This window comes from Elgaria multicarinata, chromosome 3 (genome assembly GCF_023053635.1).
Source record: "Elgaria multicarinata webbii isolate HBS135686 ecotype San Diego chromosome 3, rElgMul1.1.pri, whole genome shotgun sequence".
Classification (NCBI taxonomy): Eukaryota; Metazoa; Chordata; class Lepidosauria; order Squamata; family Anguidae; genus Elgaria; species Elgaria multicarinata.
This window is the reverse complement of record NC_086173.1, coordinates 1,112,737-1,182,096: the sequence shown is the minus strand read 5'-3', so window position 1 is coordinate 1,182,096 and position 69,360 is coordinate 1,112,737. Positions and strand designations below refer to the sequence as shown.

Sequence of the window (69,360 nt, the reverse complement as noted above, 5' to 3'; positions counted from 1 at the left end):
GGTAACCTCAAGATTGGATTCATAGAATCATAGAATAGCAGAGTTGGAAGAGGCCTACAAGGCCATCGAGTCCAACCCCCTGCTCAATGCAGGAATCCACCCTAAAGCATCCCTGACAGATGGTTGTCCCGCTGCCTCTTGAATGCCTCTAGTGTGGGAGAGCCCACAACCTCCCTAGGTAACTGATTCCATTGTCGTACTGCTCTAACAGTCAGGAAGTTTTTCCTGATGTCCAGCCGGAATCTGGCTTCCTGTATGTTGAGCCCATTATTCCATGTCCTGCACTCTGGGAGGATGGAGAAGAGATCCTGGCCCTCCTCCGTGTGACAACCTTTTAAGTATTTGAAGAGTGTGATCATGTCTCCCCTCAATCTCCTCTTCTCCAGGCTAAACATGCCCAGTTGTTTCAGTCTCTCTTCATAGGACTTTGTTTCTGGATCCCTGATCATCCTGGTTGCCCTCCTCTGAACACGCTCCAGCTTGTTACTGCAATGCGCTCTATGTGGGGCTGCCCTGAAAGCTGCTACGGAAGCTGTGGCTAGTGCAGAATGCTCCAACTCAGCTGTTGTCTGGAGCTGCCCTTTCCAGCATGTAACTCCTCTGCTGAGGGAACTGCACTGGCTGCCTATTCGCTACAGGGCCAGGTTGAAGGTTCTTGTGCTTGTGTACAAAGCCCTAAACAACTTGGGACCAGGATACCTGAGAGAGCGCCTTCTCCCCTATCAACCTGCCCGGTCACTGAGGTCATCCGAGGGCCTGATCCTGATGGTTCCACATTGACCCATCCTCCGATTGGAGTCCACCAGGGGAAGAGCCTTCAGCATGGTGGCCCCCTCCTATGGAACTCCCTGCCTCTGGAGGTCAGGCGGGCACCAACTTGGTATTCCTTTCGGCGCCTCCTGAAAACATCATAATTCCAGGAAGCCTTTCCTTAATGACCAGCCATGGTTCACTGTACATTTTGCTTCTTTTAAAACCTATTTGAAAGTGTTTTATTCTGTTTTTATTTTATCTTGTACACCGCTCTGAAATTTTCAGTGAGGAGTGGTGTATAAATATTGTCAATAAATTAATAAATACGATTTGCTCGATCATGGAGGGAAAATAAGCTATGGTGGTTTATTTCCCCCCTCCATGTGTGCTGCTGATTGCAAGTTACCTAATTAGCCTAATTCCACTTGCCATGTATGGGTTGTTGTAATGTCTGAACCCAGTGAAGGTGGCTGGTTGGTGTGGTTAACAAACCCCATGGGTTTTAGGGTGGCTCGTAAACCAAAGGCTCTTGCTGGGTTCAGACATCACAACAACCCACTCCTGGAAATGGTGATTATGATCATTATGCAGGTTGTGACCAGCACACACAGAGAGGAAAAATAAGCCGTTATGGCTTATTTTCCTTCTGTTATCCTAAGAACCTTAGGCAAAGACACACATATCAGGAAAGATAGGAAAGTAAAGAGAAATAATCAGAATCAGAAAACCAAATCATTTCCTCCCAAATTTGCAAAGTAGTTGGATTTATTCCGAGCTGAACCCTGAGCCAAACTGGACTCTGTTGCTTGACTGCTGTTTCAACATCACCAATTTTAACCTACACCTAAAATGTCAGCAGAGTTTCTTCCTTCTAGGCAGTGACCTATAATCCCTCCTGCTGGGAAGCTAGAAGCATAAACACATCCCCAGAGTTCCATTTCAGGGTAGGGAATCATGGTGGAATGTGCTTTCAGGAAAGCCACCCCCCCCCCCCCCCCGTTCTACGGGTTACTCTGAGGGAGAGCAGCAAAACTGGTAGAAGTGCATTCTACATATTTAACAGCTGGAGATTCCGGGGAGAGGGTAAGCAAGATTCAGAGGCCTGTGCTTGGATATATTTTCAGAATTAAGGCTGTGGCCTTATCTCGACTCTCCACTTTCCCTGATTCTAATCTCATGGGGTGAACTTTTGAATAGGATTTTAGACAGCAACTTTAAGCACACTTAATGAATGAGTCATGGCCTGTCATGTACTTGGCAAACTCCCTGTTCTTTAAAAACAGGTTTTCTTTTATATAACTAAAAAGTAAAAGCATAATGAACATGACATGAATCCATGAATAGCAATCAATCTTTATTTACAGTCAACAGACCACCATTCCAACATATAAATACACAGACGTAATATAAATACATGCTGGTAAAGAAGGAGGGATACAAATTCTGTAAAAATGCTAATCAGTAGGTTTGAGAATAGCCAGATTCAAAAATTTGGCCACTTGCTCAGTAAAATAATCATAAGAGACTCAGGAGAGAGACCAGGGAAACACTGTATAATAGGGCATATTAGGTCTTTCCTGGCCTCTTGATAGTAACTGCAGCGAAATACCGTATTTCTTCGATTCTAAGACGCACTTTCCCCCCATATAAACATCTCTAAAAACGGGGTGTGTCTTAGAATTGCGGGTGCGTTTATTATTTCTTAGAACCAAAGCTTCTTTTTTTCTGTTGGTGGTACTGAAATTAGTGTGCGTCTTACTATCAATGGCGTCTTAGCATCAAAGAAATACGGTAGTACATGCAAGATGGACTCCACCTCGACGTCATTACAGGGGCAGCATCTAATATTCTTTGGGATTTTCTTGAATCTGCCCTCTAATAGCTTGGAGGGGGAGAACATAGAACCTTGCTAAGGAGAATGCCTTCCTATATTTAGGGATAATTAGTTAGCCATCCCAGGTATGGCATTCCATCTTTGCAAGGATGGCCTAGCAGACCCAATGACTGAGGGGAACATGGTCCCCATGCAGCTCCTTGGAGCTCCTGGTAGCCTGTGTCCAGTAATCTCTGTTGAACAGTCGATTTGGCATTTTCTATGTCCGTAGATAGCATGTGGGAGGGAGAAAGCCCTACTATGGTGACATTTTGCACCACTGCTTTTATCCAAAGGGATACCAAGGAATCTGACAGTGCCTTGAAGGCCAGAGAGTTGGGAGTGAGCACAAGGCAGCAACGGAGCCAGAAGTGTATAGAATATATCCACGCTAAGCATTTTAGCGAGTTTAGCCCAGCCCCCAGATTGAGGGCAGCTCCGGAAACAAATCTGGGGACACCAAATATTAGCCTGAGGAAAAAGCATTGAATTCCTTCAAGAGAACTCTTGGAAAGGGGAAACCAGATTGGAGCCCCCAAAAGAACCCGAGTCACTGTTTTGGCTTTAAAGACCCGGGTGGCTGCTGGCAGAAATTTCCCTCCCTTTGTGAAGAAAAACCAGGTTAGCGCACCCAGATTTTGTTCAGCATTGGCCTTGGCATATTTTTCAGACTCCATGAATAAATTATCAGGATTGTAGAGAAGGAAGCACAACCTCAAACTGCTTGATACAGACTGTGATCCACATATAAGAATATTGCAGATCACGCTATCTCAGCTACCAGAATTACTACAAATGATCCTGCATTGGTTTTATTTCAAAATAAGAATGCATTCCAATCTCTTGGCTTTGGAGTATGACTTCTTCTGTGGAAGAGAAACCATACTTCCAAAAATAGATCCTTGTTACAAAGCTTTCAAGTTGCCTTTGATCCAAATAGGATTCATATCCCAAATTAGAAAATCCCTGCCTTTGTCACACCGTAGTGCAACAGCTGGAGGGTTGCTACACTTCCAATGAGCAGTGATTGGGAATTTGAACGTTTTGGTTAGCAAACATTTGCCTAATGTATTTGACTTAGATTTAGCAAACCCACTTTAGCGCACAGGTGAACTACATCATCATCATCATCATCATTATTATTATTATTATTTCTTACCCGCCCCTCGTTCTGGATCGAGGTGGAGAACAACAAATAATAATAATAATAATAATAATAATAATAATAATAATAACAACAACAACAACAACCTGCCTCTCCCTCTGGATCAAGGCGGGGTACAACACAAATACAAACACTATAAAATACATATTTGATTAAAACATATATAAAACCAGTACATTATTTTAAAAAATATACTAAATACAAAAATACACTAAATATACTAAATGCAAAAATACTATAAAGTACATAAAACTGATTAAAAACATATAAAACTAATACATTATTAAAATAACAGCCAGACATCTTAAAATTTGACTGTGTAGGCTAGGGTGACCATATTTGGGAAACCAAAAAAGAGGACACCTAGTGTGTGTGTGGGGAAGCAGCTTTCTGAGTCCTGCAGAAAGTACGTTATTCCCCCGCCACCTTAAAGAACCCGATTGGAGTGGAGGAGGGGAAAGGATTTGATTCTGCACCACCACCATCCACTCCAATTGGGGCCTTTTCTATAATGTCCACGAATGACCCACTTTCCCCTTTAAGACCTCAATTGGAGCTCAGGGAGGGGGAATGATGTGCCTCAAGAAAGCATGTCACTCCCTCCTGCCATGCTAATGGCAGCCTTAAAGGGGAAGGTGTGTCATTCCAGGACATTATTGAAAATTATAGAAAATCCCCCCTGACACCATGGAAAGAACAAAAACCAGGACAAATCCGGGGAAATCCTGACAGTTGGTCACCCTAGCGTAGGCCTACCGGAAAAGATCAGTCTTTAAAGCTTTTTTAAATTCAGAAAGACTGTTCAGTTGATGAATGTCTCCCGGCAGGCCATTCTTCAGTCTGGGAGTGGCAGAAGAGAAGGTCCTCTGGGTAATGGTTGTCAGCCTAGTCTTCGCTGACTGAATTCTTCCCAGGGGACCTGAGTGTTTCTTTCACTTCCTTTCCTCATGTTCCATTACCCAAGCACTAGGTGGCACTGTGGTGTAGCAGCATTGTGCACACCTATCTCATTGACTTAGCAATATCTAATGACAAAAATGTTGCAGAAAAGAAAGAGGAAAAGAGAGAAAAATACACACTACTGGCTATGGAAGTTAAAGAACTACGGCAACAGAAAAGTTACAATTATTCTGATAGCCACATCAGTCACCAGCATCACATTATTATTATTATTATTATTAGCAGAAAACCTTCAAAAATTAGGCCTACCAAAATACATGCATGCCAACATCCAGAAAGCAGTCATACTTAAAACATGTTCAATAGTCAGGAAATTTCTGAATCAGTAAAAGACAGCATCGCTTCGCAAAGCCCATCATGTTCATCTAGAAATACCACCACAAGCTTCTTCTCTTGTTTCTTCTCTTGCTTCTTCCTCTTGCAATAGCGCCAGCCAAGGAGAAGGTCAGATTGGCACTGGGGGCGGGGGCATTCTAGGCCCTCCCAGTGCTGACCCCGGCCTTCTCATTGTCCGGTGCAATAGATCAGAGCTGGGAGCTGGAGCCGCACCCCCACCAGTCTCCTTACCTGCTGCCTCCTTCACCGCTGCCATCTTTCTCCTGGTGACTTCCGGTGCTGCCACTGGAAATGAAAGGGAATAGGCCACGCGCGCGGCCTACTCCCTTTCATTTCTAGCAGCACCGGAAGCTGCCAGGAGAAAGATGGCAGCAGCGACAGAGGCAGCAGGTAAGCCCTCCTTCCCCCCTTACCTGAAGCTCCCCTCCCCCCTTACCGAGGATGCTGAAGCCAGGAAGTAGGCTGCAGCCTACTTCCTGGCTTCAGCATGTTAGAGTGGAAGCCGCCAGACGCAAGCTGGCGGCGGTGGCCCCAGGTAAGTGAGGAAGGGGGAGGGGGGCTTACCTGGGGCCTCTGCCATCCACGGTGGTGGACGGCAGAGGCACCAGGTAAGTGGGGAGAGTTCTCTGGGTGCCGGCTGCACAGCCAGCACCCAAAAAACTCCGAGTCACCTCGGAGGGTCCGAATTTCACCTCAACTTTGGCACCAAGGCAGATCGGGGCTGCTTCAGGAGCTCCGGATCTGCCTCCAAGGTGGATCGGAGGTGGGTGGGTTCTGGGCACCTTCTTGAAGTGTGGTGCCCAGAACTGGACGCAATACTCTAGATGAGGCCTAACCAGGGCCGAATAGAGAGGAACCAGTACCTCACGTGATTTGGAAGCTATACTTCTATTAATGCAGCCCAAAATAGCATTGGCCTTTCCTGCAGCCATATCGCACTGTTGGCTCATATTCAGCTTGTGATCTACAACAATTCCAAGATCCTTCTCTGTTGTAGTATTGCTGAGCCAAGTATTCCCCATCTTGTGACTGTGCATTTGGTTTCTATTTCCTAGATGAAGAACCTAGCATTTATCCCTATTAAATTTCATTCTGTTGTTTTCAGCCCAGCACTCCAGCCTATCAAGATCACTTTGAAGTTTGTTTCTGTCTTCCAGGGTATTAGCTATCCCACCCAATTTTGTGTCATCTGCAAATTTGATAAGCGTTCCCTGCACCTCCTTGTCCAAATCATTAATAAAAATGTTGAAGAGCACTGGGCCCAGGACTGAGCCTTGCGGTACCCCACTCGTTGCCTCTCCCCAGTTTGAGAAGGTTCCATTGATAAGTACTCTTTGAGACCGATTCTGTAGCCAACTGTGAATCCACCTAATAGTTGTTCCATCTAGCCCACTTTTAGCTAGTTTGTTAATCAGAATGTCATGTGGAACGTTGTCAAAAGCTTTGCTGAAGTCAAGATATATGATGTCCACAGCATTCCCACAGTCCACAAGGGAGGTTACCTGATCAAAAAATGAGGTCACATTAGTCTGACAGGATTTGTTCCTGACAAATCCATGTTGGCTTCTAGTAATCACTGCATTGTTTTCAAGGTGTTTACAGATTGACTTCTTTATAATCATTGATCCATGCCTTTAGTCTGAGACCTAAATAACTAGCATGAACTTTCCCTACTATCGATTGCAGACTAATAGGGCAGTATAGGCATTCACACACTAGAGGACTTCAAGAGGCAGCTGGACCACCATCTGTCAGGGATGCTTTAGGGTGGATTCCTGCACTGAGCAGGAGGTTGGACTCGATGGCCTTGTACGCCCCTTCTAACTCTGCTATTCTATGATTCTAGTTAAATGGGTCATCTTTAGGGCCTTTTTTTTTAATGGATTGGAATTATGAAGGCTTTCAGCCAAGCTGCTGGGATAATGCCTGGTTGTTTTTATTAAAGAGAATAGGGAGGCCAGCAGTGAGGACCACCAACTGAAGTTACTTTGAATAAGCTCTGAAGGAATATCATTGGGGCCAGGAGCCTTGCCTGGCTTTAGCTGGTGAAGTAAGTCCTCCAGAGTAACAGGGGGCCATTCAGGAGCAGCAGGAGGTAGGCAGGGAGTGGGATTTGAGTGACTGCTATCACTGAAAACAACACAGAAATGATTTCCCCAAATACCAGCTGAAATATGGCATTCTGGACTGCCACTACTATTGCTTAGAGCACCCGATACTAGCTGCCAGAAAATTTTGTAACTGCGAGTTACGGATGCAGCTATCAACATTTGCCAGGATTCTCAGGTTGCTTCATTCTTTTTGCACTGTAACAGTTTTTTTTATTCTCTCCTAAGCACAAACTATGAATGTGCTCATTGTTTGCACAATATGAAGAATTAGCTGTTTGAACACAGCTCTGAAGATTTATGCACTCCCATCGAACCATTCATTTCTACTCTTTCTTGGGCGTATCGTGCTGCCAGAGTTTTTAAGGAGGAGCACAGAATCTGTGGAACAGAACGTGATTGTATCCAGACTCTCAGCTCTGACAGGGTTATTATTGAACAGCCACCAACAGGATTCTGAACTCAACTTACACAACAACTGTCAACTCAACTCTGATTGCCCAAAAGAGGAGTGAAATACCTGGGCTAAGAAGGGGTGCAGAAGCTGTGTAGGAATCATAGAATCATAGAATAGCAGAGTTGGAAGGGGCCTACAAGGCCATCGAGTCCAACCTCAATGCAGGAATCCCCGCTAAAGCATCCCTGACAGATGGTTGTCCAGCTGCCTATTGATGGCCTCTAGTGTGGGAGAGCCACTGTTTTTAACTTTTGTAAACCGCCCAGAGAGCTTTAGTTATGGGGTGGTATTTAAATGTAAACATAATTATAAATTAATAATAATAATAATAATAATAATAATAGAGAAGAGACCCTGGCCCTCCTCTGTGTGACAACCTTTTAAGGATTTGAAGAGTGCTATCATGTCTCCCCTCAATCTCCTCTTCTCCAAGCTAAACATGCCCAGTTCTTTCAGTCTCTGAGGAAGCTCCTCAGACAATAATCAGAGAAACCTCACCTGCAAGGGGAACCAGTCCTAAGTCCCAAGATTACGGTCAGACATCCACCAAATCTGGGCCAACACATCATTTTCCTTAACTATGAAAAGTGAGGGCATATCTCTGTTCCATCTGAAAACACTCCTATTGCAGCCGGAACCTCTCCTGTAAAGCAGAAATGCTCCAACTATAACACACCGGACTCAATCGCAATGCAATCCCTGGACCCACATGAGACTGGTTCACTTAAGTCCAACAACTCTTCTTGGCAAATTGCACCACCCTTCAACTCCCATGCCTTTTCATCTAATTGCTATGTTCTGAGAGATCAGAAAGAAGGAATGGATACAATTGTTGAACTAGATTGACTCCGCCTGGGGCACGCCAACAGCCCTCTAAAAATCCTCTCCTGGAATATTGCTGTCTGGAAATCTAAATCTTTCTAACTTACCTTAACAGCTTTGATATGGTCATACTTCAAGGGACCTGGTGCAATGACCATATCTACGTAAATGGCTTTGTGTCCTACTGTCTCCCTGCATTACCAACTAAAGGGAAGGGTAGAGCCAGACAAGGTTTCCTCCTCTCCTGACACCAGAATAAGAGAGCTCCCCAATCACTGCTCGTCTGGGCTGGCTCTGGCCTTGGAGTTGAGGGGTTTGGCTGACTTTGCTATTATTCAATGTCTAACACACACACACACCCACGTCCACCATAGCTTGCAAAGAGACTGTTCGGGCTAGCTGGCTTAAAGCTGAAAGCTATTTTCTAGAGCAGTCAGTTAAATTCCCCTGAGCCTATCCTATAATTGTGGGTGATTTCAATGCAAGAACTGGAATAAAAATAATGTCCGTTATGTAGGGTGACCATATGACCGGATTTGCCTGGATTTGTCCAGGTTTTTGATGACAAATCCGGGAGGGGGAGGGGAAATCCGGATCTTTCCAAATTGCAGCTCTAATGGGAATTAACTAAAATGCTTATAACTCTGTCATTTTTTAAGATAAAGACATGAAACGTGGCACGATGGTAGCTCTTAGGAAGGGCTTTAGTCATACCAAATTTGAAACAGATCCGTTCATCCATTGATTTTTTAGAATTTTTTTAAAATTGAGGTTTTTAAATTATTTTTTTAAACTGTCATTTTTAAAAATAAAGAGCTGAAAGTTGGCACCATGATAGATTTTAGGTAGAGCTTTAGCCATACCAAATTAGGAATTTTTTAAAATTTGAGGATTTAATTTTTTAAAAAAATATTTTTTAAAAAATAAAGTGATGAAACTTGGCACCATGATTGCTCTTAACAAGGGCTTTAGCTATGCCAAGTTTGAAACAGATCTGTCCATCCATTGAGTTTTAGGATTTTTAAAAAAAGTTTGAGGTTTTAAAATTATTTTTTTTAAATGACATTTTTAAAAGATAAAGGGCTGAAAATTGGCACCATGATAGCTCTTAAGGAGAGATTTAGCCATGCCAGGTTTGAATCAGATCTGTTCATCCATTGTTTTTTTAGGATTTTTTTAAAAGTTCAAAGTTTTAAAATTATTGTGTTTTAATACTGCTGGAGCCATATCCTTCGAACTCAGGTTGTCTAACCTCCTCTTTGGGGTTTTGCATATTGAGCAGTTTCAGCCCTTGGCATTAAGGGGATCTCCAATCTTTAGGTAAACTGCTACAACACCCACCCTAATGTTAGAGTGGAGAAACTTGTGACAATTATATACAAGCTTTTTTAAAAAATTGAAATTAAAAAAAGCCAGCCATCCGGCCGGCCAGTAGCAAACTCTGTTAACAACAACAGCAGCTTGCAATGAGTGAAGACACAGTCAGAAAAGATATTTGAGGGAAGGGGAGACTGTATCACACAAAGCATAGCAAAAGCTTCAAAGTACAGCAAAACCTACAAAAGTAGGAGTGAGTGAAGTTAATTTCAGATACATTGAATCTCTCACTTGTTCTTTATTTCAGTGGTTTTAACATTAAGATGCTATGTAGAACAGATTTGTCTTAAACGTGTGCTGTAAATCAGACATGTGACCAAGGCTATGTTCGGGTGGGCACGCCCCCTTGGTGCTGGACACGCCCCCTTGGGGGCCGACCATGTTGTCCTCCTTTTTGGTTTCCAAAATATGGTCACCCTACGTTATGATTGAGTATTCAGTAAATGTTCACCGTAAGGAAAAAAAAATCCCTTGGTGCACACCCTAATGAAATGTATTGCACCCATCTATGCTCTCAAGCAGGCCGTGAACAAATTCCCTGCTTGTATTCACAGGTATACTGCCTTTGAAACGGGAAGTTCCATTTAGCAGTTGTGCTGATCACTAATGACAGATGGATCTTCTATGAATTTAGGCAACCCTTTATTAAAGCCATCTACGTCTGTGGCCACTGTGAAGGCAAGGCTCTTTTAAGAGATGGCTTTAAGGGAGAATGAGAAGAAATATATTAGAAGTGAAGGGGAGTTGCCAGCAGCAAAGACAGGGAAAGAACCAGTCACAAGGTTAACTGAAATGGAGAGGAGCGTGCACTAAATCACATTAAATGGTTTGTTGCCATACAACAGTTTTTCCAGCATTGCTAATAATTTAACAAACAACACTGCCAGGGTCTTCTGCCCTGGTGAAAACAGATTCCTCCTGGACTGTGCTCAGGCAAAAATTAAGCCAGAACAGGGCAAAGAAGAGGGCGAGGGCAAAGAACTAAGCCTGCCTAAGGCAAGGGAGTTGGTGTGTTGTGCAAGAAAGTATTATAAAAAAAGAACTTCAGGTCAGGAGTTTTAAAAAGCCAAGACAGGTTTTGTGTGTGTGTGTGTGTGTGTGAGAGAGAGAGAGGTGGTGGTGGGGAGGCCGCACATGCTCAGTGGATGGAGAAAGGCACTTTTCCTGTGTTCAGAGGCACATTTAGTATATTCCTCTTGGCAAGTAGAAATCAAATTATTGGTTTAAAATTCATCTGGGTAGGCCTGCTGGAAGAGGCTAGTCTTTATAGCTGCCTTAAACTTGGAGAAAGAGTTAAGTTGACTAATCTCCTCCGGCAGGCCCTTCCACAGTCTGGGGGTGACCAAAGAAAAGGTCCTCTGGGTAACAGTTGTCTACCTAGTTTTGGCTGACTGAAGGAAGTTCTCTCCAGAAGACCAGAGTGTGCAGGGTGTATTATATTATGCCTTCACATTGCAATTATCTCCAGAATATTTATTTGTTTAGGAGACTTGCTTCTGTTGCTGGGTGGATCCCAAGCAGAATAACATCCCAGGTGTGTCTGGGAACTCGGGGATTCCTGGATTTCATCGCAATACTACACTTTGCATGTCATCTCACTATGACTTGCTCTGCAAGCTACTGAATGCAAACACAACTGTTGCCTTGGCCATGCTTCTTTGAAATGCCCTTTCAAGGGATGCTCTTCAGCTTACTTTAGACAGACACACGTGTTTTCAGCAGATTTATCAGACCAGTTTATCACATTAATATTGCCAGGCATGCACAATGGCTCGCACAAACATGGACAGACGTCAGCAGAGGCATGGCCACTGAGCTAGAGGCGGTGGCCTTGTCATGCATTTGCAACATTGGACTAGAGAACATGAGAACATGAGTGTCCTGTGATTCAAAGACAGGGACAACTTGCTCCAACAGTAAGCTGGCCATAGTTTCATGATCTAATAACCGAGTACATGGCCAATCCTCCTGTCCCACTATTGCTCCTTCAAGACACAGCCAATAAGAGATGGTGGAAGAAGGGGATGGACCATTGCTGCCAATGGAGATGCCACAAAATAGTCATTGGAATCCAACAGAGGTCAAGGGTACAACGGACTCATACTGGACACCATTGGGTTCTTTCTGCCCCCACCCCCTGCTGTCTAGTAAGCACACTGCCCCTCTCCCCTACCCTGGTCAGTGCTCGTTGTTGGAGTTGTGCATTCCACCCCATCTTCTTAGTCACAACTACTGTCCCTAAAACTGGCTAAGATCAGCAGACTGAAGTTAATGTTTCTGCCCTTTCAGACACACACCAATTAATGCTTTCATTTTATGTGCTCCAAACTCTAAACCTCATCACAGATTAATTGCATTTGATATAAATAATGTTCAAACAAATCCTGAAAGTCTGAATGTGGCAGAGAAAACGTTGCATACTTCTATGACCAAAGAATTTTTTACAGTGCTGGCTAGCAGCAGGAGGGCAACCGATTTCCTTGTCCTGGGGAGAAAGGGAGGCAATTACTTGTGGTCCTCCAGATGTTTTGGCCTACAACTCCCATCAGCCCTAGCTAGTGTAGCCACTGGTAAGGGAGCACAGGAGTTGTAGGCCAAAACATCTGGAAGGCTGCAAGGTGCCCAGCCTTATCCTAGGAACTCTAAGCTATGCAGGGTGAGGGTCATCTATTGATAGGTGAAATGCATTAAGCATTCCACTCATGAAGGCAAAGGACACGCTAGAACAACTTGGCTCTCCAGCAAGTGGAGATTCAAAGATGGAGATCTTTGGGGATTTCAGATGTGTGAAATTCCTCCACCCCACCCCACCCCACCCCGTGTATTTCTTCTATGACAGTTTTGCAGTCACAATCATTACTCAGTTCTATTTTGCTGTTATGCAGACAATGTGGGGAATACTTTCCTGTCTTTTGGTGCTGTGGAAGAGAAGAGAGTGCCCCTCTGTTGCCTAAGCAACTGGGTGACCCTGCTGACCTCCTGACAAAGAACAAAATGGCAACGGTCATTGTGGCTATGAACAGCCATAGAAGAAATTAAATTGAAGGTAAATCAGGGGCGGGGGGAGCAGGCAGAGAGGGCAGTGGGTGAACTTCCTGTCCCCACAATGCCTCAGCGAACAAGGCTGTGAAGCTAGTGTTGTCTCAGCTGTAACATAAATCATATAGATAACATAGTTGCAAGCGGAGATTTTTTGTTTTGTGGTCTGTTCTCTGGTTGAAACTAATGGAGTAACATAAGCCAGGTCATGTTTTTGCCAATGGATCAACACCAAGATGACACTGCAAGACAAAGAGCTCCATCCGAGGAGCGTTTTATTGCATGCTTGTTCCTGGGCGCTCCTCACGGATTTCTCAGAGGTCCCTCCCAGGACGTCGTCTGCCTCTCACACGCCTTCCGCCCCTTCTGGCCTTCCTTGCATCACAAGAAAAACCAGAAAAAGTCCGGTTGCTGCTCTCTCCTGCTGTGTGTGGGAGAAGCGGCGTGATCACAATGCTGGACTGAATGGGCCTCCTGCTCCTTGAGGGAATCTACACGTCGTACTGAAGGCGCATGCATGCACCCCCAGTACACCCCCAAAACGATGGTGTAGATACTGCCTACCTGCAGCCCAGAAGAGATGGAGGAGGCGGCGGCTGGGGAATCCGGACGTGTCCTTGCCGCCGCCGCCTCCCCACCGGCCTCCTGCTGCCGGGGTAAGAGCGACCCAAGCTCTCCGACCCGGGTCGCTCTTACCCCGGCAGCAGGAGGCCGGCGGGGAGGCGGCTGGGGAATCCGGCTGCGTCCTTGCCGCCGCCTCCTCCTACTCCGTCTCTTCTGGGGTGCAGTTAGGCAGAATCTACACCATCATTTTGGGGGTGTACTGTGGGCGCATGCAAGCGCCTTCAGTACGACATGTAGATCCCCTCCCTTGTTTACTTCCTGCCTTCAAACAGGAAGTAACCGAGTGACGAAACCAGGAGCGGAGAAGTGGAGACGCCACGGTAGCCAGCATTTTTTCCCTGGTGTTATGGAACTTAAAGTGAAAGCAGAGTTAACAGCACTACAAAACCAAAGGAAACTTAAATCTAAGGTTGTGAACTCTGAGAAAGTGAATTATGCAATGCATCTTCTCCCACCCCAGGCTTTGTGCATATTTGTGGAGAGGTATTTGCGTGTTTCCTGTTTGTCTTTGTTTCTATGGGACTGTTATATCCTAGGAGTTCACCAGCCTGCTGTGAGCAGTTTGCAAAGCACTTTGCAGATAATATTACTTGCTTCTGATCCAGCTTGGACATGACTGTTTTCGCAGTTCCTGTGAAGGTTCCAAAAGCTGCTCGTTCATCCAGTTACATTGGATCAGGGGCACGTCTACACGAAGGGTTTGCGACAGGGTGGCTTCGCAGCAGCGGCATGTCAACTACATGACACAGCCGCCATTGCAAAGCCCTCCAGGGGCAAATCCTGCAAACTGCTCCAAAAAAGTCCGGCACTTACTCCAACTTTTTTGGTAGCGGAGCCCATGGCGCCTCCTGATTGGTCACCATGGGTGGCCCCGTGCCTCTGGAAAAGTTTTTTAAAAAAATAAAAACAGGTTGGGGGAGGAGAGGAACGGACCATTCCTCACCCCCTTTTAATTTTTTTTTATTATCTATATCTTGTCTGCGGAACCTTCCAACGGCCTCCTAGCAGACTCAGGCTCCCAGCACGGAACCATCTCACCCCCAGCTGCAACAACTTTTTGGGACTGGGAGCTTAAGAGGCAGGCGCCTTTGGGGGCGGGTCCCCGGGCGTACCCCTTTGCGTCCCCTTGTTTCTTTGTTTTGTTTTCTCCCCCTACTGACTTATAATTTTGTTGTGTATCTTAAACTTTTTTTTTTACATTTCTTTTCCTATGTTTTAAAATGTATGTTTTAAACTTTGTAATATCACCTTGAGGCCCAGTATTGGGCAAAAGGTGGGATAATAATAATAATAATAATAATAATAATAATAATAATAATAATAATAATAATATCTGCGGAGTTCCGCAGTTGCAGATAATAATAAAAACAAAGAAGTGGGGGTGGTTGAGGAGGAACAAGAAGCCAGAGGAAGGAGTCGTGGTTCGCCCAGTCCCTTTCACTTCCTCCTCTGGCTGCCTCGTTCCTTCCCCCCATATTTTATTTTTATTATCTGTATCTGCAGAGCTCCGCAGATACAGATTATAAAATTCAATGAAGGGGGGAGGAATGGCCCCATTCCTCTCCTCCCCCTGTTGTTTTTATTTTAACTTTTCCAGAGGTGCAGGGCCAGAAAGTTCACACTTTCCATCCTTCCCGTGCAGATGCCAGAAAGGAACACAAGTGCGGGTGCAAGGGCCTTGTGGCGCCAAAGCACTGCCATAAAGACGGGGGCTGGTAGTGATCCCATGGCCACTTGGAGTGTGCCATCCTTGACATGCTGACACTATTTTTTTTCTGCCTTTGAGCTTCATCCCACGTATCTGTTTCCCTCGAATTATCCCTACAGCGCTAAGCTGTCGGCGTTGTTGTTGCTGCTACCGAGATCCTTTGCATACCAGGAAATGGGTTTAAGGGGGAAATGTAAAAAAATCATAAAAAATCAACGGATGACCCAATCCGATTCAAATTTGGTATGCTTAAAGCTCTCCTTAATTTCTATTGCTGTGACAATTTTGATGTCTTTATCTTTAAAACTTACACAGGTGTAAGCATTTGTTTAATTTTTCTTCAAATCCTGTTCCTGCGCCCCAGTGGCCACTCAGATGATACGCTCGAAAAGTAGTATCAAAATACGGCGAGTCTTTTGCTTTTATAGCACAATTAAAGCAGGATGCATGGGAGTACTTCACAATAAAAGCAGATTATAAACTGGAAAACTTCAGAGTCCTTTGCATGCAGTTCACAGTGATTGCACAGTATAATGCTGGTGTGATAAAGCTCTTTGACCCAAGTGCAGCAATTACTTCCTTGACAGTTGGTTATAGGCTAGTTGAAGGATAATACATCAAGGCTAAATTCAGACAATACAAGAAGTGCTGGGGTGGGAGGGTCTGGTCTGTGAATGTGATCTTGAAGTGGCATGTTTACCTGTTCTATATGGAGTCACACTTACTCTGAATGATCAGGCAACTTGGGTGTAGTCCTGAACCCTGACTTGCTGCTTGAGTCACAACCTGTTGCAATCCCTCCATTGAGAGCTAGATATTGCCTTTGTCATCCATGCCCAGTTGACTTCCCATTTTGGTTACTGAAACACACTGGGTGCTTCCAAATGAGGGTTTTATGGTGCAATCTCCCTGGGCATGTCTAGATGAACCAATATCCCGGGGGTCTTCCCGGGATCATCCTTGTGCGTCCACATGATGCACAGGGGATCCCAGGAGCAAGGAGGGATGATCCCTCCTTTCCCCCAGGATATTGACCTACCATTTAATCCTGACTTTTCCTGCGGGCTTGCCCTGAGGCCGAGCGTCCCATTTTTGTCCTGGCTCCTCGTGAGCTGTAACTGGGCATGGGGCACGGAGCTCCATGCTCATCAGGGGTGGGATGGGGTGAGCAGGAGGTGTTTTTTTTAAAACATCAACAACAACACCTCACTCTTTCACTGGAGTGCTCCCGCGCTCTTTTTTGATTAAAAAAGAATGGTGTGCGCGGAGGCTCTCGCGATCATCATCTCACAAGATCATCCCCCTCCACCCGCCTCGTCTAGCCATGCCCCCTGTCTCATGCATGGCATTTTACAAGGGGTTCGCACAATGTTGTCATTCTCCTGTAATCTTCCCATTCTTTCCCACCGCATCCCCAATCTTTTCTATTAATGCAGAAAATCCATTACGTAGGGAAGGAGTGGAATAGACGCACAACCATTTTGCAGGTCATAGCCGTGCGCAAGGGCTAGGCCGGGTGTGCCCAGGCTCACCCTAACGTCTCAAGCAATAAGCACCGAATTGAGCGGGGCATTGAGTAGGGGTCCAGAGGGGGACCCAGACGCAGTAGGAATGAATGGTCCTCCGGCTGCTCCGCCGCCACACTGAAAGCAACGGGAGCAACACAGTAATCACTTTGCTCGGAGCCGCGTCCCCTTGGCCACTAGGCCTCTACTGGACCGGCTGTGCCAACTCACCTCACACCCAGAGAAGCATGTGTAAATAGTACCAGGCGCATGCCACACCAAAATGTCACCCACGCGGTGGGAATGCCCACCCACCCCAATCGCTCTGCTGCTCCCGTACCCTGCTGCCGTTGCTCCCGGCAGGAGCGAAAAAGAATTGCTCTGCCGGGAGCCTCTCTTCAAAGAGGCCAGGAAGAAGGGCCCCAAAGTGTAATATCACCTTGTAAGCCCCTCCTCTGGCCAGCGTCACCACAAAGCCCAGCAATGCTGCGGATTGAGGAGTGTCTCCTCATGCCCCCCCACACCCCTGCAACGGCCTTCCTGTAGTCAGGCAAGCTGAACACAGAGTCAGGCATCAGTGTTTAATAAATAAATAAAAATAGTGTCCCTTATGACTGAGTATTCCATAAATGTTTGCTTTAGATGAGACTCAATCCAGACAAGACGGAGGTACTGTTAGCGGGTGGTTCATCTGTCCGGTGAGGTGATGTTTGCCCTTTCCTGTACGGGGTTGCACTCCCCCTAAAGGATCGGGTCCGTAGTTTGGGGGTGCTCTTGGATCCAGAGCTGTCACTTGAGGCACAGATGAACTCAGTGGCAAAGAGCACCTTTTATCAGCTTTGGTTGATATACCAACTACGCCCTTAACTGGACAGAGATAGCCTAGCTACAGTGATCTATGCTCTGATAACCTCTCGTTTGGATTACTGCAATGCGTTATACGTGGGGCTGCCTTTGAAAATGGTCCGGAAGCTTCAGCTGGTACAAAACAGGGCAGCCCGTTTACTAACAGGGACTGGCCGGCGAGATCACATTACGCCAGTCCTTTTCCAGCTTCATTGGCTGCCAGTCCAGGTCCGGGCCCGATTCAAAGTGCTGGTATTGACATTTAAAGCCCTAAACGGTTTGGGGCCAAGTTATTTGAAGGAACGCCTCCTCCCATATATACCTGCCCGGACCTTAAGATCATCTACAGGGGCCCTTCTCCGTGAGCCCCTGCCAAAGGAAGTGAGGCAGGTGGCTACTAGGAGGAGGGCCTTCTCCGCTGTGGCACCCCAGCTGTGGAATGAGCTCTGCCTGGCACCTACACTGTACTCCTTTCATCGCCAGCTGAAGACCTTTTTATTCTCTCAGTATTTTAACACTTAATTTTAACTTAAATTCAAATTTTACTGTTTTAATTCTGTATTTTAATTTTATATCAATTTTGCTGCATGGTTTTTATTCTGGTTGTGCTTTTTATATTGTATTTTGTATTTGTGCTTTTAACCTGTTGGTTGTCTTACTATGGTTTTAATTTTTGTGAACCGCCCAGAGAGCTTTGGCTATTGGGCGGTATAGAAATGTGATAAATAAAAATAAATAAATTAAAAAATAATAATCCCTGGGTGCACACCCTAATGAAATGCGCTACGCACGCCTCTGTGGCTGGCGTAGATAGGAAAATGTGTGATTGGAGCTGTCCCTGGAGAATGCGGAAGGATGTGTTATTGCTTGACTTGCATTTCCAGTTGCCACATCTTCTCATATCCTGCTTGGCAACTTCTCTAAAGAGCTTTTGCCTTTGTCCTTCTGGATGCACAGGGGTGAGCCCATGGCTCGCACCAGGCTAAAGCCTCAACTAGCAAGGCCCTATGAGGATATGCACCTGCTTCCCTCTGTTGTGAGCATGGGGGAAATGGTGCCGCCTTTCTGCATGGCTCTTAGCAGCCCCTTAAAGGGTTGCTTTTGGAACCTTCCTTGTTGTCCTACCCGCCCTCTGGAATTAGCTACTTAAAGGATTTTACTGTAATATTTTCTTTAGTTCTTCATTTATTTATTTATTTAAAAAGTACTTGCCCAATTCTCATCTGATGAAATAAAAGTATTGGAGGAAAAATTTAAAATGGGGCTGATTTGTAATCCGAGTCTGGGGGAGGGGCACTGAGACGTTCTGCTAAAACAAGAGCTATAGAGCCAACTAAAAAGCAGGGCGTGTGTGTGTGGGAAATAAAACAGCCAAAATTGATGCATTACTGCAGCATACAAATGGCAGCAAACGACTGGAGCAAAGTTAATTTCAGATACATTGGATGTCTCTCTTGTTCTTTATTTCAGTGATTTTAACATTAAGATGCTATGTAGAACAGGTTTGTCTTAATTGTGTGCTGTAAAATCAGATATGTAACCAAGGCTATGTTCAGGTGGACACGCCCCCTTGGTGCTGGACACGCCCCCTGGGGCCAGCCATGTTGGTGGGCACGCCCCCTTGGGGGCCGGCCATGTTGTCCTCCTTTTTGGTTTCCAAAATATGGTCACCCTGCCCCTAAGAGCTTGTGTTTCCCTGCCTAAAAACATGGTGATGAAGGTCAATTGATTTCTTTCAGTGACCAGCCGCGAGTCAAAGCGTTCTGCTAAATGCTTTATTGCTTTAGGGTTTTATTGCCAATTACTCAGCCATAAATCTCTGGCCAAGAATGCAGGAGGGGACTGCTGCTGTTTAAGAGAAACACAGTCCTTTACATAGAGTCCAATAGTTCTAGCCCGAGACAAGTTCTGAAGCGCAAGCCTACCGATCCGGGTCGAAGAGCCAAACAGAGGGTGCTGGTGTCAAGGAGCCAAGAGCAAGCGTAGGTCAAGTCCAGTCCTATGTCAAGAGCCAAGTCAGTCGTCCAAAATCCCAGGGATAAACGTTCAAGCGGAGTCAATCAAGCCGGTCCAGGTCAGGAATCCAAAGTCACGGTCAAGGGGCAAGGCATGGGGGCACAGTAGCAACCGGAGGAACGAAAGGTGTTTGCTACACTGGACCTGTGGTCAGATTTTCCCTTTTCAAGCCCTGCCAGCATGACCCCACCCAGATCCCAGCTGCGCCTCATTCCTCCACCCTTTGACCCAACCCCCTACTACAGCTCGGCGTCTTTTCCCTGCCTGTTCTGCAGGCGCATACTTCGCCTGACCCCCTGCATTTGTTCTGCCCTTTTCCTACGTCTCCTTTCGCGGGCCTCAGGAGAGACAGGCAGAGGAAGCGACTGACTGGCCCGTGGCTCCTCCACGGGACCTGCATCCTCCTCCATTGAACGACTCCCTTCCAACTGTGCACCGGTGTCTGGTCTGGCTGTGGGGGAGGAAACGCCCTCTACCTCTTGTAAGTTTGCCTCCTCCTCATCTGAGGAGGCTTCCTCAGGTGCAATCCTAACACTTTCAGTGGGAGCAAGACCAGCCTAAGATATTTTGCTGCCTGAGGTGATGTACAAGATCACACCTCCTCCCATTCCATATACAAAATTTGACTGGACTGGCAGTTGAATTGGGACAGTATCCCCCACCACACGTGGGAGCAGCAGGTTAGCTGAAGAGTCCACAGCTCTATCCTCCAGCATCTTGCAGCCGTCTCCCAGTTTCTGCCGCCTGAGGCAACTGCCTCACTCTGCCTAATGGTAATGGGAGAAAATTAAACTTGTCTCTAATGTTCCTGTTGAAACCAGTGGGCTCCAATGCATTTAACTGGATAATTTCCTTAGCCCCAGGATTCCAGTTTTCTTCTCTCACATGTGAACATCAGTAAACAAACAAACAAACAAACTTCAAGAGAGTTTCAGGCCACAATACTGAATTTTTTTTAAAAAAAATCCATTTAATGTACTTTCATATTACTTCTATTGTATACAGAGAATTGGTGGCATCTAGTGGCTAAAATGTGCAACACAAGTTTTCAATTCATGTAACATGAGGCTATCTATACAATTTCAAAGCCCCACCATGGAATGCTTATCAGATTTGCAGATGACACAAAATTGGGTTGGATAGACAGAAGCAAACATCAAAGTGATCTTGATAGGCTGGAGCGCTGGGCTGAAAACAACAGAATGAAATTTAATAGGGATAAATGTCATGTTCTACACTTAGGAAACCAAATGCACAGTTACAAATGAGGAATACTTGGCTCAACAATATTACAAATGAGAACAAGCTTGGAATTGTTGTAGATCACAAGCTGAATATGAGCCAACAGTGTGATGTAGCTGCAAAAAAAGCAAATGCTATTTTGGGCTGCATTAATAGAAGTATAGCTTCCAAATCGCACAAGATACTGGTTCCTCTCTATTCAGCCTCATCTTGAGTATTGTGTCCAATGCTGGGCACCACACTTCAAGAAGGATGCAAACTAGGCATGTGCTCCGCTCCGATTAGAAGCGTAGAAGCAGGAGCGAATTGGCCTGCTCCGCCTTGCCCAGAGGCGGAGTAGAAGCGGACCGGGGACCCGTAGACGCACGGTGAAGAGAAGCGGCCATACTCGGAGCGCTTCTCTTTTCGCGGACCGATCCGATCGCCATTTTGAAACATTTCACCCATAGGATTGCATTGCGGAAAAGAAAAGGGGATAACTGTGTTGTTTTTGAAGCTATCTTTCTGAAAATTCTTGTGCTTAGAGAATCGTGGATGGGGGTCATTTTGAGCCTACTCTCAGCTCTCTGCGTGGTGCGGTTCGCGTGCTAGAATTTTTTAAAAAGTAGGGTAAAGGCGGGAAAAAGGTTACCTGTTTCGATTGCTGAGGGGCAGGGTCAACTCCCGGTCATGATCACATGATCCCAAAGTTGGAGGAGGGGATAGGCAAAACGGGTAACTTGGGATTCTGGGAACTTCTCTTTCTTAGTCTAAACGGACTTTTCCCAGTTTTTTTTTAAAACAGTAGCCCCACCAAAAGCACAAACACAACCTGAAATCATATACTAAGCCAATAATAAGAGAGCACTGCTACCCACCCTAACTTTGGGCAACAACTGAAAAGATGTGGTGCAAGGGGATGAGCTCCCCTAGGGCATGCCATGTGGACGTGCCCCCACTCTCTCCTGTACTTGGAGGGCTATCAGAGCCCTCCAAAGAGAGTAAAGCAATGCCTATCATGAGTTGAAGTGAGAGCTTTACTCCTTAGTAGAGCTCTCGTGGTGGAGCAATGTCTTTCATGAGTTGAACTGACAGCATTGCTTCTTAAAAGACTGGTCACTAGGACCAGTCAAATTGGCAGCTGCTTCCCCCTCCCCTGGGCACGTCCCCCTATTACTGGTAAAAGACAGATATAGCCTTTTTAAAAAAGTTCTTCTTGTTGTTTATTCAGCAACACTGCTGCTTTTAATTCCACCCCTCCTTCATTTATTTATTTATTTATTCCATTTTATATGCATTACTGGCTTATCCTTGGCTCACTTCCTTATGCCCCCAGAAATGTCTGCTGCCTGCCTGCCTTCCCTCTCTCCTCCCCTGCCCGCCTCGCAGGGATGTTGTGTGTGTCTGGCTTTGACTCAGGGGAGAAGTCCTTCCTGCGCTCAATTAGACTTTTGGAAGTTCCAAATCCATTTTTCAAGTGTGGAAGAAGATTCATAGGTTTATCTCTACTCCCCAATTCATGGCATGTTGGGATTTCCTTTGAAATGGCCCCATTGAGCTGTCTGCAGCTTTAAGCCCCGCCAAAAAACAGGGGATGATGGGATTGCCTTATACCTTGGCATGATTGTGGGTCTAGATGGCATCTGTGAGTGTGCTCACTTCCCTTTTTTTTATCTGTCCAAATGTCAGAGAACAGTCCACGTCTGCAAATGGGGTGCCCGATTTTCATAAATTCCACAAAAATCAGGGGATGATGGGACTGCCTTGAGTCTGGGCGTGCGTGTGTATCCCTGGATAAGCTGTCATGGTGGCGAGTTTGAAGTTTCTAATGTGCCCATTGACGGAGCTATCGAAAGGGGTGTGAATGGGGTGTTGGATTTTCATAAATTCCCCCAAAATCAGGGGATGATGGGACTGCCTTGAGTCTTGGCGTGCGTGTGTATCCCTGGATAAGCTGTCATGGTGGCGAGTTTGAGGTTTCTAACGTGCACATTGACGGAGCTATTGAAAAGGGTGTGAATGGGGTGTTGGGTTTTCATAAATTCCCCCCAAATCAGGGGATGATGGGATTGCCTTGAGTCTTGGCGTGCATGTGTATACCTCCATGAGGTGTCATGGTGCCAAACTTGAGGTTTCTAACTTTCACAGAAAAAAAAGTTGTATACTTTTTTAACTTAATGCAAGCCTATGGGGGGGGGAAACGGAGCTCCGATCCGGATCCGGAGCTCCGCAGCGGAGCGGAGTGTACATGGGTGGAGCGGGGGCAGAGCGAAGTGACCCGATCCGCAAATCGCGGATCTGGAAGAGAAGCAGAGCGGGGGGTCCGTGCACACCCCTAGATAGAAGGGATAGGTAGTAATAATAAAAAAAAAACTGAATATGTTTGCGGACGATACATTGTTAACTATCAAAAATCCAGTAGGAAAGATGGAAAGAATTAAACAGCAGTTGAAAGAATTTGAAGAAATTACTGGGTTAAGACTAAATTGGGCAAAATCGGAGTTGATGTTATTTAATTATACTAAAAAGGAGGAAAAGGAATGGGAAGGAAAAGAAACAGAAATGAGAATTAAAGAACAGATTAGATATTTGGGAATTAGGATTACTAAAAATTTAGAAAATTTAGAAAAAGAGAACTTAAGTGGTCTGAAAAAAGAGATATTAGTAAAATTGAAAAAATATAAAAGATTGAACCTATCATGGTTTGGAAGAATAGCATTAATAAAGATGAAGATTTTACCAAAGATTAATTTTGTTTTTAGGATGCTACCAATAAAAATCTCAGATATAGAGTTAAAAAGTTGGCAGAACATTATAAATAATTATTGTAATGCGGAAAAGAAAGCCAGAATAAACAAGAGTAAATGGTATTTAAGCCAAAAAAAGGGAGGATTGGGACTCCCAGACATTAACTTATACTATGCAGCAAATAGGTTAAGACATATTGTAGAAGCAATTTTAGGAGTAGGAGATTTAGATTGGATGGAGGATAAAACTATAAGTAATATAGAATTAAATTTGGATAATGTATTTTTTAAGGAAGGAGGTAAAAAATGGGCTGAAAATATAGGTAATCCGCTCTTGAAGTTCCATTGGGAACTTTGGAGCAAATATAAAAAGGAGTTGCTTCCGAGCAGCTCCCGTTTAACACCGGTAATAATGTTAAAGAATTTCCCTGAAGACTTAAAAAGTAGATTAAGTAAAGTTTTAATAGAGAAAAATAAAATGAAATGAAGAGAATGGTTAAGAGGGATGAATACAAGAGAAAAGATGGAAGAGGTTTTAAAAGATAAAAAATTAACTTGGTTAAATTATTGGCAATTGGAACAATGGACTAAAAATTGGGTAAGAGAAAATGGAGAGTGTAGAGAGATGTCGAGGTTTGAGAAATTAATTGATAAAAAAGAAATTGATAAGGGAGAAATTACAATAACAAAAGGTTTAATGAGTTAAATATATAGTATATTACTTGAGAAAGGGTCGATGGATAGTGTGGGAAAATCAGTTTGGGAGACAGATCTGAAGATACAGATAGGACAACAGAGTTGGGAAGGACTTTGGAGACAAAGAGTGTTGAGAAATATGTCAGTTAGAATAAAGGAGAATTATTACAAAATTATTTGGAGGTGGTACCTAACCCCGGTTAGATTAAATAAGATAAATAATCAGCATTCAGCAAATTGTTGGAGAGGTTGTGGTGAAAAAGGAACATATTTACATATGGGAATATAAATATGTGCAAAAGTTGTGGAAGATGGTGTTTTCTGAGATTGAAGAAATTGTTGGAATGAAAATAGAAGAAACACCAAAAGTTGCAATACTCTCACTACAAGAAGATTTTAAATGTAGTAAAGAAATTAAGGAATTGATAACGAATTTGCTGACTGCAGCAAGGTTGATTGTAGCTAGGAACTGGAAGATTCAAGTTGATTATTGTATTGGAGAGTGGTATAAAGAAGTATGGGAGATTGCTATTAATGATAAATTGACATGTAATATTAATGTGAGAAGAGGTATAGCAAAAACGAATGATTTTGAAGGAATTTGGAAACAGTTCCTAATATTTGTATTTTCTAAGGGACGTGGGAAACCACCAGCAGAAGAAACTATGAGATTTTGGAAACAGGAATGAGATCCCGAGGTGGGGGATGCACTTTTATGTTAAGTATGATTATGTTAAATAGATTAAGCGAGAATATATGATATTAATGTTACTTAGCATTTATGATGTACTATGTTGTTTTTCTTTTAATTGTACTGATGTATGTTTAAGTATTGGAAAAAATTTTTTTTTAAAAAAGAGAGAATAGGGTGACCAAATGCCCGGATTTGCCCGGACATGGCCGGAAATCCCGCCCCCAAGCGGGATCTGGGGGGAGATTTCAAAATCCCCCCAAATGCCCGGGAAAATCACGGTCCTGCGCAGCCACCCTTACTTTCCTGCAGCCGTTTTTTCGGGGGGGATCGGAGATCACGAGCGGGGTAGATTGTGGCCAGGGTGGGGAAATAAGGGGCAGGGGGGGAGCGGGGAACCCTTTTTTTAAAAAAGGCTACCTTTATCGTTGGTGCGCTCCTGCACACATGGCCCTTTTAAACTAAAAAAAAAAATTGGCGGACGCGACGGGTCCTTCCTGAAGCCTGTCATGTCTCATGTGTAGAAAGGGGCAATGGTCCGTGCTACTTTTAGCTCAGGCTGGCCCCTCCTCCCAACTGGATTCAAAGGAAGGTCTAGCAAGGCCCTTAATTGGGCTGACTTTATAGTTCTCACAGTTATGAAAATAATGCAGGGCCTCAGCCTTTTCAAACCGCCTAGATCGTGGTCTTTAGATAAATATGCCATAAAAAGTCAGCCCAATTAAGTCTCCAGGGAGTATATAGCAGCCCGCATTGGCCACTGACGAAGACTTCATGTTGAAACGTGTTTAGCCTTTTTATTTCACATTGTCTCTGCTAGACATTTGTTTCTGTGCAATATGCTATTGCACTTTTAATGAAATATTATTGTTAATTTTAATTCTAGTCTTGTACATTAAATACTATTGGTCTACTGTATATATATCCTTAACTTTTTGTTGAGTATTACATGGTTGTTTGTTAAGGACTTCACCTTTCTTTGCTCTTGATACATCGTTCCTCTGGATGCCAACTTGTGGATCCCTAGGCTTGCCTGACTCAAGCAAGCCCAGGGATCTCTGCTTACCGGTGAGCACCATTTTGTGGAAGCTATTTACAGAAATCACAATTTTGTGTAAAATGGTGGCCGTAAATAGCATTCCTATGTTTTTCTGCAAAATGGCGGCTCATAGGAGGAGGGAAAATGGCAGCTCATGGTGCCGGGCACCAGTGGACAGTCTGGTAGCTTACTGCACATGCATGCCAGAGTTTGGTAAGTGGTGAGGGTCATAGAATCATAGAATCATAGAATAGCAGAGTTGGAAGGTGCCTACAAGGCCATGTAGTCCAACCCCCTGCTCAATGCAGGAATCTACCCTAAAGCATCCCTCACAGATGGTTGTCCAGCTGCCTCTTGAAGGCCTCTAGTGTGGGAGAGCCCACAACCTCACCAGGCAACTGATTGCATTGTCGTACCGCTCTAACAGTCAGGAAGTTTTTCCTGATGTCCAGCTGGAATCTGGCTTCCTTTCACTTGAGCCCGTTATTCCGTGTCCTGCACTCTGGGAGGATCGAGAAGAGATCCTGGCCCTCCTCTGTGTGACAACCTTTTAAGTATTTGAAGAGTGCTCTCATGTCTCCCCTCAATCTTCTCTTCTCCAGGCTAAACATGCCCAGTCCTTTCAGTCTCTCTTCATAGGGCTTTGTTTCGAGACCCCTGATCATCCTGGTTGCCCTCCTCTGAACATGCTCCAAGCAATTAGTACGTGGGGCTGGGCAGTTGAGTTGGCTCATGTGACATCAAAGCAACACCAGTGCACTTCCAAGCTCCATTTAAAGTGATGGTTTTAATCTTTAAAGCAGGGTTGGGCAACTCTGGGAGGTCTGGGGGACATTGCCCCCCCCCGAACCCCCTGCAGGCTGCAGTCAACCAGTGCAAAATGCAGCAGCTAGACTGCTGGCGGGTACATCTTACGGAGACCACATAACACTGGTCTTAAAGGAACTGCACTGGCTGCCTATACGCTTCTGGTCGGAATTCAAGGTGTTGGTAATGACGTTTAAAGCCCTAAATGGCTTGGGACCTTGATACGAGAGGGAGCACCTCTCCTTATATATGCCTGCCCGAGACTTGTGATCTGTAACATACATGCTATGATGGAACAAGGGAGAGGGGTTTCTCTGTTGTGGCACCCAGACTCTGGAATGCCCTCCCCTTGGAGGCCCGACTGTTGCCAACACTGATTTTATTTTGACTCCAAGAAAAAACATGGCTTTTTAACAAAGCCTTTGATGGTTAAATCCACTAAGATGGCACATTGTTTTAACTGTTTTAACTGGTTTAAAATTATATATTGTTTTAACTTGGTTCATGGTTTAATTTGTTTTTGACTGTGCATATTTATTGTTTTATACTGTATGCTTTTATCTGTATGCTGCTCTGAGATCTTAATGATATAGGGCGGGATATAAATGTTTTAAATAAATAGATAAATAAAAGAAGAAGTTTAAATCAATTTTAAAAGAAATAAAATGATGTCCATTGCTGCTACAGAGCACCAAATGTATTAGATTTAGCACGTAAATGGGCTAAATTTGACCTTTTTGTTGCTTTGTAGTGCTGTAGCTGCCCCCCTTTTGTAAACAATTAAAAACCCATTTTCTCTGGACTGCTAGGGACACACGTGGTCTGCGTGGCTGCATGTTGCCCACCCTTGCTTTAACAGTGGTTTGGACCCAGGTTACTTGAAAGAACATCTGCCTCTGTACCAGCCTTTCTGCACTGAGGTCATCAGCAGAAGCCCTTCCCGTTTCCCCACTGCCACGTTAATGAGTAAAAGGGAGGGAGCCTTTTCAATGGGGCCACTGGGAGGAGCTTCCGGAAGGGGTCATCAGGCTATTCCTTTGCCAGCATTCAGGAAAGCTCAGAAAAGCCACTTTTTCTCGCTGGCTTTTTCTTAGTAGTTTTTTAGGCTGCTGCTTTTATTTATTTATTTTTGTACTGTTCCTTTCATTTTTTTTGCTGCGTTCAGAGGGTTCCACCCTAAAAGGTGGTTTCAATAATTTCAGATAAATAAATAAAATAAATAACACACAAAAGCAGCTGCTGATCCTTGGGGTTCTTTCCTCTGGGTGACCACACAAAAGTGTACATGCCTAGAGGTGGGACCAGGCAGAGTGGCTAATGCTGGGGGCAGAATTGAGCACATGAATCCATTTCCACAGTTCAAGCTGCATATGGAGGGGACAACTGTGTTGCACTGCAAGTAGTTTGAGACTGAGCCTTAGCTAGAGCTACTGGTCTAGCGGGACAGAGGGGTGAAGAATCTCGCAATATTTTTATTGTGAGATCTCCCCCTCTGTTTACATGTGGTGTGCAACAACATCAGAAGACGAGGACATCGCGGCTGCCATTTTTAATATTTTCTTAAAGAAGAAGAGCGCAGGAATGCTCATGCGCAGGAAGGCAGGCTTTTTTTTTAAAAAAAAATAAACTTAATTTCCCTCCACCCCAACCCCGAACTGCGAGGAACCGGGACAACCTGTGATGCCCGCCCACATGGGCCTAAAGTGTAGGGTGAGATCCCGGGGCAAGGGAGGGATCATCTCTCCCTGATCCCAGGATCCCCTGTGTATCATGTGAACACACAGGGATGATCCCGGGATTCCATCCCATCTAGCTAAGGCCTAAGTAAAACAAAGTTGACTGTTACATCATTTCCCATCTCAGCGCCAACTTGAGATGAGTTGTTCCACAACCGAGCACAGAAGACAAAAGCCGCTCAGGGCATCGTTAGGAAGTCAGCACTTTTCAAATAAATGATTTCTGAGGGAGACTGAACTTATAATTGTATCTACCCATCTGAGTTCTCTGCCGTTGTTTTTTTGAGTAAACAAGGCACTTTGGGAATAATTGTTTTCATTCTTCCTTCTGAAATATTTCCAAAGCCTTATACTTTAGGGACAGCAGGAGAGATTATTAGTATCTGTTGCTTTTTAAAGTGAACCAGGTTCAGAGCAGAAAATGGTCTTTCCTGTTGCTGCCCTCCTTCCCACATCCTTTGTCTAGGGCAGTGGTTCTCAACCTTCCTAATGCTGCGACCCCTTAATACAGTTCCTCATGTTGTGGTGACCCCCAACCATAAAATTATTTTCGTTGCTACTTCATTTTTAAGTACTCTCACATTTAAGCCTTCACAAGACACCTCCCTCAGACTCCACAAATTAAGCCAGATGCAATGACAGCAGGTCTGTGTATTTAAATGCTTAGCTGCCCCAGTCATGTGGGGGATCTACACTCTTGCTTTTAATTTAAAGCACTTTGAAAATGTTTTGAAAACTGTATATGCAGTGGGTCCTGCAGCATATTTCACTGCACCTGTATTACCTTGGCACTTTTCTCACAGTTAAGTACACATCAGTATCAAAACTTGGCTGAAAAGAAAAACACGAGATTTCAAGGCTAAACACACACACACACCTCATTGCAAGGCAAGAGTTTATTTTATTGCTTGCATATGGACAATGGGAAGGGAAATAGATGCACCCTTGAATGAGGAACCTACACAAAAATCTGAAGTTCTATCTGATATCCTTAGTTTTAAGAAATGCAGTTATGAATTCTTCTCTCTATCACAGATTCCTAACAAAATAGATTAGAGAAGAAATTCTATAATTCCACTTAACAAAATGTCTGCCTTAAAAAAAAAATGTTGTTTTTTAAATCTACAGCGCCTAAGAAATTATAGGTGTTTTAAAGTTAATGAATGACTAATAACTACAGGTGTGCACGGACCCCCCGCTCCGCTTCACTTACAGATCTGCGATTTTTGCAGCGGGCCGCTTCGCCCTGCCCACGCTCCGCCCACTTCCGCTCCGCTCCGCTCGGAGCTCCGGATCCGGATCAGAGCTCCGTTTCCCCCCCCCATAGGCTTGCATTGAAAGCTAAAAAATTATACAACTTTTTTTCTGTTCAAGTTAGAAACCTCACGTTTGGCACCATGACACCTCATGGGGGTATACACATGCACACCAAGTTTCAAAGCAATCCCATCATCCCCTGATTTTTGGGGAATTTATGAAAATCGGGCACCCCATTCACACCCCTTTCCATAGCTCCGTCAATTTGCACGTTAGAAACCTCAAACTCGGCACCATGAAAGCTTATCCAGGGATACATACGCACGCCAAGACTCAAGGCAGTCCCATCATCCCCTGATTTTTGGGGAATTTATGAAAATCCAACACCCCTTTCCATAGCTCCGTCAATTTTGCACGTTAAAAAACCCTCAAACTCACCACCATGACAGCTTATCCAGGGATATATACGCCACACGCCGAGACTCAAGGCAGTCCCATCATTTTTGGCGGGGCTTAAACCTGCAAAATTTGGAACTTCCAAAACCAAGTGAGCGCAGGAAGGACTTCTCCCCTTAGTCAAAGCCACACACACACAACATCCCTGCGAGGTGGGCAGGGGAGGATGGAGGGAAGGCAGGCATGTATGCAGCTGGCATTTCTGGGGGCATAAGGAAGTGAGCCAAGGATAAGCCAGTAATGCATATAAAATGGAATAAATAAACAAATAAATAAACGAAGGAGGGGTGGAATTAAAAGCAGCAGTGTTGCTGAATAAACAGCAAGAAGAACTTTTTTAAAAAGGCTATATCTGTCTTTTACCAGCAATAGGGGGACGTGCCCGGGGGAGAGGGAAGCAGCTGCCAGTTCAGCTCAAGAAAGCCATTGCTTCACCAACAGCTCTAAGAAGTAAACACTCACTTCAACTCATAATAGGCATCGCTCCACCACTAAGAGAGAAGTAGAACGCTCACTTCGACTCATGATAGGCAATGCTCCACCGGGTTACTCTCTTTGGAAGGCTCTAATGGCCTTCCAGTGCAGGAGAGAGTGGGGGCACGTCCACGATGAGATGCCCTAGGGGAGCTCATCCCCTTGCACCACATCTTTTCAGTTGTTCCCCAAAGTTAGGGTGGGTAGCAGTGCTGTGTTTCTATCTCTTATTATTGGCTTAGTATATGAATTCAGGTTGTGTTTGTGCATTTGGTGGGGCTACTGTGTTAAAAAACCCTGGGAAAAGTCCGTTCAGATGAAGAAAGAGAAGTTTCCCAGAATCCCAAGTTACCCATTTTGCCTATGCCCTCCTCCAACTTTGGGATCATGTGATCATGACCGGGAGCTGACTCAGCCCCTCAGCCCTTTGAAAAAGGTATTTTTCCCGCTGATTTTTTAAAAAATTCTAGCGCTCGACCCGCACCACGCAGAGAGGTGAGAGTAGTCTCAAAATGACCCCCATCCATGACTCTCTGTGCACAAGAATTTTCAGAACGATAGCTTAAAAATCAACCCAGTTGTCCCCGATTCTTTTCCTCAATGCAATCCTATGGGCGAAAACCGCCGTTTGACCCACGCTGTCCGTTTGTTTACCCGATTTGTAAAAAATTCTAGCACGCGACCCGCATGACACAGAGAGGTGAGAGTAGTCTCAAAATGACCGCCATCCACGACTCTCTGAGCACAAGAATTTCAAGAATGATAGCTTCAAAAACAACCCAGTTATCCACGATTATTTCCCGCAATGCAATCCTATGGGTGAAATGTTTTCAAGATGGCGATCGGAGCGCTCCGCCTGAACTAGGAGCTCCGAAAAATGGTCGCTTCTCTTCGCCTTGCTTCTAGGGGTCCGCGGTCCGCTTCTACTCCGCCTCTGGGTAAGGCGGAGCAGGCCAATCCGCTACTGCTTCTCCGCTCCTAATCGGAGCGGAGCACATGCCTATATAATAGGGTGACCCTATGAAAAGGAGGACAGGGCTCCTTTATCTTTAACAGTTGCATAGAAAAGGGAATTTCAGCAGGTGTCATTTGTATAGATGGAGAACCTGGTGAAATTCCCTCTTCATCACAACAGTGAAAGCTGCAGGAGCTATACTAGAGTGACCAGATTTAAAAGAGGGCAGGGCACCTGCAGCTTTGATTGTTGTGATGAAGAGGAAATTTCATCAGGTTCCCCATATATACAAATGACACCTGCTGACATTTCTTTTTCAATACAACTGTTAAAGACACAGGAGCCCTGTCCTCCTTTTCATATGATCACCCTAGTATATAAATATTGCAAATAAATAAATAAATACCCTGATGTGCTTTCCCTCCATACTAAATCACCAGTGTAGATTGGGTCCAAGCATCAGTCAAACCAAATTCAACCATGTAAGCCTGGGATGTGTCCCTCACAGCTGTTTGGCTTTGGCGGGAGGCATACTCCTATCCAACAAAGGGTCTAAGACCTCATTGAAGTCCCTGCCCACAATCCAATTGTCATAAGCAATGTGAAATTTCAGTTTTGTTGTTAAAGTTCTTTGTGCCTACGCCATGGATATAACGACATAGAAGAACCATCCCCACATTTTCATAAAAGCCAGCATAGGGTTGTTCCTCCTTTTTAAAAAATCTTTGGTAGAGCTTTTCCCAAGAGCTACATGAACTGTATTGTATTGTTAATTATTATTTGTAAATGTTAACAGCTCCCATTGCTAATATCATGGTTGGTATATTTTAAGCTTTGAAACACCATTGAGATATTATCCAGGGGGATTTAGAAACTTATTTATTTTGCTCCAAGCTGGATACAAACCTTATAAGAAGGATATTGTGACACATTGCTATTACTTGGAACAGCCCATCAACTTCTATGTAAGAAATGTACTTTATGTAATCTTATTGATTGATAGCTGAAGAACATTTTTGCAGTTTGAGGTTCAACTGGTTTTGGCCGACCTGCAGGTGCTTCTGCATTCAGATGCTCCGGTCTATAGTACTTTAAGTTCAAAGAAAGATGAGAGTAATATCAAAGTAGTTATAGGGTGCTTCCAGATGGAGGGCTCCTGGTGCGACCAGTCAAAAGGCACTATGCAGCTATTCCATCTTTTCCTCCTCTACAGATCTTTTCTGGTAAGGAAAAAAGATAAAAGAAGCAGTGGGGAAACATTAGAGGGTTACAAGTGGCAAACAATGACGCCTGGAACCTGTGTGAAATGTCATAAATGAGCCTTTGAACAATAAATGCCTCTTCTGGAAGCAACCATAGTCAGCCACATTCTTCCCTGATTTCACTGATTATGGGCATGTATTTTATATTCTGAAGGCCCCACTGCCTCAATGTTAGAGGACCTGCTCTGCTCATGAAGAAGGTCCTCATGAGAAGCATCTCCCTTAAAACAGGGGTGGGGGATCTGTCACCCACCAGGTGTTCGTTTGTTAGTTTATTATTTAATTATTTAACGTTGTTCTCCACCTCAATCCAGAGGGAGAAGCAGTAATAAGTTGTTGTTGTTGTTGTTGTTGTTGTTATTATTATTATTATTACTACATTTATATCCTGCCTTTTCCTCCAAGGAGCCCAAGGTGTCATGTTTGTCCCCTTCCACCTCCATTTTATCCTCACAACAATCCTGTGAGGTAGATTAGGCTGAGAGTCTGTGACTTGCTCAAAGTCACCTAGTGAGCTTCCATGGCCGAGTGGGGACCAGAACCCAGGTCTCCCAAGTCCCAATCCAATACTTTCATAGAATCATAGAATAGCAGAGTTGGAAGGAGCCTACAAAGCCATTGAGTCCAACCCCCTGCTCAATGCAGGAATCCACCCTAAAGCATCCCTGACAGATGGTTGCCCAGTTGCCTCTTGAAGGCCTCTAGTGTGGGAGAACCCACAACCTCCCTAGGTAACTGACTCCATTGTCATACTGCTCTAACAGTCAGGAAGTTTTTCCTGATGTCCAGCTGGAATCTGGCTTCCTTTAACTTGAGCCCATTATTCCGTGTCCTGCACTCTGGGAGAATCGAGAAGAGATCCTGGCCCTCCTCTGTGTGACAACCTTTTAAGTATTTGAAGACTGCTATCATGTCTTCCCTCAATCTTCTCTTCTCCAGGCTAAACATGCCCAGTTCTTTCAGTCTCTCTTCATAGGGCTTTGTTTCCAGACCCCTGATCATCCTGGTTGCCCTCCTCTGAACACGCTCCAGCTTGTCTGCGTCCTTCTTGAATTGTGGAGCCCAGAACTGGACGCAATACGCTAGATGAGGCCTAACCAGGGCCGAAAAGAGAGGAACTAGTACCTCACGTGATTTGGAAGCTATACTTCTATTAATGCATCCCAAAATAGCATTTGCCTTTCTTGCAGCCATATCGGACTGTTGGCTCATATTCAGCTTGCAATCTACAACAATTCCAAGATCCTTCTCATTTGTAGTATTGCTGAGCCAAGTATCCCCCATCTTTTAACTGTGCATTTGGTTTCTATTTCCTAAATGTAGAACTTGGCATTTATCCTTATTCGATTTCATTCTGTTGTTTTCAGCCCAGCCTATCAAGATCACTTTGAAGTTTGTTTCTGTCCTCCAGGGTATTAGCTATCCCACCCAATTTGGTGTCATCTGCAAATTTGATAAGCATTCCCTGCACCTCCTCATCCAAATCATTAATAAAAATGTTGAAGAGCACTGGGCTCTTCAACATTTTTAAAGTACTGTGTAGTGATTTTTAAAGCACTGTGTAAATCACTGTGTAGTGATTAAAGCACTCTTGAATCACTACACAGTTCATTTGTTGGACTCTAACTCCCATCAATCCAACCAATGGTCAGGTATGATGGGAGTTGTAGTCCAACAATATCTGGAAGGCTACCCTTGTATTAAAAGTTCTAAGGTAGCAGGACTGGAGGAAAACACTGTCTGAGACTCTTAGAAGTTACTTCAAGCTTGAACAGCCATTGCTGAACTTGATAATTATTATTTTTTTAAAGCAGTTTTATGCGTTCATTATTGCGGAGCCAATACTGAATTGCTATACAAGGAAGGAATGTTAAATATGGAATAAGTATTTTGAATATAGGAAAACTCAAGAAAACTTTCTCCATGGTGTTCTCAATGGTCAATTTTTCTCTAATTAGGTCAATACAAAAATGTACTGGTAGAACTTGAACTTAAAAATTATAATACTTTGTGGTGGTGTTAATGCTGAAATGATGTGAATACTGGGAAGTCCTCACAACCTTTTCATCTCACTACACAGCCCCCCCCCCATGTCACCTGGTAAGACTAACTTTCTGCACATGCTTGGCAACTGGTGACTTGTAGCCAGGCATCCATTAGCTTCACGAACTTCTTAATTAATAAATTAAGTATGGAGAACTTCCACTGGAGGTAATTAACTGTGCCAAGTTGTTTTCTGATAGCTGGCATTTTATTTCTATAGAAATTGTCATTTTTAAACCTGGGCCAGATCTACACCAAGCAGAATTCAACATTTTAAAATGGTTTGAAAACGGCATAGGTAACGTGTCCTGGGTCTGAACAGTTGTCAAAACCATTATAAACCGTTATAAGCAGTAGTGTAGATCCTGCCCAGGTCTTATGCCTCACTGACCAGCAGCCATATCCCAAATAGTTTCCTCCCCCCAAAAAAATATTCGTCAATTGTCAGTGTTGCGATTTGTTTCTTTTCAGATTCTACATCAATGGGAAGAGAAAACCAAACAGTGGTGATGACAGAATTCATCCTAGCTGGCTTTTCCAGTTTCCCAAAGCTACAGATTATGTTGTTTGTATTGTTCTCCCTCATGTACGTGGTAACTTTAGCTGGAAATATCGTCATCATCACTACAATAAGGCTTGACCACAGTCTTCACACCCCCATGTATTTCTTCCTCTCCATCCTCTCCTTTTCAGAAATCTGCTACACGCTCATCATTATCCCTAACATGCTTGCAAACCTTCTAAGAGAAAGGAAGACTATTTCATTTGTGGGCTGTGCCACTCAGATGTGCATTTTCCTGGGCTTTGGCTGTGCAAATTGTATGCTTCTGGCAGTGATGGGGTACGATAGATATGTGTCCGTATGCAAGCCTTTACATTATCAGGTTCTCATGAATCAAAGATTCTGTACCAAACTAGTTGCTTTTTCAGCAACAACTGGATTTCTTTTTTCCATATCAGAGTCAATAATCATATTTACTTTGCCTTTCTGTGGACCAAATAAAATCAACCACTTCTTTTGTGATTTAGCACCTTTGCTTGCACTAGCCTGTGACAGAAACTATATAGGAGAGATTGTCATTTTTATTATTTGTTTTTTGGTGGTGTTTTGCTCCTTCCTGTTCATACTTCTCTCATATATTTTAATCCTAAATGCTATCTTGAAAATCCCCACTGCAGCTGGGAAGCACAAGGCCTTTTCTACTTGTGCCTCTCACCTTATTGTGGTCATTGTGCACTTTGGATGTGCTTCCATTATCTACCTAAGGCCCAAATCCAGATACACTTTGGATGAAGACACTTTGATTTCTGTCTCTTACACAATGGTGACGCCCTTGTTGAACCCCCTGGTTTACAGCCTGAGAAACAAAGATGTCCAAATAGCACTCAAGAAAGCCCTTGGCAAAAGCGCCTGCACCCAAGGAATCTGAGAATGAAGGGACTTCATGGGGGCGGATGGGGAAGTAATCATGATCAGCCAACCGTGTACTCCTTTCGACGCCTCCTGAAAACATCTTTATTCCAAGAAACCTTTCCTTAATATGCAGCCTTAAATCTCTGTTTTTGCTTCTTTTAAATTTTGTTTTAACTGTTTTATTCTGTTTTTATTTTCATTTTATCTTGTACACCACTCCGAAATTTTTCAATGCGGAGCGGTGTATAAATATTATAAATAAATAAATAAATAATCATCTTAAAGAGAAATCATGGAACTCAGCTCATATTTCTAGCTATCTGGACCAAGAATACATCTAATAGTAATGTAGTATTTCCAACCAGGATGATCAGGGGTCTGGAAACAAAGCCCTATGACGAGAGACTGAAAGAACTGGGCATGTTTAGCCTGGAGAAGAGAAGATTGAGGGGAGAAATGATAGCACTCTTCAAATACTTAAAAGGCTGTCACACAGAGGAAGGCCAGGATCTCTTCTCGATCCTCCCAGAGTGCAGGACACGGAATAACAGGCTCAAGTTACAGGAAGCCAGATTCCGGCTGGACGTCAGGAAAAACTTCCTGACTGTTAGAGCAGTACGACAATGGAATCAGTTTCCTAGGGAGGTTGTGGGCTCTCCCACACTAGAGGCCTTCAAGAGGCAGCTGGACAACCAACTGTCAGGGATGCTTTAGCAGGGTTTAGCATTGAGCAGGGGGTTGGACTCAATGGTCTTGTATAGGGTGACCATATTTGGGAAACCAAAAAAGAGGACACCTAGTGTGTGTGTGGTGAAGCAGCTTTCTGAGTCCTGCAGAAAGTACGTTATTCCCCCGCCACCTTAAAGAACCCGATTGGAGTGGAGGAGGGGAAAAGTTTTCATTCTGCACCACCACCATCCACTCCAATTGGGGCCTTTTCTATAATGTCCACGAATGACCCACTTTCCCCTTTAAGACCTCAATTGGAGCTCAGGGTGGGGGAATGATGTGCCTCAAGAAAGCATGTCACTCCCTCCTGCCATGCTAATGGCAGCCTTAAAGGGGAAGGTGTGTCATTCCAGGACATTATTGAAAATTATAGAAAATCCCCCCTGACACCATGGAAAGAACAAAAACCAGGACAAATCCGGGGAAATCCTGACAGTTGGTCACCCTAGTCTTGTAGGCCCTTCCAACTCTGCTATTCTATGATTCTGTCTAGATATTAAGATAATCATTTGGGGAAAAATGTGACCCAAAAGGTTGTATTGTATTTTTGTAGCACAGTGTGTGAGGAAATAAATCCTAGATCAGCTTTCCCCAACCTGGTGCACTCCTGATGTGTTGGACTACAAGTCCCATGGTCCCCAGATTGTGTCTTAATCTGAACAGTGAGTTTCTAGTTCTATCATTCTATCATTTTCATGAACTTAATCTTTTTTGTACATTTGGCATTCCTTTTGAATTTATCTTTAGCTTTGGATACATTTAAAACCAGCGATCACCTTTCAAAACAGAGTAGGCCCATAATCTAACTGCAAAATTCTGTGTACATTTACTCAGTAGTAAAACCCACTTCAGCAGGATTGTTCCCAGGGAAGTGTGCAGATACAGTTAGCTAATTAAGTAAATGCCTGTGCTTTTCTCACTGTTCTTTCTTCAGATTGTCAGGAAAAAAGGAAGCACATGAAAATACATTATATGGAAAACAGAAAATTGCACCCCTTTTTTAGCATTCATATCTTTGTAAGGAAATAATAGATTGCTTGTATTTCAGGACTAGGTCAAAAAGATCTTATAACTTTTGTACTTTCTCATTAGATTATAAAAAGCACCTGAAAAGTAGGCAAGGTTCTGACTCACCCCACCCCACCTACACCTTCGAAGCAGTTCCAGGATCCCCCAGGAAAAGGATACTTGCTGGATTGTGGGCCTAGAATGGAATATTCAAAGTTCTGGCTGGGCTAAGCTAGTCATGTCCCCTTTATGAAAGGGAAAGAGGAAAATGTGTCTATCAGAGAGCAACGGTCTTGTGCTCTTTAGAGCAATGATTCAGTGCAGTGACTCACTGCTGCTGAAAAGCCTGGCAATGAGCATGTGGGGTTTGATTTCACTGTCTTGACAGTTCCTCATTTCTGCAGAGATGTGCGTGTGTATCATAAAATTGCATCAGACAGCAATGAACACATTGAACACCCTATGAGCACTCCGTACAGAAGAATGTCGGCAGAAATAATATCTCCAGGCTCAACTTGATGTGATATGGGAAACCTGTGACTGGATACCTTAAAGAAGGGGCTCAAACAGTTGACTGCTCCTCCAAATTCCCCGTGCATGGCAAACTAGGATGTGAGGGGAAAGGCTAGGCTAGAACCCTTCTCCATGACATACTAATGTTCTACAGGCAAGGAATTTTTATATGGAGGTGTTATATTAAGAGCTTTATCACACCAGTGTTATACTGTGCAATCACTGCGAATTGCGTGCAAAGGACTCCGACGTTTTCCAGCTTATAATCTGCTTTTATTGTGAAGTACTCCCATGCATCCTGCTTTAATTGTGCTTCAAAGGCAAAAGAACCGACCTATTTTGCTACTACTTTTGGAGTGAATCATTTGTTGTTTTCCTAGCAGCCACTGGGGGCGCAGGAGCAGGATTTGATATGTTTAAAGGAAAATTAAACAAAAGCTTACATCTGTGTAGGTTTTAAAGATCGAAACATCAAAAATGGCACAGTAATAGATATTAAGGAGAGCTTCAAGCATACCAAATTTGAATTGGGTTGGGTCATCCATGGATTTTTAATGATTTTTTTACATTTCCCCCCTTAAACCCATTTCCTGGTATGCAAAGGATCTTAGGAGCATTGCTGCCCATGGTGTGATTTAGCTAGCAATAACAAAAACAACAATGGCAACAGTTTAGTGCTGTAGGGGATAATTCGAGGGAAACCTGCAGTATGAAGTGGCAAAGCCTAGTCACAGGTATGTCAACACCTATATTTGTTGGTTTATTTGCTTATTAGAAGCATTGCATTGCTTTTTTTTAAAAAAAAAAAATCAAAGCAAAATGTAACTAATTTGAAATGCATAAAAACAATACAATCAGTTTTAAAAATTAGAGTCCCCCCCATACCTGCCCCAAGGATAATTCCCAAACAGCAGAATCAGCACAAAGAGAGCAAGGGAGGGACCCGGGCATATCTCTTGTGGGAGGGCATCCTGGTCCATCCCCTTCTCTAGTAATCACTAAGCCACCGAAACTAAAAAGGTTCAGATGTCAAGAAGAAGCTCTCTGAAGAAGCAGACAGCAGCCAAATGAGCACTCTGATGCTCCCCTCCTATGTAGTGAGAGTTGGTGTTGGTGGCCACTCTAGAGAGACTTTTTTTTTGCCCTGGAGAACTTGTAACCAAATGAGATTAAGAAGAACTAAGGAGGATACCTACAAAAGGAAATATTAGAAATGCTGTCATGAGGGCACATGACCCCGTTAAACAAGTAACGGAGGCAATCATTGTGGTGACCTTTATTATTAATTGATTGATTTTATTGCATTTTATATATTTTTGAATCACTTCTCTAGTCAATGAGTGCTTGAAGTGATTTGCAATAAAACCAAAAAAGAAAGAAAGAAAAGAAAAGAAAAATAAAATGTAACAATTGAAAAACCTAAAAAAAGGCAGATAAAATGCATACCTTACAATAAAACTGGGGAACAACTCTAGAGATAGGGAACAATATTAATCAATCAATCCAAAGTTTATTGTACTAGCCAAAGGCCATGACAAATACATCAAAAGAAAGCATTCATCCATATATACAGTAATACAAATACCTCAAAAATACACAGATAACTTGAAATTTACCCTAACTAAAACTCAGCTTTCACTCAGCAAAATCTCAATGGCAGTTTATGTTGTCCAGTTCTCTCTTCCTTATCCTTTTTGCTGCCAGTGCAAACAGAGCCACTTTATGTGTCACATAACTGTTGCGGGTGGCGACAGCCGACAGAAAGCTCTGGCGTGGGCTGGTCCATGAAGTCACGAAGAGTCGGAAGCGACTGAACGAATAAACAACAACAACAATCACTCAGATATTTATTTATTTATTTATTTATTACACTTCTATACCGCCCCCATAGCCAGGACTCTCTGGGCGGTTTACAGAAATTCTAAAATTAAGATTAAAACGAGTATACAAAATTTAAAATTCTAAAACACAGAACATACGCACATAAAGCATTTAAAAACCGTTAAAAAACTAAACATGTGGGTGATTAAGATGTGCCGCCATATGCCTGGGCAAAGAGGAAAGTCTTAACCTGGCGCCGGAAAGATAGCAGCGTTGGCACCAGGTGAGCCTCATCAAGGAGGCCTTGTTTCTGCACAGGCATTCCTATATCCGTGTGCTAACAAGGGTTTCAGGAATCCCTCTTGGGTCCCCATACAGAGGGCAAATTAACATGTAGTGAACAATGTCTTCCACTTGATGTTGGCCACAGATGCAGAGTCTGCATTCAAATTGCACCTTGTGATAGTGTCCATCCAGAACTGCAGTTGGCATCACTTGGAATCTCAGTTCAATAAAAGCATTTCTTAGGGAAAGAGTCCTCAGTTTGGACAAATAGCTGGTTCTGAAGTGTTCCATTTTCAAAAGGGGGAACCACCGGGAGAATTTAGAGCTTTTAATTAGTTGCAGATCCCTGCTAGAATCTATCCAAAATAGCCGATCCCTTAGTTGCTTCTTATCCTTATCAAGGATGGGCTTCAGCTCAGGAAAGTAGTTGCTATACAGGAGCTTTTGGAGTATTGCCATCCAATAACAATTGTTCGTTTCCTGGTAGCACATAGCTGGAAGACGTTCATTTGGCAAGGTGGCAATTCGTTTAAAACATTTTAACTGAGCACTCTCTATTCTTGTCCTAATTGATGGCCATCCAGATTCTGTATGCAAAAAAGCTGCAGGGGTTCCGGATGGGAGGGAGTATAGAGTTTTCGAAGAAAATTGTTCTGCATGATCATTTAGTCCTTGGTGAAACAGTATAGGTTTTACTGAAGGCAAATAATAAGGGAGCCAACCTAACCTTCCTGAGGAGGGAATTCCATAACCAGGGTACAGCTACACAAAATGCCCTATTTTAAATCTCCACCAGCTTCCTCTGTCTGGGAGATGGGACATCATGTAGAGATTGGCAAACTCATTCATGCCCACCCCGCGCACCATTCATCAAACTCCAGCTGGCCACCTGATGCTTTTTGGTGCGCAAGGTGCACTGCACAATGGCCCATGGATGCCTGGCAAGAGCTCGCAGCACCTCTTCTTCCTACGAGCCTATCCCAGGCATGAGAGCACGAAGAGTGACTACTACCAGTGAGCAACCACACAGTTGCTCAGTGGTGGCGGCAGTAGAATCCCAATGACATCATCTTCAATCTGTCGTCCTTCCATGTTCGTCCACCACTTTGTCTATCTTTTTTCTTATCAACTACATGACAACTTTTGATTGCTCACACCAAGTATCCTCTGCCTGTATTTTAAGACTTGAAAAGCATTTGCGAGGGGGTGGATAGAGGATGCTCTGCTTTCCAGACAGTCGCCCATGGGTAGAAAGCCATGAAGATGGCAATGAGGAGAGGGGTGGGGTTGGAGGGTTCCCTCCCCTCTGATGCTGATTGTATCCCACTTTTTGAATGTCTGAATAGGACAAGAGAGAGTTAGATGCTATCAAGCTTTATTCAGCATGGAATCAGAATATATATTGTTTTTATATTGGTGCTAGAAGCAAACGGTGACATAGAAATGAGGAGCTCCCCCCTCCCATCTTGTGTGAAAATAGTCTAAGGGCATCTCTACACAAGGCTTTCATGGCGTGCTTGTGATTGATCATTCATGGAAGTTTGTGGTTCCTTTACAATGATGTCATCAACCTCCAGGACCTCCCCTGTGTTTTCTAACCTTTATCCTTTTTTTTAATATCAGGAAAAGTCTGGCACTATTTAGCCCAACATCTGCATGTAATTGCACAATTGTGCTATACAACAGCGCCATCTCGTGGCAGAATAATGAAACATATATAATTTACAGAGAAAGGAAATCGCTGGGGGGGGGAAAGCACGTATAAAGGAGCCAATCTTAATCTCACAAACGATATGGAAGCAGATGCCCCAGTAAAGATGTGGAATAAAACCCTGGTGTAGAGACGCCCTTGGTAAGGATGCAAGACCCCGGAGGGGGGGCACTTAGTGTGAGAAATTAATAGGCATTGTGTAGTTGGTAAGAAAAAAGGATAGACAAAGCGGTGGACAAACATGGGAGGACTACAAATTGAAGATGATGTCACTAGGATTCCCCCCTCCCTAAAATAAGGCAGATGCACAAAAAAGCCTCCCCTGGAAGCATTCCATTAATTGATTATATTTAAATGATGTTCTATCGATGTTCACAATTCTGAGACTCTCCATATGCTCACAATTTATAGTCACACATGGGAGATCTCCCCAGCCCTCGCAAATGCTTTTCAAATCATAAAAAACATATATTTAGAGCTTGCAGAAGGAGCATGGATGTCATCAACCACAGCAGAATGTTCCCTTTCAAAGAGGATGTTACCTAGGTTGTTCTTTAAAACTGCTCAGGAAGTGGTGTACAGCCACAGGGCCCCAACATTTCATTTAAAAGGGAATCTTCTCTCCAAGGAGAGTTCTATGGTTCATAGCTCTCTGGTTAAAGCTGAGAATTGCTCAGCATTTTTCTTTTTAAAAAGATACAATTTTCCTCTTCAGCAATGACAGAGGGAGTAGCATATGCAGAGTTGAGTTTTCAAAGACCTTACAAACAAGAAAGTCTCCCAGAATGTAACACCATGGAAGATAAAGGTATGATCTCTGTGTTTTTATTTTCTGATGTAAACTAGTGGCTATAAATTCAACGGGGAGACAGGTTTTCAGTTGGACAGTGGGAAGACCAGGCTTAACTCTTCATATGTAACCCATATATTCTTGGCTGGATGCTATAAGGGTTCTTTGCAAGAGCACAGGACAAAAAGGTTAACTCTTTCCTTCAACAGATACTCAGTGCTATTTAAAATGGGTGCAGTGCAGGGCGGGATATAACTGAATTCAGATACAAAACAGTTGAAAACATCATGTAGGGTGACCATATGACTGGATTTGCCCGGGTTTTGATGGCAAATCCGGGAGGGGAGGGGAAAATCCGGATTCCCCCCCCCAAAGAGCAGCTCTAATGGGAATTAACAAAATGCTTATAACTTCGTCATTTTTTAAGATAAAGACATGAAACTTGGCACAATGGTAGCTCTTAGGAAGGGATTAAGTCATACCAAATTTGAAACAGATCCGTTCATCCATTGATTTTTTAGGATTTTTTTTTAAATTGAGGTTTTAACATTATTATTTTTAAAATTGTTATTTTTAAAGATAAAGGGATGAAACTTTGCACCATGAAAGGATTTAGGTAGAGCTTTAGCCACACCAAATTTGAAACAGATCCGTTCATCCATTGATTTTTTAGGAATTTTTTAAAAATTGAGGTTTTAAAATTATTATTTTTAAAATTGTCATTTTTAAAGTTAAAGAGATGAAACTTTATACCATGATAGGATTTAGGTAGCGCTTTAGCCACAACAAATTTGAAACAGATCCGTTCATCCATTGATTTTTTAGGATTTTTTTAAAAAATGAGGTTTTAAAATTATTATTTTTTAAACTGTCATTTTTAAAGATAAAGAGCTGAAAGTTGGCACCATGGTAGCTTTTAGGTAGAGCTTTAGCCATACCAAATTTGAAACAGATCTGGGGCCAGTAGCAAACCCTGTTAACAACAACAGCAGCTTGCAATGAGTGAAGATACAGTCAGAAAAGATATTTGAGGGAAGGGGAGACTGTATCACACAGAGTATAGCAAAAGCTTCCAAGTACAGCAAAACCTACAAAAGTAGGAGTGAGTGAAGTTAATTTCAGATACATTGAATCTCTCACTTGTTCTTTATTTCAGTGATTTTAACATTAAGATGTTATGTAGAACAGATTTGTCTTAAATGTGTGCTGTAAAATCAGACATGTGACCAAGGCTATGTTCAGGTGGGCATGCCCCCTTGGTGCTGGACACGCCCCCTTGGGAGGCGACCATGTTGTCCTCCTTTTTGGTTTCCAAAATATGGTCACCCTAAAACATCCCTCATGTCACCAGCGCAATGATCTTGCAATTTAACTACAGGAACTTTAGTGCTACGTTTACATCCTGGTAGTGACTTTACCTGTTTGTTTACTTATTTATTAAAATGATGTATATCCTATGGGTCCAGGAGTTTCCATCTTACAACTGTAAAGCAGCTTACATTTCTAAAATAGTTTTAAAAATAAAATATAAAAAATTAAAGCACAATACGTATTTAAAACCAGCAGCACAATCAGTTAAAAACATATACATCTCCAAATGTGGAATGGTACACTAAAAGATGGACAGTCTACCCCTGAAAAGAGAGCGGGGTCAATGTCAGGTGACTGACTGTGGAGAGAGCATTCTAAGATGCACCCCATTTTTAGAGATGTTTATATGGGGGGAAAAGTGTGTCTTAGAATCGAAGAAATAGGGTAATAATATATTTATTTATTTGTTACCCGCCTCTCCCTCTGAATGCAGAAGAAAGGCCCCCGCCTTCCTGTTGTAAATAAAACCCCGTGACCCCAGTTCTCACGAACATGTCCGGGAAAGCTGCCGATAGACCAGCTAATTAGAGAGATATCCAAACGTGGGCAGCGTGCCCAGACAAACTCCAAGAATTCGGCCACAAACTTTAGCGAACAAACGGTGGAGTTTGTCTTTATCTGTGCTAGGAAATAACACAGTTAACTCTTTAATGTCAGAGTACAAGACGTTTTAAACATAAGCAAAGTCCAGTTCCATTCCAAAAGTCAAGGGCTTACGAGAGGCAGAGAGAGTCCAAGAAACAGTCCAGAGGTCCAGGGATAGGAGCAGGTCACGAATTCCAAAGTTCAATCAGGATACAAGGTCACCACGATCCGAAGCAGGAATCAAGAGCTTTCACCAGGATGCTCAGTTAATCTCTGGCAAGTTCCTGTTGCTTCCCAGCTCTCTAAATACCCCTCCCTGGCAGCTACAGGTGTTCCCTATTGAGTTGGCGTCTAGTATAAATACGCAGAGACCTGCGCCGGGCCTCCTTTTCTGCCCTATGCTGTCTAAACAACTGTGTAGGTAAGTTTGTTGCGTCTGTCTCTGTGTCTTCTGAATTGGCCAAGCTCCCTGCTGGTTTAATCACCGGCACGCTGGTACTTGGCTCTGCTTCCACTTCATTCTCTGAGTTGGCCCCACTCCCAGCTGGCACCAGTTCAGCAGCCGTGACACTAGACTCTGCCTGTAAAGGTTCTGTTTCCTCCTCTGAGTCCATCCCCAACAACTCTTCAGAGGGCCTAACAGAACAGCAGCTGAGGTGCCCTGCACAACCTCAGATTTCAAGAAGGGGCTCAAACCGTTGAATGCGCACCCCAATTCCCCGTGCATGGCAAACTAGGATGTGAAGGGAAAGGCTAGGCTAGAACCCTTCTCCATGACATGCTGATGTTCTACATGCAGGAATTTTTTATATGGAGGTATTATATTAAGTAAGCTTGTACCTGCAGTGATTAATATATTGTTAAATATTGTTGTAGTTTTAATCTTTGTAAACCGCCCAGAGAGCTGCAAAATAGGAAGATTAATTGCAGCTGTTTCATTTATTGTTCTTGCTTTCCAGATACTCCCACACCATCCTCTAGATGGCGTTTCCGCTCCTTTTCTTTATTAGCTTTGTGCCTACTGCTGTTGATGAGTCTGCTTGTGCTGGGTATTATGTGTAAGTAAATACTAATATGTCTCTGTTTAATTAATTTACACTGCAGTCCTATGCATGTCTAGTCAGACGTAACTCCCATTGACTTCAGTGAGACTTACTACCTGGAAACTGTGCAAAGGATTCAACCTTGATATAAATATTAGGGCTGTGTGCTCTGCTCTGAAAATTCAAGGCTTCAACGGAGCTTCGACAAAGCTCTGAGTTTTTGGAGTGGAGAGGGTATGGTTTAAAAAAACGTTGAATACCCATGGAGCAGAGAGGAGCCCCGCTGGAGCTTTGATCCATTTTTGGATAACCGCTCCATTGTAGTCTATGGAAATTTACAAAAATGCTTACAGCTCTGTCATTTTTAAAATAAAGGGATGAAACCTTAATGGAGCTTTAGCCATGCCAAATTCAAAGCAGTTCCATTTGTCCCTTGATTTTAAGATTTTTTTTTTAAAAAAAAGTTCAAGGTGCAAGACCCCAAAGAGGAGGCTTGACAACCTGAGTTTGGGGTATGGCTCCAGCATTTGTTTGTTTGTTTTAAAATTAATTTTAAAACCTAGAACTTAAAAAAAAATCTAAAAAACAAAGGATGAACAGATATGATTCAAATTTGGTATGGCTAAAGCCCTACCTAAGAGCTACCATGGTGACAAATTTCATCTCTTTATCTTTAAGAATAAAAAAAAGATGTAAGCATGATTTTTGTTAATTCCCCTTGACCATAATGGAGCAGTTATTCCACCTTTTTTAAAAAATCATAAAAACCAAGGGAATTGATCTGATTCAAACTTGGCATGGCTAAAGCCCTACTTAAGAGCTATCATGGTGCCAAATTTTATGTCTTTCTTCTTAAAACTGATAGAACTGTAAGTATTTTTGTTAATTTCCATAGACTATAATGGAGCAGTTATCCAAAAAACAGATCAAAACTCTGACAGGGGATATTTCACAAAAAGATCTGAATTAAACCATTCATTAAAAAAAATAGATTTGGCTCTACTCCTAATTATGGTGAAACCAAAATGGCACCCCCAGTTTTATCTTTTAGTGATTCTTGTCAAATCTATATTTTCTATATTTGCATAAAACTTATAATTGAATAGCATTGCCCTCTGATTTGGCTGCCTGAGATCACCACATAGCTAGATCTCATTAGCTGGGGGCTCATTTTCATGGAGCCCCTTCAGATGGGGGAAAATTGCATTTCCTTACCGTGGCTCTGCTTTCTGCTTCTCTTCCACATGTGCAATGAACTGTAATTACCCAAAGCAGTCAGCAGTGACCGTGGCTTGTACAGCCTCAATGCAGTTGGGACCGCGCCCTCTAGTGGGCACTTTATAGCGCAACTTTGCCTGTACAGGGCAGGAAAACCTGACAAATATTGATATGTCTCAGAAGATGTGGGTTTTCTGAGGTTTATTTTTTTGGCGCTAAAACCCGAAAATGGAGCACAGGACACTGACAGCATCGTCAGAATAATCTGCAAACATCCGTGAGTGGCCAGTCACGTGTGTGCAGTAAAACGCTCATTTAAAGAAGCCCATTGGGTTCCACCCGACATTGTTTGTCACCAGCAGAAGCAATAAAACTCACCTTTTTTAGCTGTAATACCGAACTTGGGTGGTCCAGCGCCCTCACAGCTTTGGGCAGAGCGAGGGGGCAATGTGTGCACACCCCAGACATCATTCTTGGTGGCAGCTGAGGTGCCCTGGATCCCTCCCACTTTTTGTAAAAAACAACAACACTTTTTTCTTTTTCTTTTACTGGCAGCTGGAATCACAGTGAAATGGGTTTTGTTGTTGCTGAAAACTGTGGGTTCAAAGCAGTTGTTTAGCGTGTTGGGGCTCAGGCCCCAGCTCTGTCTTGTACACAGTCTAAGGGGCAGCTGTGCCAAGCTTCCCATGGCAGCCATTTTGTGGTGGTGCCCAGGATAATTTCTCAAATATGCCCACACCCTCAAAAGGTTGCCTACCCCTGGTTTACAGTACCCTTGCTAAAGGAGAGATTAGGGGCAGAAAGATGCATACTATGAAGTGTTGCACATAATAGGGAGATTTTAGGTGGGGGAACGGGAAAAGGAACCTGTCTTTTCCACTGCTATGTTGTAGTAAAAGTCAGGATACGGCTGTCAGTCAGCCCCAAACATGAGTCCTTTAGTGCACAGTGGGTGAAGTTTTCAGGAGAATGGAAAAGGAAAAAAAGGTATCCCTTCCCAGCTCCTAAGACCCCCACCGCCCGCCTCTCCGTGCGCTCCAGATGGTTTTACAAGGCTGCTACTCAAGGGTGGCTGGAGCCTGGAACAGGCTTAGGGGCTGGGGATGCGCGGCAACCTTTTGTCATGCATCTCCCCATGTTAAATTATTAAATAGGTCTACCACTCTTGGTTAAATCCAACTAACCAATGCCATTCATTTCAATAGATTTACTCTAAGTAGGACTAACATTGGATTTAACCCTGGGCATGTCTACACAAAGGGTTTACCCCGGGGTGGCAGGACGCATTTGTGAAGCCATCTGGGGCAAACTCTGGAAACTCTGCTGAAATAAAGTTGGGCACTTACCCTGACTTTTTTTTTTGGCAGTGGAAGCTTGTCACAGCCCATGGCACCCCCTGATTGGTCGCCATGGGCTGCACAGGGAAGGGGGTGGACCTCAGGAGAGCCCTGTGCCCCCTGGAAAATAATAAATAAAAAAACAGGGGAGGAGAGTAACGGGCCCTATTGGAAGAAAATATCTGCAGTAAAATTTCATAAGTAATGAATTGAATTAGAACATTTTATGTCCCTTTTAAGCCTTACTTAAGAAGAACAGGATAGAAATCATGAGTTTCAAATGTTCTGCAGTTTCTTGTTCTAGTTCGAAAGGATCCTAAAACTTCATAAGTTTTGATTTCTATTATGGCTTTTTGCTTAACTTCAGTTATGCAGGTTTCCATGAGCTTGCAAAAACAGTATGGAAACCTCAAGTTAACTTGGGAAGAGCTGAAAACTAATTCATCAAGGAAAATGTTAAACTTGAAATCATATTTGTGTCTGAAAGGAGAAGAAACAAACATGAAGAATGGTAAGAGGATTGTCTTTTCTAGGTAAATCCATCATCCACCTAGCGAATTTTGTATATAGTTGGGATATAAATTAAATAAATTAACAACATCAACAGCAATAATCTAGTTCTGTACATAAAGAGACAAACACTAAGTTTCACCAGCCCAATCTATAAACTGTTAATTTGTGGCAGTTCACTAAGGCAATATCCCCATTAGTGCAAACTCACAGCAGGATTGTACCTTGATGCAATCTGCAATGTACTGTTGGCTTACTACACACTAGGGGCAATATCCAATGCTGCCTGCACTTTACTGGAACCCACCTCTAATGCAACTGAAAGCTAGTGGTTCCTCTTGCAACAGTGCTCTCAGAAGGGAGCTCTACTGACCTGTGTCCCATTCCATCAACAAGTGTTTCCACTCGTTTCCGGGGTTTCTTTCAGAAGTGCTGGTTCTTGTTTCACCAGCAGTAGGTTCCCAAGTGTAATGGAACTAGCAGAGGGGTAGCGGCAGTATTGGATACTGCCCTAGATGTGCAAAGTCAATCGCAATTTGCAGTAAGGATGATGCTATAGCTCTGACAGGATCAGGTGGATCACGCTGTGTTGGACCATTTCCCCCCTACTGCACAGGCTGTTCAAAAGCTAACAAAGTGGAGGTGGTCTAAACCAGACTAATGAGGATGTTTCCCCATAGTATTATTTCTTCAGTCAGACAGTGTGGAGTGTTTTCCAAAAAAACAACAAAAAACTCCACTATGGGATGGACCTTTCTCTCCAGACAACACATTTCTCAACAGTGATGTAAAAACTCCACTGTGGAGTTCTAAAACCACAGTTGAGAAATGTGTTGTCTGAACTGAGCCATTATCTACTTGTCCTTATAACCCTGTAATTCAAATAGTAATACTATTCCCCATGTTGCAGATATGGGGACTGAGTCTGAGAGAGAGGCCAGCCGGTGCAACCTTCCTCAACCTAGTGCTTTCCATACGTGTTGGACTGCAACTTACATCATTCCCAGCTGGAAGATGTAATCCAATACATCTGGAGGTTACCAAGTTGGGGAAAGCTGATGTCTCTTATCCACTACCTCTCTAAGACAGGGTAAACCAGAGGTAGGCAGAAAATAGTTCTTTTTCAACTCTGAGACACCATTGCCAGCATGGCCAATGGTCAGGAATGCTGGGAGTCCAAAATATCTGGAGATCTACTTTCTGGCAACACCTGGGATGGGATGGCAGTCTGTTTCTATTAAATAGTAGGACAATTCTTTTCTCTTCTAGATGTAAAGTGTGCACTCTGCCCCACAAATTGGTATTTGATTGGAGGCACGTGCTACTACATTTCAAAAGGGTCAAAGTCTTGGCAAGAAAGTAAGATGTTCTGTGATGCAAGGAATTCCACCCTCCTGATCCTAAACGAGGAAAACAAAAAATGGGTATGTGCCTCCTTCGTTCGTTTTTTCTCTTTTTCATTGACAGGCCATTAGTTCCCAGCTCTTCTGATGGCAGAGAGACGTTTGGAAGGAGATACTTTAACTAAAGGCTCAGAAACAAACCTGCACGTATATTGAGGAGGCCCAAGTAATACGTTACAAGCAAATGTAGTGCTGTGCACCTGTTTAGGGGGGTCATGACTCACTGGCCTGGTTCAGACGACATGCTAAACCATGCTGCGTAATCACAAAGTGGTTAAGGGAATCCTTAGCCATGGTTTACGGTGTTTTTCTGACACGCAACCTCGCTAACATTTTCTTCCGTTAACCACATTGTGGTTAGGGTGCCAAACCACGTTCTGCAACATGGTTAGTGCCACTACCCATGGCTAAAAGTGTCATCTGACACATGTCTGTGGTTAACGGGCAGAAATCATAGAGCCCGAAGTATAGAGCGGCTGAAATTGTCGCGGGTGCTCTATACTGCGGGCTCTGTGCCCATCAGAGGGTGCTGGGGGGGGGCCCGAGGGTTTTTTGTATAAAGTGCCCATCAGGGGCATGTGCTGTGGGGGGGGGGGCGAGGTTTTTTTTAAAAAAATTGCCCATCAGTGTGTGTGTGGATGGGCTGGGGGAAGGGCGAGGGGGTTTATTTTAAAGTGCGCATCAGGGGGCTGGAGGGAGGGCGAGTTTTATTGTTTTTGAAAAAAGTACTCACATTTGCGCTGGAGCGCTCCTGCGCAAATGTGAGTACTTAAAAAAAAATCTCCCCCTCCCCCCAGCCCAGCCACCCCCTCATGGGCACTTTAAAATAAACACCCTCGTCCTCTGCCCAGGCCAGCCACCGCCCCAATGGGCATTTTTTTATTTAGAAACACACCTCGCCCACCCCCAACTCATGCCCAATGGGCACGGCGCCCGCAGTAGAGCAGCTGTGGCAATTTCTGCCACTCCATATTTTGGGTTCTATGATTTCTTCCTGATGGAGGACTCAGGTGCTGCATTAACCCGTTTGTGGTTAAGGAAAAATTAACCACAAAAGGGTTAATGGTGTCGTCTGCACCTGTTTTGCATGTGGTCAGTGTAACCACAGCTGGCCATGGTTACATTAACCACAAAACCAGAAGTGTCATCTGAACCGGGCCATCGAGAAGTGGGCAGGGGAATCTGCTTCCTTGCAGACATGTGGACAAACCTGCCCATATGCTCAAAAATACGCACACACTCGCTAAACCATGGAATTTTTAGGCATTGGTCCTAGAGTGTCTGTGGCTAAGAGGAGACACCCCCCACCCCAAACCAAGCATACACATTCACACAGCCTTGTCCAGGCCATTGGGAAATCTTCCGTACAAGTATCCTTGACTAAAGGGGTGGCGGCGAGTGGGCCTTTAAGGGCTGCACATCTATGAAGGGTTGACACTTCCTGGAATTTACCAGAGCATCCCATGAGGTAATTCTATGGTTAAGGTGATTTTCTTGTAGGAAAAGCATACCCCAAATTCCTTTCTGTTTGCTGTCCACGTATCCTTTAAGAGTCCTGATTTTAAAGGTGATGCGACCCTTGGCTGATAGGTTGCCCAGCCTGGCTGAAACAAACATTCTTTAGTTTTGTTTCTATTTTACAAAATTATATAAATGAAAAACAGATGAAGTTAATTTTACCTAACCTGCATTTTCTTCTTCAACCACAATTAAGATAAAAGAATCCCTTCTAGATGCACCCAACACATATCTTTGGATTGGAATATATAAGGATAAAAGTGGCCAGTGGTTTTGGGTCAACGGAACACCTTTTGTGACGACTCCCAAATGGTACGTTTGGGTTCTTTTAAAGTTTACTGATTTACAGCTTAACATTTAGAATCTGAAATCTGCCTCTCCAGCATTTTGAGTCCAAGGAAAAATAATGACTTGGTTCCAAAGAACCAAGAGCAGAAGGAGAATATATTAGTGCTGTTCCTTCAAGTCTTGAACACATACTAGAGCAGCCTTCCTCAACCTGGGGCGCTCCAGATGTGTTGGACTACAACTCCCAGAATGCCCCAGCCAGCTGGGGCATTCTGGGAGATGCAGTCCAACACATCTGGAGCGCCCCAGGTTGAGGAAGGCGGGTACTAGAGGAAGGCGTCTTGCATGACACAATGCAGTGTATCTGGTCGGGCTGCATGTCTCTCCCTTCTCCCTTGGAACGTCACAATACAGTGCTGTTCCAAGGGCATTGTGTGGAAATATAGTGACCCACACATGTGTGGCCTACACATTGCAGCACCTCTATGCCACTTGTAGAAGCTGGAAAATATTTTAAAACAAAACAAGGGGGGATTCCACACGTTGTACTGAGGGCGCTTCCAAAGCGATCGTGTAGCTTGCCTGGCGAAGAGACGAGGAAGAGGCGTCCTTGCCACCGCCGCCGTCGCCACCCACCTACCTCCTCGCTGGCTGGGTCAGAGAGCTCGGCGGAAGAAGGCGGGGTGCTCGGCGGCAAGGATGCCTCTTCCTCGTTTCTTCGCCAGGCAAGCTACACGATCGCTTTGAGGCCGCACTGGGGGCGCATAAAGCGCCCTCAGTACGACGTGTAGAATCCTCCTAGGAAAGAAAAGTGCTGTAACAGTTGCCTCAGCTTTTCTAGTACTAAATCCTCTCCTCCAAATTGCTATGTCCTTTCCCGCCAAAAATGCCCTTCCACTTTTGCTGCCTGCAGATGGGGCTGTGAAAGTAGGAGATCATTCTTTGCCCAGCTCTAGTATATGCCGCAAAAATGGTTAGGTCTGGAATCAAGCAAGAAAGATGCTATGCTACACATCGTCAAGGTCTTCTTAGAGCAGGGCTTGGCAACTTGTAGCCCTGCAGAGATTTTGGCCTATAGCTCCCACCATCCCTTGCCATTGGGTAGGCTGGTGCGGGCTGATGGAAATGGTAGGCCAAACCCTCTGAAGTGTCACAGGTCACCCACCTCTGTTTTAGAGCACACCCATAAATTGTGTATGAATTTGGTACATAGCAGTAGTGATCACAAGGGCATATATCAAATAAGTACAACTATGGGCCTACCTGCTCCTCATCAATGAGCCCAACAGCTTCTTCTACAATCTGGAGTATCTCAGATTGGAAGCATCTGGGGGAAGGGAGGGGCTATGTCCTAGGTGTGATGAAGGGGAAATTAAAGCACCTGGGACGCGTCGAGAGCTGGGTAGTGAGCTGGGTAGGTTGCCTCGCTTTAAATAGAACCAAAGAGAGCAAAGTGAGGGAGGTGAGGCAGCAGTGATGGTGGTTTATTTATTTATTTAAGTATTTTTATGCCGCCATTCAGCCAAAAAAGGCTCTCATGGCGGCTTACAAAAGTATTTCTTGACAGTATTGGTTGCCCCGCAAGCGCTCATTCCCCCCGCCCCCAAGAACCTAAGACCCTTTACTGGATCTAAAGCATGGATGCCCTGAGAGACTGTTGGAAGAAGGAACGGGCGGAGGGGGGGGATAGACACACCACAAAAACTGCAGGAAAGCAGGAGAGCCCGTTGCTCACCTGCCCACCATACAGCCATCCGTTTCATCACAGGTCTCAGCTCCCAGGCTGTATTGCAAGAAGACCCCCACGCATTTACCTCTGAGGCAGCCCTCCCACTCCTCCTTCCAAGGGACTCTCCCACCAGTGAGATCAGATCTTTGCCCTGTATACTTTTCAAAAGGCTTTGATCTAATTAGTCACTGTGGTTAAAACATAGAGCTGCCTCCTATATGGCCGTGTTTGTGCAAAATAGCTATTGCAGACGCAAACCTTCATTAGGTAACCTTTGTCCCTCCCTGCTCCCCTAGGTTTCACCCAGGCTCTAAGGAAGCGGAATGTGCTTATCTGTACTACAGAGAGAGCGTGTATACCACAGCAGAGTGTAATTCTCATCAATATCAGTGGATATGTGAGAAGGCAGCCGCTGAACTGTCCGTATAGGATGACCCCGCTGGAACGGCTTCCCTTTTGAAATGATGGGACTCTAGAAACCATGTGTCTGTGATATTATGGCTTCACAGCTCAGTGCTATGCATGTTTAATCGGATGTTTGACACCCTATATTTGATGGGGCTCACTGGAAGGAAAGTGTCCACAAGACTGAAAGCTACATCACTCTGTTGGTTTTTAATGTTGAACCACATCGCAGGTGCCTTAAGGCAGAGAGACAACTTGTAAATGTTGTATATGCACGAATAACAAAAGCCAGAAACAGTAACTGCTATTTACCTTTTAAATATTGTGTCTTTTTTAAAGGAGACAGAATAAATATCAGAATTTATTTATTACATTTCTATACCGCCCAATAGCCGGAGCTCTCTCAGAAGGGAGCAAAAGTACCATGTTCTGAGTACAAAACAAGTTACCACAATGTTCACCAAAATATCACAATTTTTCATTGATAACAGATTCATGAGTAGTATAAATCATGGCCTCTCCTGAAGTTTCCCGGGTAGAATCTTCTGGGAAGAGCGAGGGGCAGGAGAAGACAAGAGGAAGGCTTCGGGGTATTGCTAAAGAGCTGGTATAGGCAGGATGCAACATATTGGAGTTTTGATATTGCTTAAAACCAAAACGTAACAATGAGCTTCTTTAGTTGAAACAGCAGGGCAGCTTTCTCCAACCTTGTGCCCTCCAGTTGCCTGTGTTGGATGGCAAAGACTGAATTGCTTGTTTTTCCTCCTAAACCTTCTCCTCATCTCTCATTCTCTCTTACTGTCAATGATGTTATGCTTACTCCAGTCAAGGAAGCTCGTAGTCTTGGCTTTATATTTGATTCCTCGCTCTCCTTTATTCCTCATATTGAGGCAGTAGCTAAATCCTGTCATTTTTTCCTGTATAATATTGCCAGGATTCGATCATTTTTGTCTGTCTTTTCTGCCAAGACTCTTGTTCATGCATTGGTTATTTCTCGGTTGGACTACTGCAACCTTCTTCTCACTGGCCTTCCTTCTTCTCACATCAGTCCGTTGGTTTCTGTTCACCACTCTGCTGCTAAGATCATCTTCTTGGCTCGCCACTCTGACCATGTAACTCCACTTCTGAAATCTCTTCATTGGCTTCCAATTCACTTCAGAATCCAATATAAACTTCTCCTGTTGACCTACAAAGCTTTTCACTGTCTAGCTCCTTCCTATCTCTCCTCTCTCATCTCACACTATTGCCCCGCTCGTGCTCTTCGCTCCTCTGATGCCATGTTTCTCGCCTGCCCAAGGGTCTCTACTTCCCTTGCTCGGCTTCGTCCCTTTTCTTCTGCTGCCCCTTCTGCTTGGAACGCTCTTCCAGAACATTTGAGAACTACAAGTTCAACCGCAGCTTTTAAAGCTCAGCTAAAACCTTTTCTTTTTCCTAAAGCTTTTAAAACTTGATTTGTTCTGACTTTATACTGTTAGTTTTACCCTACCCAGTGCCTGTTTACCCTACCCTGTGCCTGTTTGCATTCTCTTCCCCTTCTTATTGTTTTATTATGATTTTATTAGAATGTAAGCCTATGTGGCAGGGTCTTGCTATTTACTGTTTTACTCTGTACAGCACCATGTACATTGATGGTGCTATAATAATAATAATAATAATAATAATAATAATAATAATAACAACAACTCCCACGACGCCAATCCCTCTACACATCCATTCAGCTTGTGAAGAGGGTTGTGTACATCCCCTCGGTATTGCCAATCAATACAGCCAGATTAGAATCAATGAGGAATGTTGTTGAAACTCTGTAGTTTAATGATGGCCAGGATTTGCTGGATCTGTCACTTTCTCACAGATGCAGAACCGGTACCCCAAACAATCAGAAGCAATTAGATTCCCACCCTGAATCGATACACAGATGGGATAATTACTGGAGCCAACATCTGGAATGTTAAACCTACAAGAGAAAGTAATCACAGGTACACACAAAGCATACGGGCTTCATTAGAATTGCAGGTCTGTATTACCAAATGTACTTCAGAGCTTAGCTGGACAACCCCTCAGCACTGATCCAAGATTCTACATTATCTACAGTATTCCCAATTAGGGACAGTCCTAAGGCCACAGGACATGTTATGGAAATAGAGGGGATGTATGATCAAAAAGACTACATGTCATGTTCTGCTCAGGGGCTAGGAGGGAATCTACACGTTGTTGTGAGGGCGCTTACATGCGCCCCCAGAACGACTGTGTAGACCGAGAAAGAAGAGGCGGAGGAGGAGGCTGGGGAACCGGCCGCGTCCCTGCCGCTGCCTCCCCATCGGCCTCCTGCTGCTGGGCTAAGAGCTACCCAGGTCGGAGAGCTCAGAGCTCTCCGACCTGGGTGGCTCTTAGCTCGGCAGCAGGAGGCCGGCAGGGAGGTGGCGGCAGCAAGGACGCAGCCGGTTCCCCAGCCACCTCCTCCTCCGCCTCTTCTTTCTCGGTCTACACAGTCGTTGTGGGGGCGCACTGGGGGCGCATGTAAGCGCCCTCACAACGACGTGTAGATTCCCTCTAGGGCAGGCATGGGGTACCTCCAGTCCACAGGCCAGATACAGCCTGGAGGAATTTTCCCTTTGGGCCACCAGCTTCTTCCTCCGGTTCTGCCCCCTCCCTTGGCAGGAAAAAGTTCTTATCTCTGATCAGCAGAGATAAGAGCTCTCTCTCCCCCCCCCACGGATCACTGGAAAAGGTCCCTGCTTCGCTTAAAATGGATAAGAATGACACTTTTGGCACTGCGCATTCTTCCCTTGGTCAAACCCACTTGGATCAGGCCACGCCCATCAATGCCTTTAGTTTAGTATCATTTCAGTAATAAGCCCAGGCAAAGCCCCATTTGGGTCGATGATGTCTTCTGTTGTTTAAAAACAAACAAGGGGTCGGTGGTTCTCCCCCTTGCAGTAACCATATCCTATCTGACGATAGCGTATAAATACTAGAATATAAATTTAATGATATATCATAGGCATAGAAAACATGCAAGATCAATGTAATTAAAACCCCACTTGACACTTCTGAATGGCTTTTTCAAATACTAAAAACTTACAAGTCAGTAACCAAGGTGCTATTGTCCTCCCAGGACCACGGCCCACCAGCTCTGCTGCGGAATAATCCAATCCAGTAAGAATTATAGGCCTGTGCTGATGCAAGTATGAACTCCTGCATGGAAACACAAGCAAGGGCCCAAATGACGTTCCACTTGAAACATGACGGGCAAACAGAGGCAGAAGAATGGCCTCCTCTTTTCTGATAAATTGCAGTAAGGGGTGCGTGAACAAATGGCAGGGATGCAGCGTTCAGTCTTTAAAGCAGGGCACGGAAGCAAGACAGGGATTTTATGCAATGATGAATGAGGATGAGAGCTTGAGGGCAGCCCCACCTCCTGTAGCAAAGCCACTGCATCATCTCAAACAGTGCCGCCACCCCAACCCCCTTTTTGGACCGTGGGGACATTTGGGAATATAAGAAACTGCTGTGGGCACCACCACAAAATGGCTCCATGTGGCTGTTCAGATAATGGCTGCTGTGGGGAGCTTCGACTAATCCAGAGGTGTGTGTGTGGGCGGGGAGAGAAGGAGGGAGTCGAGAGGCTGGGAAGAGTTGCTTCCTAGCCTGGCAAATCTTCTTTCGGCCCCATCGATCCTTTCTCTTTGCTCCCTCTCTCTGCTTCTAGCCTCGCTATCCCCCCCCCCCACAACCCCTTTGCTTGCTATTTCTGCCCTTTCCCTGTCCCTCGCCTTTCTCTCCCTTCCTAGCCTCTAGCCTGGCTCTTCCGTTCCCTCTCACCACTTTGCCTTGCGTTTCTCTCCATTCCCAGTCTCTAGACTCACTATTTCTGTCCCCTGCTTCTCTTCACCTCACGGTTCGTCACCGCCTTCTAGCCTTCACCCTCTACGATCGTGAAAGGGACCAGCACTTGCCACGTTAAAGAAATGGAGGTCAAAATCGCAGGTGCTTAACAGGAAAAAAAAAGTAGCTGTGATGGAGCTCACTGTCTTTCTTCCCACTGAACAGCTGATCAGCAGCAAGTTCAGGAACAAGAAGGAGAACCTGGTGCCCTAACACTTTTCATTTTTAAAATTATTTTTTGAAGGGGGCAAAGAGCTTTTCAGGCACCACTGGAGGTGCCCACAGGTGCCATGGCGTCTGCGGGTGCCACATTAGGACCTACCAGAGACTGCAAATCATTCAGTTCCTCCACTGGAGGTGGACTGAGAGCTACTGAAGCCCAGGGTTAAAAAGGTGGCCTATCTATATTTCTCTCTCTCTCTCTCTCTCTCTCTCTCTCTCTGTAATACTTAAATACCACTTAATGTAATAAAATCTCTAAACGGTTCACATATAAATATTAAAAATCACATTTAAAATACACTATTAAAAACTATTTCAGCTACTTTAAATACAAAACCAAACAAGGACCAGTACGATGGAGCAGCATATGATAATTTCAATTAATTACAAGCCAGAGAACATTCTGTTATCATTCTGTGCTTCTAATTTGGAGAGGCAAAGTTGGAACTACAGGTGATTTGTTCTGGGAACACATTGGGGACATAAAACGGAACCTGATTTGGAGAAAGTTTCCTCACTGGCTGAACAACAATTCAGGTGTGGATTCAGGGTTCTTTCCCCTGGATTTTACGATGGAATTCTTTTAGGAGCCAATGGGAATTCTGTTCCACATTTTAAAAACACTCACACACAAGGAGAACACCTCAAAAGGCGCTGAAGAACTCTGCGTTCTTTATAGTTGCATTCAATTTCTAAATATGCCTAATGTGTTTTGTGTATAATATACTCTTCATTAGAAGTTTGCAGGTTTAATCTGCACCTGTTCTTTTAAAATGTATTTTTAATTTTATTTTTTATTCTGTTTTCGTTCTTTTGCCTCATTTGTTCATTGCTCCGAAATCCTCAAATAAGGAGCGGTATAGAAATATTGTAAATAAAAATAAAAAGTTTGCAGGTCCTTTTCACGATGTCATCAATGGTCTTTAAGCTTTATTCCATCATTTTTTAACTCGCCAAAAATGAAGTAATAAATATAAACTACCATCAAACAGGTGGTGTATTTCCAGAATTGTGCAATATTGCAGTGCTATCTACTGGCTGTATAAATGGAACATATGGAACTTGCCTTCAAAGTCAATACACACACGCACCCAAAAAAGTGGGAAGGAGAGTGTGTATTGTGCTGACTGTAATCCCGCAGTGGCTCAGAAAGGCAAAGCCCTAGCAAGGATGCAGAATTTTTGCTTCAATGTAGAGAAGCCCTAAGACTGAGTACATCCAACTGGTGAAAAGAATGAACAGCTGTGGCTCTTGGCCATGTGCTGAGCCCAGGCCCGGTGCTGCCATAGAGGCAACTCAGGCGGCCGCCTAGAGCGCCAAGCAAACGAGGGCGCCGAACAGCGTACCTGGAAGCTGCTCTCCTAGAGCGGCTTCCGGGGGTGCTGTTCCAAAGCCGCCGCCCCAGCCTCCGCCCAACCCCAGCGTCCTGGATCCTTCGAAACCAGGATGCTGGGGTTGGAGGCGGAGGCTTCAGTACGGCGTGCCAGGAAGCCACTTCCAGGTGCGCCGCTTCAAAGCCTCTGCCCCACCCCCCCAACCCCAGCGTCCTGGCTTCAAAGCCGGGAGCGGGAGGGAGCGGGCGGTGAGTGGGCGAGCAAGGGGGGAGCCGTAGCGGTGAGCGAGCGAGCGGGGGGGCGGCTTCAGAACGCGCCTGCCTAGGGCGCAATATAGTCTGGCGCCGGCCCTGGCTGAGCCTGGCAAACATCTGAGTTTGGCACATTTGCTTTACATAACCTCAGCCAGACCTTGAATGCCTACTTCGAATAATGCACACACAAACATGCACACAAAATGTTGGGGGGTGGGGGTGGAGAAAGAAATTCAGTCTTTACCAGCTCTTCCTTACTCTCTATTTTAAGAAGTCTGGAGTTAAGGGTAGTGCATTGAGCTTTGCTTTCTTCCCAAGAGTTCCACTTAGCTGAAAAGAAGTAGCATTTCTCTCCACGCTGTTGCCACCTCTCTGGGCAAGGGCTGCATTGAAGGCCTTTAAAATGGAACGGCATGAAACAAAATGAAAGACCACAAACATTTCCCAACCACTAAGAGAAACAGTGCTGCTCAAAGGATCGCAAAAGTATTATACAAGTATTGTAACAGAGCGGAGAGAGCCTATCCATATTGAGCTGAATAACTCATTTGGTGGGAGATTTTGCATTTGTTGAAGAGGTTGCATTTAGTATAGGGGTAGGTGAGAATTTCAGTATGGTTTTAATAAAAGTTTGAGGTTTAAAAAATTTGAATGTGGGAGAAACTGAAATTGACAGATTTGTCCATCTGAGCCCAAGGGGCTGAGTGCTTAGCAATTAGAGGTCTGGATTGGAATCCTTGAGTCTTCAACCATTACAATGGCTGCCTCTTTTTTCTGCCAGGGTCCTCATCTCTAGCAGCTACCATATTTCTTCGATTGTAAGACGCACACTAATTTCAGTACCACCAACAGGAAAAAAAAAACCCTAAGACACACCCACGATTCTAAGACGCACCCCATTTTTAGAGATTTTTATATGGGGGGGAAAGTGTGTCTTAGAATCGAAGAAATAGGGTACTGTATATGGCAGGCAGGTCCATCACAGTCTTCCTCATGGTGGGGATAGCTGTACCTATTGAATTTAGCTGGTACAGATAGGTGAGAATTTCATTTCAGTTCATTTTTTATAGTAATTTACCCAAATTTACACATTTCTTCATACTGGGGAGAGAAAGAACTTGAGATTTTGAAGCACTGAATGCAGGGGGGATTCCACACGTCGTACTCAGGGTGCTTCCATGCGGCCCCAGTGCGACCCCAAAGCGATCGTGTAACTTGCCTGTAAAAGAGACGAGGAAGAGGCGTCCTTGCTGCCGCCACCGCCACCGCCACCCACCTCCCTCTTCGCCCGCCGGGACGGAGAGCTCGGTGGAAGAAGGCGGGCCTTCTTCTGCCGAGCTCTCCGTCCCGGCGGGCGAGGAGGGAGGTGGGTGGCGGCGCCGGCAAGGACGCCTCTTCCTCGTCTCTTTTACAGGCAAGCTACACGATCGTTTTCGGGGTGCACTGGGGGCGGATGGAAGCACCCTGAGTACGACGTGTGGAATCCCCCTGGAGAAAGCAAAATGGACCGCTTCACCCATCCCTTATTCAGAAAAGCTGATGGATGATTTTTTGACATGTACTAGTTTGATCTATAAGCAATAAAAAAAAAAAAATCAAAGCACATGCTAAACCCCAAGCCTCCATTGCCAATTACCTCTGTAGTATGACAGCCGTTGCACAGTCTCCGAAAGGTTTAGATTCTGGGCTTGAAGAACATTCAGCTTTGTGAATAGGGTTTCTAACATCTCTTTCTGCAGGGTCAGGTTTTCATTCTGATTGCTTACTCTTTGGGAGGCCTGCATAACTTGAATCCACAACAAAGTTACATTGAGCATCATCATCATCATCATCTTCATCATCATCTTCCATTGTACTGAGATTGTGGCAGTGAAGTCTTGCCAATTTCCCGTTTATCAATTTCTGCTGTGTGGTTTTATCCAGGTTGTGCTTTTTATATTGTATTTTGTATTTGGGTTTTTAGATTGTTGGATGTTTTATTATGTTCTTAATGGTTTTAATTTTTGTGAACCGCCCAGAGAGCTTTGGCTGTTGGGTGGTATAAAAATGTAATAAATAAATAAAATAAAGAAAAAGCAGAGTTTGGTCTTGTTTGCTTGTGTTGAAGCTTTCTGAGCTATTCAGTTTTCAGCTGTAGAATGGTAATGACTACTCTTGAATACATTCAAGGCTTAATTTGCAAAATTACTTGGTATTTTAAGAGCATTTGTTGTGATCATTTTTTTTTATATCATATGACTATAATAATGTTATCAACTCAGGACCACTCACTTACTTACTTACTTTTGAAGCAAGGATTTATTTTTATTTTTTTGCCTTTAGCATAAATTTCTGCTGGCCCATAAGCCCATTTAATTGTTTCTCATAGCCATTCCTGTCTATCAGCCTCCTCCTAACCTGGTGCCCTCCAGATGTGTTGGACTGAAGCTCCCATAACTCCCAGCCAGCATGCTGGTTGGGAATTCTGGGACGTGTAGTCCAATATACCTGGAGGGCACCAGGCTGAAGAAGGCTGCTGTAGAACTAGTGAAGCTGGCTAGAGATATAGGTGCTTCTGAGTTATAATCATTTAAAGAGAGCCAGTATGGTGCAAGTGGCTAAAGTGTTGGATTGGAAGATCCGGGTTCTGGTCCCCACTCAGCCAGAAGGAGCAGAGTGTGTCCAGAGAGACTGCAGGGCAGCACCTGTAGACCCACCCACCCACGCACGCACCCCACCACTCCTCTTCAGTCCCTGTCATGTATGCCCCTACTGCTCCTGTGTTGGGAGCAGCTGACGCAGGTAATCAATCAGAAACAGATTCTGATTCAGAAGATGCCGAGCCAGTGGGGGAGGAAGTTCACACGGGAGAGCCTCCAGCTGTGAATGCGCCCCTCCCAGAGTCCGTCTCCTCAAGGCCAGATCCTATGCTTTCAGGAGACAGGGAGTCAACTTCGGGAAGTGAACATCCCAAAACTTTTCTTGATGCTAAGAATCGCCAGAAGTTAAAACGTTCAGCAAGATTAGCAGCAAAGAGACAGTTGGAGAGATTGCATGAGAAGGCGTCTACGCATCCTTCTCCACCTTGAAGCTTGAGACATTTGAAAAGCTTTTTCTTTCCTTTGAACAGTCAATTCTTTTGCTTAGTTTGCATAGCGTCGCCTAGGGGGGATTTTCCCATAAAGGTGCCTAATTTGTGTTACAGAAGTGTTAATTGTTTGCAATAAAGCTTTGTAAATTAGCCTAGGAACTTTCCTTAGTTTTGACTCCTTGAAGACTCCTTGAGCAGCTACAGCACATGACAGTCCCATCCCCCACCAGCTTCTCATTTGTGTGGATATCTGAGGCGGAGAAATATTCACATCTAGGGTCCATTAGCACAATCAAATAAGGCACTGGGGCTTATATAAGCCAGAATAGGATGTAGCTTGTTGTGCCATCTGAACCCAGCAGAAATGGATTGTCCAAGGGTTAAACAACTCTCAGCCATGGTTTGTTATAGGGTTATGCAAGGGTTGTTTAACTCTCTCTCTCCCCCTCCCTCCCTCCCTCCCTCTCTCTCTCTCTCTCTCTCTCTCTCTCTCACGCACACACACACACACAGGTTTGGACAACATGACAAGCCATGGTTGTGGCTTGTATATTGAAAGGATGCTGCTGCTGCTTTGAGCCAATCTCTCAATTTATATTGAAGTTGCTTCAGAAAATTTGGGCATTTCTACATGAGGCTTTTATTATTTATCTATTACATTTTTATACTGCCCATCAGCCAAAGCTCTCTGGGCAGTACACAATTAAAAAAACATAAAATACAAGTATAAATTTAAAATATTAAAGGTTTAAAAGACAATATAAAACCAGCTACGTTGAAGACCAGGGAAAGCCTGTGTAAAAGGGTATGTCTTCCGGAGACATTTAAAAGATATTATGTTTTCCGCCTCCCGAACCACATGAGGGAGAGTCCTCCAGAGGGTGGGTCCCACCACAGAGAAGGGCCACCACTATGGTTCTTCATAGCAGCAATCTGTTCATCTCAGAATAGTCAGTAGGGCCTCCTCCTTATCCCACACTGGGGCTTGTGCTTCCGGATTCTTTGCAGGATTAAGATCAACTCCTTTACACTTGCTTTTTTCTCAGGGCTTTCTTTCTCTGCCTTGCTATATGTTTTATTATACAGGCACTAGATGGCACTGTGATATAGCGCCATTCGGGATATACCAGACTTTTCCGGTTTTGGAGGATGACAACTCGGATAAAGGACCCACAAAGTACTGTGAGCAAGCAATTACTAGTGCACAATAAAAGCCTCATGTAGAAAGGCTCTTAGAATAAGGAAGAGGCCTTGGGGTTCTACTACTCACCAATTCTGCTCTTGTTTACCAACATTCCTGTGGTTCTGGAATCCACAGACTTCCTATTCCCATTTCAAATGGTAAAAAACTGAGTCCAGAAGCAAAATAAAAAATTACAGAAGCCACAATTAGTTTGGAGATGCTCGGCTTGATGAATTGGGTCTTTAAAAAACCCTAAAGCAAGCCACGAACCACTGTTTGAAGACTTTCCTCACTGCTGCTTACCCTTGAATCCCATAGTGGCAGCTGCTCCAAGCAGACCCAGGCAGACCATCCCAAGAATCACTGCTGCAGGTCGCCAGTGATGAGATACTGAGGGAGATTCAGAAGTAAATAAGAGACAATAAGAACCATGTGACTTGAAGGCACATAACTTATTAACTAAGAACTGAAGAGAAATGCCCTCTTATATTTACTTTCATCGGTTCCTCTGTAGCCAGTCTGCTCCTGACAGCAACCTGCAGGCAAAGCCACCTTGAGAGGGCTCCTGTCCTGAGGTAGCCTAGGAATATTTTAAATCAATATATAGAAGCCTAAACTCTGAGAAGGAAGTTGCTGTGCCATGGACTGTGTACGCTGGCATCTGAAAATCTAAAGCTGATAGATTTATTATTTCTTCATTTTCTACAGTTGCATCCTGCCTTTATTCCCAAGGAGCTCAAGACAGCATACACAGTCCCCTCTGCCTCCATTTTATCCTCACACCAACCCTTTAAGGTAGGTAAAATGGAAAGCCAGTGTTTGGCCCAAGGTCACCCAGTGAGCTGGTGATTGAGTGGGGATTTCAACCCTGGTTTCCCCTGACCCAGTCCAACACCTCACAGGCTCTCAGATTTAAGCTGTCCCCCTGGCCTAGAGGTTCATGTCCTACCATCACAAGGCGAAGATTACTTTGGGTAAGTTCCCAGCTTCCAGAAGGAGACGGAATTGATGGATCATGCAGTCCATCAGTCACGCCCTGCTCTGTTTTTCCTATGATTCTGTATTTCTCACCGATCGTTGTAGACTGTTTATAAGGAACTCATTTGTGTAACCTATTCCTCTTTCCACCCAATGTTCAAATAACAAACATTTTATTAGCAATTATGCCTGAGATCAGATCGTCATGTAGATTCCCCACATGAGAATGAAGACACCAGTAAGGACCTTTCCTAGCCACACATTACTTGTGCATTTGGGTCCGTCCCCGAATTCTATTTTATATATTCTGAGTGGAAAGCTCCTACGGGTTCAAAGGGACTGCCAATTTGGTCTGAAATAGGCAGAAAAAGTTGAGCCATTTTTTGCAGAACAAGCTCATTATTTACCAGTACAATTTACCAATTAAGACTTGAACATTGTCCTAAGTTCCTTGGAGGAATAATAATAATAATAATAATAATAATAATAATAATAATAATAATAGTTGTTTATTCGTTCAGTCGCTTCCGACTCTTCGTGACTTCATGGACCAGCCCACGCCAGAGTTTTCTGTCGGCCGTCGCCACCCCCAGCTCCCCCAAGGTCAAGTCCGTCACCTCCAGAATATCATCCATCCATCTTGCCCTTGGTCGGCCCCTCTTCCTTTTGCCTTCCACTTTCCCTAGCATCAGCCTCTTCTCCAGGGTGTCCTGTCTTCTCATTATGTGGCCATAGTACTTCAGTTTTGCCTTTAATACCCTTCCCTCAAGTGAGCAGTCTGGCTTTATTTCCTGGAGTATGGACTGGTTTGATCTTCTTGCAGTCCAAGGCACTCTCAGAATTTTAATAATAATAATTTGTTTCCCGCCTCTCCCTCTGGATCAAGGCAGGGTACAACACGAATGCAAACATCATATAACTAATTAAAACATTAAAAACTCATACATTATTAAAAACAGCACATTATTAAAAGGCAAATTTAAAATTCAACTGGGTAGGCCTGCCGGAAGAGATCAGTCAGATAATAAAACAAAATAGACTCTGTTACCTTAAGTACATGTCCTGACCTAACCTAAGGGCTGCTATATGCTTATGGATGCAGGATACGGCACCGTGCAAACAGATGTGGTGTTCGCCAACCTGATCAGCAGCTGATGACGGCATGTTCATAGCCCTTTCCAAAGAGCTGGCATCCCATCCACCAGCAGTTTGGGATGAGGAGAATGGGGCTGGGTTGCTCCTGCCATTCCTCTGCAGGAATGGCAGGAGTCCAACTACTTTTACCAGCATGGCACAAGCAGGCCTGATGGCTCATGGATTGTGGCAATTATCTTTTACTTAACAAGTAAAACTGCTCTGTGTCCCAGCTTTGATTGCAGAAAGTAGATATCCTTCTTTAATAAAGGCACAGCATGGCCTAGGGAACGGTCTGGGAGGGAGCATCTGAGGCTGTTTGGAGCGAGCTCCTGTCTGGGTGAACAGCCAACCCACTTTCAGGAGTGTGTCCAACGGTCTTGGACATGTGCGGGAGTGGGTGGCCACCATTTTTGGCACAGGCTTTGTTTGGCTATCGGCATGTTTGGCACAGACCATGGTTTTTTTTTAATACAACCGTATCAATGCGTAGGAGCGCAGCTTCAACACAATACCTACCCCACCCCCCGCGTTTGTGTGTGTGCGCGCTGGTGCACATCTCAGAGGAGTTATTTTAAAAAATTCCATGTCTCATACTCATTGGTCCAGTCCTGCCCACTTCTCCCGATACACCTTCAGAGGCACCATCACGGGGCGCTCATGCTCCTGCAAGGGCTCTCCTTTACTTGTGGGAAACTTCCCTCGCATGTGCCCCATGAGGGTCGATCGCAGAAGCGGGAAACTTCACCATTATCCCTCCTCCCTTGGGAAAGGGCAGTAGGTGTAGATTGGGCCATGTCAAAGCAGGCTGATTCAGCCTGCCTTGACTCAAATCTGGTTTGGGGCCAGATTGGGCTGCCTCATTCCGAAGCAGCTGAAGCGCTTTGGGCAGATTCGGCCCAATGGCCAGCCACTACCCCCCCTGCCCGCCAACCTGCAGGTCTTACTTGAAGCCTCCCCTCATGCTGGCATCTCCTCCAGGAGAGCTACTCTGGTCTGCCATATCTACTGTTGTAAACTACAGCAGCCGGAAATGGGAGCAGCAGTGGGCAGGAAGTAACATCTCTCTGGGTTTGGAGGGGAGTGGGAGGGGAGTCGTATGGACTCTCAGTCAGCCTCATGCCCGGCTCCCTGAGCACCCATGGGCACCCAGGGAACCGCAACAGCCAACCTGCTTTGGATTTGGAACTGAATGGGAAGTGTACTAAGGTGATTCCGAGGTGCCCCAAATCAAATTGGGGCCAATTTGGAACCTCTGAAGCAGCCTCCGAGGTGAATCAGGGGGGCTGTGGACAGCCTTATCTTTCCCCCTTGAGGGCAGCCTTAGAGACTTTCAAATACCACTCTCTAGTCTGATCCATCTAGGAGTACTTCCAAAATTCTACTCATCCAAATTTCTACCCACATTTTGGAGTTCCAAATACCTGGTTTGGATCCCAACCCTCCCCCCTCCCCAATGCATTAGGAAAGCTCCATTGTTCTGGTTTTTTTTTACTTTCAAATAGTTGTACAGTGCAGTGTGGACTGTGCATGCAGGTTGCTGCAAGTTTCCATTCATTCACATCTTCCCCCTACCCCACATTATTGTTGCACATGACTTTTAACAGACCTGCAAATAAATAAATAGCAATCTTGATGCACTTGCTGTTGTTGAAGTTGTGTTTTATCATTGTCAGAGACTTTGTGTGATCATTGAAAAACACTTTGAAAAAAGCAATTAATATAATCATATTTACAAGCACATTCATGATGGCTCTTTTTACAGAATGTCTTCAAAGCACATGTGAAGCACTTTGGAAACATAGAGGGGTTGGGTGGGGTAACAAATGAACTGAAAGATATGGCAAAACGAGAACGCTCCAATTGCAGAATTGAGCTTAGAAATTATCCTACTGAAACATTCAGGATGAGTAAAATACAAGATCCATTCTGGAAAGGCCTCTAGATATGAAAACGATCCCACAAACATGGATTTACCTTTGCTTTTGGTTTCCTGGAATTCCTCCTCCTTGTTCTGCTCTAAAGTATTGAACTTCAAGTCAGCGTAGGTCACTTCTTCAGCCATTTCTGACAAGATTTCAAAGCAAACTACAGCCGTGTCTGGCTTTACAGAGAGGAATTCATCCAGACAGATACTTTATAGTCATAAGAGAATGATGCACACACATATGGAATCTGTGACTTGTATGACACATCCGTGTCCTCCCCAAACCATGGGGCAAAGGCAGACTGAAGGGAAGGTTGTTCCATTCTGGAAAATTATAGGAGGGGTTTAAACAGTGATTAATGACATCACAAATGTCCCCACCACCCACAATGGAAGGGAGGAAGACTGGAAGAACAGGAATGCAGTCTTGTAGCTTAGAATATACAAACAAGGGAGTTGGAGTAAGCAGGGGAAGCTAGTTCTGAGGGCATCCACAATCCATCCCTTTGCACAAGACACAGACACACAACCCCCCCATACTCGCACATACACACAAGCCTCCATCCACATCCACCTTGTTGGCTGTGGTGTCTTTATCTAATTCCACCTTGAACTGAATCACTTGGGAGTCCCTTTTGGGAATGCCTAACACTCTCTCTTCCTGCCTTAACCCTACTTGCTATAGTGCCTTAGCCCTCTTGTGGCTTCAACCCAATTTGCCT

The 69,360-nt window shown here is 44.2% G+C and overlaps 3 protein-coding genes across 3 annotated transcripts; 2 read left to right on the top strand and 1 right to left on the bottom strand.

Annotated features, from left to right (window-relative positions):
* The first annotated feature begins 35,455 nt into the window (after window positions 1-35,455).
* On the top strand, window positions 35,456-36,403 carry LOC134397008 (olfactory receptor 10T2-like). Its single transcript, XM_063123618.1, has one exon. The coding sequence runs from the start codon at window positions 35,456-35,458 to the stop codon at window positions 36,401-36,403; it is 948 nt and encodes a 315-aa protein (XP_062979688.1).
* A 5,263-nt stretch (window positions 36,404-41,666) lies between these two features.
* LOC134397007 (CD209 antigen-like protein E) lies at window positions 41,667-54,675 on the top strand. Its single transcript, XM_063123617.1, has 5 exons — window positions 41,667-41,757; window positions 49,166-49,309; window positions 50,578-50,732; window positions 52,426-52,541; window positions 54,543-54,675. Exons 1-5 carry the CDS (start codon window positions 41,667-41,669, stop codon window positions 54,673-54,675), a joined length of 639 nt encoding a protein of 212 aa, XP_062979687.1.
* A 1,773-nt stretch (window positions 54,676-56,448) lies between these two features.
* On the bottom strand, window positions 56,449-68,776 carry OLR1 (oxidized low density lipoprotein receptor 1). The gene is made up of 6 exons (XM_063123018.1): window positions 68,698-68,776; window positions 64,903-65,010; window positions 61,983-62,132; window positions 60,591-60,742; window positions 57,734-57,846; window positions 56,449-56,605 (listed from the first exon to the last, which is right to left on the bottom strand). The coding sequence occupies exons 1-6, from the start codon at window positions 68,774-68,776 to the stop codon at window positions 56,461-56,463; spliced, it is 747 nt and encodes a 248-aa protein (XP_062979088.1). The 3' UTR covers window positions 56,449-56,460.
* Between the last annotated feature and the right edge of the window lie 584 nt (window positions 68,777-69,360).

What these genes read in the sequence shown, in the direction of transcription:
- LOC134397008 (XM_063123618.1), top strand. Translation starts at nt 35,456, where the DNA reads ATGGGAAGAGAAAACCAAACAGTGGTGATGACAGAATTCATCCTAGCT.
- LOC134397007 (XM_063123617.1), top strand. Translation starts at nt 41,667, where the DNA reads ATGGCCCATGGATGCCTGGCAAGAGCTCGCAGCACCTCTTCTTCCTAC. An exon ending in ACGAAGAGTGACTACTACCA is followed by an intron (nt 41,758 to 49,165) that starts GTGAGCAACCAC and finishes GCTTAACTTCAG; the next exon opens with TTATGCAGGTTTCCATGAGC. An exon ending in TTTGTGACGACTCCCAAATG is followed by an intron (nt 52,542 to 54,542) that starts GTACGTTTGGGT and finishes CTGCTCCCCTAG; the next exon opens with GTTTCACCCAGGCTCTAAGG.
- OLR1 (XM_063123018.1), bottom strand. Translation starts at nt 68,776, where the DNA reads ATGGCTGAAGAAGTGACCTACGCTGACTTGAAGTTCAATACTTTAGAG. An exon ending in GGAGGAATTCCAGGAAACCA is followed by an intron (nt 65,011 to 68,697) that starts AAAGCAAAGGTA and finishes ATTGTCTCTTAT; the next exon opens with TTACTTCTGAATCTCCCTCA. An exon ending in TAGAGAGTAAGGAAGAGCTG is followed by an intron (nt 57,847 to 60,590) that starts GTAAAGACTGAA and finishes GTTTCCATGCAG; the next exon opens with GAGTTCATACTTGCATCAGC.